The following is a 72,089-nucleotide window of genomic DNA, read 5'->3' on the forward strand; positions in this document are numbered from 1 at the left end:
GATCCTCTGTGTGGGAATCTCTCCATTTTTCCCTCTGCAGCCCTGTTGCTATGCTCTCCTCCATGGCTTTGAAGCTTCCCTCCTCCACCACCCGCAGTCTCCGCCCACGAAAGGGCTTCCTAGTGTGTGTAAACTTTTCCTCCTTCACAGCTCCCTCCCAGAGGTGCAGGTCCTGTCCCTATTCTCTTGTCTCTGTTTTTCCTGTTTTCTTTTGCCCTACGCAGGTACGTTGGTATTTTCTTGCCTTTTGGGAGGTCTGAGGTCTTCTGCCAGCCTTCAGTAGGTGTTCTGTAGGGGTTTTTCCACATGTCGATGTAGTTTTGATGTATTTGTGGGGAGGAAGGTGATCTCCACATCTTACTCCTCTACCATCTAGCCATCACTTCTGGCTTTATAGAGGAGGCAGGGCAAAGAGATGGGGATTAGCAATAGATATATGCTAGCCAACAAGTGTGTCTGCTGCAGTCAGGCAAATAGTAGTGGTGGAGCCAGGATTGGAACATAGGTTTATTTGCCTCCAACGTCTGTGCTCTTATTGACCAAGCATTAGCTAATCTGACTTCTACTTCTGATCTCAATAAGAAATGACCAACTTGGGAATGTCTTGTTCTGTTCTGAGTCCATGTTCTGTTCTGTGTCACGGTTTTCTCTTCAAAATGAAGGAATAGGTTAAGAGCGGTTTGCATTTTCTGCTGGCTATAGGATCGTATGATTTTTTCTTTTTTTGCGGTGCGCAGGCCTCTCACTGTTGTGGCCTCTCCTGTTGTGGAGCACAGGCTCCGCACGCGCAGGCTCAGCGTCCATGGCTCACGGGCCCAGCCGCTCCGCGGCATGTGAGATCCTCTCAGACCAGGGCACGAACCCATGTCCCCTGCATCGGCAGACTCTCAACCACTGCACCACCAGGGAAGCCCGGATCGTATGATTTTATGTCTCAGTCTTGCTGATGGCCGCTTTTAAAAGTCTTATTCAAAGCCAAGACATAATCAAAGTCACCATCTCGGTGGAGTAATATGTTTCCCAGGATCCAAATGCATAAAGTGGAATTGATTTTTTGGAATTTGTTTTCATAGATGGTGTTTTTACGTGTCCCTTTGAGATATCTGATTCAGTTTTAGATGGTGAAGGAAGATTTCTTTTGTCTTTTGTGATCTGTAAAGCCCAATTGTTATTGAGGTTACTGTTTAAGCACGTCTTCCTCCATCCTTTCCTTTTTTGGCATCTTGACCAGCCTAGTCTATGGAGTCTATATTTCAGGGTTTGCTTTCGTTTACTATTGCATCTTGCTATCAATAATTCCTCTCCTAACGTTGAGAACCGGGGGACATGAGTGCCAGTCCCAAATCTTTAATCAGCTGTGGGACCCTGAGGAGGCCCCTCTACTTCTCTGTGTCTCTGTTTCCTCATTTATAAAGGACCTGATCATTTATATCTTAGGATACTCCCAGCTCTCCTATTCACATATCTGCAAGGACAAAGCAGGTTCTGATTAATAAGCAGAAGAACATATTAGCATTATTTCTTTCATCTGTACAGTGTCTATAAAGATCAAGAGAAGAAATAGAAAATGTTAAATAGATATGTGAAATATTAATAATTACTAGTTGTATAATCATTGTTAAAATGCCAGGTCAGACTTACTATTATCTTTTTGAAAATAGTGTATTAGGGTGGATTTAGGATATGCAAGGCAATGTATTGGTAACCTTAGCAAAATATGACACTCTGTGACGTGGAAAGAGCATTGGATGTAGAAGCAGACCAGTCTGGGTTTCCACTGTAACTCTGTCATGTGATAGCTTTGTGATCTGAGTCATGTTATTTATATCCATGTTCCCAGAGTTCCTTTTCCACAAAATTAGGATTAGGAATGTTTAAATCATAAGGTGATGGTGAGGATAAAATAAGCAAATTTATGGAAAGTACTCATTTGGTGCATCTAGAACCAAACAAAATATTTGTCAATTTTCTGAGCGTAAATTTTCAACTCTGGTGGTAGAGCCACATTTAACTGGACTGGGCATGAAGCCCCATGTATCCTTACTATACTGTCCATCTGAAGCTTTGTTGTTTCATATCGAGTGGAATGAGTGAAGTTTTAGCAGTCAGGACTCCTTGTTCTATTCTGTTCTCTTTAGCTTATGAGATCTGGGACATGGGGAACTTCATTTAATTTTTCGAGTCTTCAGTTAGCACATGTGCAAAATGTTAACAACTATTTCAGAGCCCTCTAATAATTTCAACAGACTTGGTAATCTCCAGAGCATTATGAAAATATAAGATATCACTTCTGTTATTAGTTCACCTAAATATCTTTAAACTGGTCCCCTCTTTACCTGTTCAAATTCTTTCTGAACTTCGAGGTCAAAGTCATCTCACCTATTGTAGGGAACGTTTCTTCTATCCCAACTCTGCAAAATCTCCCCCATCATAATTTCTCCTAAGACTTTACTGGTTAGACTACTCAGTTGGAATTTAGCATAGCTGCCATATAATGTTAATTATTTCTCCCTGTTTGTAAACATTTCTCTCTGACTTCATTTTGGTAATGCTTTCTACACACTACTCCATATCTTTCATAGCCTCTATCTGTGCATCTATCTTAGGGGACAGTTAAAAAAATGTGTGTTGGTTGATGGGTTCTCTATGTTATTATTTCATTGTTCAGGCTTACCAATTTTCATTCAGGAACAACTTATTTTTATTTAAAATTAATTATTTTTTGAGGGGTATGGATATTATATACCCATGGCTCAAAATTCAAAAGGTAAAATGCAAAAATGGGTCTCCCCTCCCATTCCGGCTCCCTGGTTTTCGTCCCCCCTCCCCCCCACCCCCCGTTTCCCTCCCCAGAGGCAATCGCTGTTACCAGTCCCTCCACTGTCCTACTCAAACCTGGTCTGCTCCTTTCCCTTACAATGGCAGGTTTCTCTTATGTACCTTGTGTTTTTAGCTACTCTATCATGGATAAATTAAATCAGATAAATATCTAATATCTTCCTTATCAGTGTAAATAAAGCAGTCTCTCTCTTTTTTTTCTATTTTGTAGTTTGTTTAAACAATTACTTTTTTATTGAAAATGTTGAGAGAATTGTAGATTCTCACGCAGTTTTAAGAAATAACACAGATCTTGTGTACTATTTATACAATTTCCCTTAACGCCAGCATTTTGCAAAACTGTTAGTACAATATCGCACCTAAAATGTTGGTGTTGATACAATCTACTGATCTTATTTAGATTTCTCCAGTTTTACTTATAGTTATTTATGTATAAGAGAGAATGTTGGAGTATTTAGTTCTATGCAGTTTCATCACATATGTAGTTTGGTGTATCCACTGCCAGTCAAGACACTGAACATTTCCATCACCCTTATAGTCACACCCACCTTCCTCCCACGTCTTCCTGGTCCCTAACTCCTGTCATTCACTAATCTGTGAATAAATTTTTGTCATTCAAAAAACGTTATATGAATGTTATATGAATCATGCAATGTGTTACCTTTCAGACTGGCTTTTTCTTACTGAACATAATTCCCTGGAGATTTGTCCAACTTCTGAGTATCCATAGTTTGTTCCTTTTTGTTATTGAGTATACATTTATGTATCACAGTTCGTTTCATCATTCATCTGCTCAGGGACATCCAGGCTGTTTTTAGATTTTTATTATCATGAATAAAGCTGCTGTGAGTATTTATATAAGTTTTTTTGTGTAAACAATAAGTTTTTCAATTTTCTCGATAAATGCCCAAGTGTGTGGTTGCTGGTTTGTATGGTAATTGCGTGTTTAGTTTTAAAAGAAACTACCAAATTTTTCCATAGTGGCTGTACCACTTTACATTCCTACCAGCAACGTGTGAATTTTCCCGTTCCTCTGCATCCATACCAGTGTGTGGTGATGTCACAATTTTTATTTTAGCAATTCTGTCTGGTGTGTAATGATAGCTCATTATGATTTTAATTTGCTTTCCAAATTAAAATCATAATGACCCTGATGGTTGATGATATTGGACATCTTTTCTTGTGCCTTTATCATCTGTATGTCCTCTTTGTTGAAATGTCTGTTTATGTCTTTTGCCAGTTTTCTAATTGGGATGTTTTATTTTTTTAATGTTGAGGTTGGAGAGTTTAAAAATATATTTTAGTTACCAGTTCTTTGTTGGATATGGGGCTTGCGAATATTTTCTTCTTTTTGTAGCTTGTCTTTTGATTCTCTTTCCATGGAGTTTTACAGAGCAAGAGTTTTTCATTTTGATGAGATCTAATTTATTAGTATTTTCCTTTATAGATTATGCTTTTGGAGTCAAGTCTGAGAACTCTGTCTAGCCCTAGATTCTGAAGATTTTCTGCTATGTTTTCTTTTAAAGTGTTATAGTTTTACATTGAAGTCCAAAACCCATTTTAAGTTAATTTTTGTATAAGATGTGAAGTTGAGGTTTATTTATTTATTTTTGCCTATTGGTGTCCAATTACTCTAGCACCACTTGTTGAAGAGGTTATCCTTCTTCTAGTGAATTGCTTTTGCATCTTTCTTTATCAAAAATCAATAGCACATGTTTGCATGAGTCTATTTGTGTGTTTTCTATTCTGTTCCATGGATCTGTGCCTACCCTTCCACCAGTACCTCACTGTCTTGATTATTGTAACATATAATAAGTCATGAAATCAAATAGACTGATTTCTTCTACTTTATTCTTCTATGTAAGATTGTTTTAGCTATCCTGGGGACTGTGGCTTTCCACATGAATTTCAGAGTAAACTTGGCTATGCATATAAAATACTTGCTGGACTTTTGTTAGCAATTGCATTATACCTGTAGGTCAATTTAGGAAGAAGTGACATCTTTACTACATTGAGTATTTACTATGCTCTTCATTCACTTAGGTCTTATTTGGTTTATTTCATCAGCATTGTGTAATTTTCAGCAGACAATCAGTATATGTTGTTATCTAAACCTTTCATTTTTTTTGGAGTGGTCATAAATTGTACTGTGTTTTTTCTAGCTTTATTGAGATATGATTGACAAATCAACATTGTATGTACTTAGATTGTACAACATGATTTTTTAAAAGATATAAAAGGTGATGATTTAATATATGTATACATTGTGATATGATTAACAGTGGTATTATGTTATAATTTCAATTTCCATAGGTTCATTGTTAGTATATGGAAATGCTTTTATTTTTTGTGCTTTGATTTGTATTCTGCAAACTTGATCAACTCACTCATTGCTGAAAAATTCCAGAACTTATTTTTTAAAATGTTTATTTAGCTGTGCCAGATTTTAGTTGCCACATGCGGGATCTTCACTGCCCCGAGTGGGATCTTTAGTTGTGGCATGTGGGATCTTTAGTTGTGGCACGTAGGATCTTTTAGTTGCAACATGCAGGCTTTTAGTTGTGGCATGCGGAATCTAGTTCCCTGACCAGGGATTGAACCTGGGCCCCCTACATTGGGAGCACAGAGTCTTAACCACTGGATCACCAGGGAAGTCGCCAGAACTTACTTTTAATAGATTTCCTGGTATTTTCTACATTAGATAAGCAGGTCACCTGCACAAAGGGATCATTTTATTTCTTTTCTTTTTCTTTTTTTTTTTAATTCTGTATAGCTTTTATTTCTTTTTCTTGACTTATTTCAGTATCTAGAACTTCCAATACTATATTGAATAAGAGTGGTAAGAGTAGACCTCCATACCTTGTACCTGATCTTAGGCGGAAAGCATTCAGTTTTTCAGGTTTAAGTATGACGTTAGCAGCAGGTGACTTCATTTTTTAAAAGACTACTGAAGAATAGTCCAGTGTAAGCCTGTACTATAATTACTTCCCCAGTTCTTTATCAGTGGATTTTTATTGCTTTCAATCTTTTGCATAATAATGCTCCTATGAATGTTCTTATACATATGTCACTTTTCACATATTCATGAATGTATGGTTAGAATAAATTCTTAGAATGTGGCCTTCCTTTCTGTCCTATCTAGACCTACTCTCTAGAAGATCTTGAGCAATTTTGTGGCCTTAAAAACCACATAGTGAGAACTCCCGAATATATATTACCAGATTGACCCCTGCCCTGAATCCAGATCTGTGTATTCATTTGCCCACTGACCATCTCTATGTGGATGTCTAAATTGCTTCTCCAAGTCAACAAGTCTAAAACTGAACTCATAATATGCTGAATCCATCCCTCAAAAATCCATGTCTCCTTTTTTTTGTTTTGAAGCTTTCTCCATTTTAGTAAATGGCATTCCAGCCTTCCAGTGTCTCAGGCCAAAAACCTTGTATTCATCCTTGTTGCCTTTCTCTCACTCACATACAAACTAGCAGCCAATCCTGTCCCAGCTATGATCAATTCTTCTCACTCTGTGGCTACCACCCTGGTCCAGACTACCATCCTATCTTCCCTGGATTATTGCAGTGGCCTCCTGTCTTGTCTCTCTCCTTCTGCATCGCTCCTCAACAATCTCTTCTCCATACAAGAGGTCACAGTCATTGTCTAAAAGCATTACATTATGCATGGCTCTGCCAAGAATGTCCAAGTGGCTTCCCATCTCTCTTAGAGAAAAATCAAGGTCCTTACTCTGGCCTGGAGGCCTTGAATAATCTAACTTGTGACTTTTTCATGCTTTGGGTCCTGTTGCCTCTCTGAGTTATCTCACTTTGCTCTGGCCACACTGACCTCATTTCTGTGCCTTAAAATGTCAAGTGCACTCTGACCTCAGATCATATAGTGTCACCGTGCCTGGAACACTCTTTCCCAAGGTACCCACATAGCTTACCTCTCACTCCCTTCAGTTTTCACTTGATCAGAGAGGCCTTCACTGAATACCTTTGTCCCACCTTGGCACTCTCCATTCCCTTTAACCTGATTTATTTTCCTGCTTGCCCTTTATCATCACCTAAAATATGGTATGTTCACTTGTTTGTAGAATGTATCTCTAGCACCTCCAACAATACACAATAAATATTTGTTGAATGAGTTAATGAATTAACTGCTGGGTCAAATGGTATATACATTTAAAATTTGATAAATATTTGCAAGTTGCTCTATAAAGAACTTGTACTACTAATATATGAACGTTGCACTCCCACTGATAATATTTGAGCCTGTTCCTTTTTGTACGCAAGCCATTAAGAGTTTGTCTCAGCTCTTAGTTTTGTACTCCAGCAGAGGCAGACATGATGGATTCAACCTCCACACATTTATCAGGACTCTAGGACAAATTTCAGAAACATTCCATTTAGTTCTGGTTGTTTTAACAGTAGAACAACTTAAATAACTTGGCTCCCAAGGTTTGTGTGTTCATAACATTTCACAGATTAGAAGACTCTGGCAAAGTGATCATAGCTTCTGTCTCGTTGACATTGAAATATCAGTAGAGCTAACCTCATCTTTCCATTAGACTTCCTCTCGAATCGTAATTCAAAGAGCACAGGAGAACCCTCTTCCTGGTGACTTTTTTGTTCGTTAGGGAGAATAGTAATTCTGTTCTCTCCTCAGCAAAGAGCATCTTCTAGGCTCTCTATACCACAGAGGATGTTTTGGTGGGGGTGGGAGTGGGGATGGCAGGTGTGAAGATTATACCATTCCAAGAATTAGACCAGAGAACAGGGACCTCATTGCCTGCTGTTATATTCCTACTGCTGGACCCTTAGTAGTTGCTAAATAAATAGTTCTGGAATATTGATTTAACATCTGTGTTATTGACAGGACTGCTATAATAACAGTCCTTAATATCAGTATTATGCTTTACAACCCACAGAATGGCTTAATATGATTCCAAAACAGCACCCACTTTTTGAAAAGAGTCTCGAGAGGGTGAGTCAGAAAGGATGGAGGCAAAACTTGGCCGTGGACATGTTTCCCAAAGTGTGTAACTTCAGTATTAATATGTTATACAGGTTTCTTAGCAGCAGGGGGTTTTGAAAGCCTCTTCAGAGACTCTTGGTTGTGAATATGCTTTGTGACTACCTAAGAGGGGAATACAGTGCGTGGTGTTTGCCGACTTACTTGAACCCATCTTTTATTCCCTAAAGTATGTTATGGGCTTGGTATTCCAGGGAAGAGGTTTTCAGGAAGACCGGCCTAGGGCCCTTTGCTCAAGGTAAGCACTTGGAGACAGATAACCTCTTATTTCAGGCCTGATTCTTTACTGGAGTTTCAGTTTGGAGATTTCATCTAAAGAGAGAATATTGACATTTTGCTTTAATTTTCAGGACAGAGTGCAAAGGACCCTCCCTAGAAGGCCCGTGATTTATTTAGAATATTAGTAAAAGTGAAACTTCTCCAGAAGATCTGAGTTACTCAGTTCTGTGGTTGTTTGATCGTTTCATTGGCTGTCCTTCTTAATTCATTTTTCACTGGTTGGAGCAGCTGGCCAGGATACGTGTCTGGCAGAACTTGTTCAGGTGAGATCAGCAGAAAAAAGGAAGGAGCTGGAAGCAGCTCATGAAACCCTGGGATCGTCACTTGACATTTATTTTCCTCTCACCCAACCTTCCTGTCCCAGGTACTGACACCAGAAGAATAATGTAAGTTAACTCAAACGTGGAGCTGCCACTGAAGAGAAAAAAGACTCGGAGAACTGTGCTGACAAAAGGTAGAAATGTTCTGAGGGCAAGGGCTGATTTCCAGCCAGAGGTGTCAGGGTCTGCTTCAAGGAGAAGGTGGCCACTAATTTAAAATGCCCATTTCGGGGACTTCCCTGGTGGCACAATGGTTAAGAATCCACCTCCCAATGCAGGGGACACGGGTTCGAGCCCTGGTCCAGGAAGATACCACATGCCGTGGAGCAACTAAGCCCATGTGTCACAACTACTGAACCTGAGTGCCACAACTACTGAAGCCCGCGCACCTAGAGCTTGTGCTCCGCAACAAGAGAAGCCACTGCAGTGAGAAGCCTGTGTACCGCAATGAAGAGTAGCCCCTGCTCACTGCAACTAGGGAAAGCCCGTGCACAGCAACAAAGACCCAGTGCAGCCAAAAATAAATAAATAAATAAATTTATTTTTTAAAAAGCCCATTTGGGAAGACTTAACATTGATTGAAGTTATTGGGGGTACCTTGACTGTCACATTTTATTTTTTAATTTTATTGAAGTATAGTTGATTTTACAATGTTTTGTTAATTTCCTTTGTACAGCAAAGTGACTGTTATACATATATATATACATATGTAAAACACTCAGTTTTATATATATAAAACACTGTGTATGTATATATATATGCATACACATACACATTCTTTTTCATATTCTTTTCTATTATCGTTTGTCACAGAATATTGAATTTAGTTCTCTTTGCTATTTAGTATGACCTTGTTTTTTATCCTTGACTATCACATTTTAAATGTACGTATCCTACTGAATGATTCCATCAAGTCCTATAGCAGCTCCCCTTGTAGGAATTACCATAAGGAAGCCCTCACACCAGAAGTGAAATGTATATTTACCAATGATGAATTATGATCTATCCAAACAGTAGATTACTGTGTAGTTAGGAAGAAGAATGTACTACCTCTATGTGTACTAATGTGAAGATATATCCATTATACTTTCCAAATGAAGACATTGGACCTTTTGTGTCGATACCATTTTTATTAAAAAAAATAAAAGTTAATAGCTTATCGTATAGAATATAGACAAGAATAGAGACTTAGAATATAGCTTAGCGGCTAATAGTATTTATTTCAGGCGAGTGGGAAACTAGGAAAAAAATCTCATGCTCTATATTATTATATTTCTATAACATGTATTTTATTTTTATTTATTGTTTTTGAATACTCTTTATATTTTATTTTATTTATTTATTTTTTGTGGTATGCGGGCCTCTCACTGTTGTGGCGTCTTCCGTTGCGGAGCACAGGCTCCGGACGCGCAGGCTCAGTGGCCACGGCTCACGGGCCTAACCGCTCCGCGGCATGTGGGATCTTCCTGGACCAGGGCATGAACACGGGTCCCCTGCATAGGCAGGCGGACTCTCAACCGCTGCGCCACCAGGGAAGCACACGCTTTATATTTTAGAGCAGTTTTAGGTTCACAGCAAAACTGAGGAGAAAGTAGAGAGAATTCCCATATATGCTCTGACCATACAAGCACAACCCCTGCACTGTCAATATCCCCCCCTAGAGTAGTGTATACATTTGTTTTAATCGATGACCCTTCATTGGCATATCATCACTCAAAGCCCATGGTATATATACTAGGGTTCATTCTTGGTGTTGTACATTCTATAGATTTGCACAAATGTTTCATGGCATGTACCCACCATTACAGTATCATACAAAATAGTTTCATTGCCCTAAAAATCCTCCATACTCTGCTTATTCATCCCCTTTTCTTCTCTAACCCCTGGTCTGTTTTTTTTTTTTTTAAATTTTTATTGGAGTATATTTTATATTTAAAAAATTTAAAAATATCTTTATTGGAGCATAACTGCTTTACAATGTTGTGCCAGTTTCTGCTGTACAACAAAGTGAGTTAGCTGTATGTATACAGATATACCCATATGCCCTCCCTCTTGAGCCTCACTCCCAACCTCCCTATCCCAACCCTCTAGGTCATCACAAAGCATTGAGCTGATCTCCCTGTACTATGCAGCAGCTTCCCACTAGCTATCCATTTTACATTTGGTAGTGTATATGTCAGTGTTACTCTCTCACTTTGTCCCATCTTCCCCTTCCCCTCTCCGTGTCCTCAAGTCCATTCTCTACGTCTGCATCTTTATTCCTGCCCTGCCACTAGGTTCATCAGTACCATTTTCTTAGATTCCATATATGTGCATTAGCATATGGTATTTGTTTTTCTCTTTCTGACTTAACTTCACTGTGTATGACAGACTATAGGTCCCCCCACCTCATTACAAATAACTCAATTTTGTTCTTTCTAATGACTTAGTAGCATTCCATTGTATATATAAGCCACATCTCCTTTATCCATTCATCTGTCAGTGGACATTTAGGTTGCTTCCATGTCCTGGCTATTTTAAATAGTGCTGCAGTGAACATTGGGGTGCATGTGTCTTTTTGAATGATGGTTTTCTCAGGGTATACGCCCAGTAGTGGGATTGCTGGGTCATATGGTATTTCTATTTTTAGTTTTGTAAGGAACCTCCCTGTACTCTTCTCTATACTGGCTGTATCAGTTTACATTCCCACCAATAGTGCAGGAGGGTTCCCTTTCTCAACACCCTCTCCAGCATTTATTGTTTGTAGATTTTTTGATGATGGCCATTCTGACTGGTGTGAGATGATATCTCATTGTAGTTTTGATTTGCATTTCTCTAATGATTAGTGATGTTGAGCATCCTTTCATGTGCTTTCTCTCAATCTGTATGTTTACTTTGGAGAAATGTCTATTTACGTCTTCTGCGCATTTTTGGATTGGGCTGTTTGTTTTTTTGATATTGAGCTACATGCACTACTTGTATATTTTGGACATTAATACTTTGTCAGTTGCTTCGTTTGCAAATATTTTCAACCATTGTGAGGGTTGTCTTTTTGATTTGTTTATGGTTTCCTTTGCTGTGCAAAAGCTTTTAAGTTTCATTAGGTCCCATTTATTTATTTTTAATATCCCTTACTCTAGGAGGTGGGGCAAAAAAGATCTTGCTGTGATTTATGTCTTAGAGTGTTCTGCCTATATTTTCCTCTTAAGAGTTTTATAGTGTCAGGCCTTACATTTAGGTCTTTAATCCATTTTGACTATATTTTTGTGTATGGTGTTAAGAAGTGTTCTAATTTCATTCTTTTACATGTAGCTGTCTAGTTTTCCCACCACCACTTATTGAAGAGGCTGTCTTTTCTCCATTGTATATTCTTACCTCCTTTGTCAAAGATAAGGTGACCATATGTGCGTGGGTTTACCTCTGGGCTCTCTATCCTGTTCCATGATCTATATTTATGTTTTTGCGCCATTACCATACTGTCTTGATTACTGTAGCTTTGTAGTATAGTCTGAAGTCAGGGAGCCTGATTCCTCCAGCTCCATTTTTCTTTCTCAAGATTGCTTTGGCTATTTGGGGTCTTTTGTGTTTCCATACAAATTGTGAAATTTTTTGTTCTGTGAAAAATGGCATTGGTAGTTTGATAGGGATTGCATTAAATCTGTAGATTGCTTTGGGTAGTAGAGTCATTTTCACAATGTTGATTCTTCCAGTTCGAGAAAATGGTATATCTTTCCATCTGTTTATATCATCTTTGATTTCTTTCATCAGTGTCTTATAGTTTTCTGCATACAGGTCTTTTGCTTCCTTAGGTAGGTTTATTCCTAGGTATTTTATTCTGTTTGTTGCAGTGGTAAATGGGAATGTTTCCTTAATTTCTCTTTCTGATTTATCATTGTTAGTGTATAGGAATACAAGGAATTTCTGTGCATTAATTTTGTATCCTTCTACTTTACCAAATTCAGTGATTAGCTCTAGTAGTTTCTGGTGGCATCTTTAGGATTTTTCATGTATAATATCATGTCATCTGCAAACAGTGACAGTTTTACTTCTTTTCTGATTTGGATTCCTTTTATTTCATTTTCTTCTCTGATTGCTGTGGCTAAAACTTCCAAAACTATGTTGAACAACAGTGGTGAGAATGGGCACCCTTGTCTTGTTCCTGATCTTAGAGGAAATGGTTTCAGTTTTTTCCATTGAGAATGGTGTTGGCTGTGGTTTTGTCATACATGGCTTTTATTATGTTGAGGTAGGTTCCCTCTATGCCCACCTTCTGGAGAGTTTTTATCATAAGTGAGTGTTGAATTTTGTAAAAAGCTTTTTCTACATCTATTGAGATGACCATATGGTTTTTGTCCTTCAATTTATTAATATGGTTTATCACATTGATTGAATTGCATATATTGAAGAATCCTTGCATTCCTGGGATAAACCCCACTTGGTCATGGTGTATGATCCTTTTAATATGCTGTTGGATTCTGTTTGCTAGTATTTTGTTGAGGATTTTTACATCTATGTTCATCGGTGATATTGGCCTGTAATTTGTGTGTGTGTGTGTGTGTGACATCCTTGTCTGGTTTTGGTATCAGGGTGATGTTGGCCTCATAGAATGAGTTTGGGAGTGTTCCTCCCTCTGCTATATTTTGGAAGAGTTTGAGAAGGACAGGTGTTAGCTCTTCTCTAAATGTTTGATAGAATTCACCTGTGAAGCCATCTGGCCCTGGGCTTTTGTTTCTTGGAAGATTTTTAATCACAGTTTCAGTTTCAGTGCTTGTGATTTGTCTGTTCATGTTTTCTACTTCTTCCTGGTTTAGTCTTGGAAGGTTGTATTTTTCTAAGAATTTGTCCATTTCTTTCAGGTTGTCCATTATTGGCATAGTAGTCTCTCATGATCCTTTGTATTTCTGCGGTGTCACTTGTTACTTCTCCTTTTTCATTTCTAACTCTGTTGATTTGAGTCTTCTCCCTTTTTTCCCTGATGAGTCTGGCTAATGTTTTATCAATTTTTTTTTATCTTCTCAAGGAAGCAGCTTTTAGTTTTTTTTTTAATCTTTGCTATTGTTTCCTTCATTTGTCTTTCATTTATTTCTGGTCTGATCTTTGTGATTTCTTTCTTTCTGCTAAGTTTGGCTTTATTTTTGTTATTGTTGTTCTTTTTTCTCGAATTGCTTTAGGTGTAAGGTTAGGTTGGTTTTTTGAGATTTTTCTTGTTTCTTGAGGTAAGAGTTTATTGCTATAAACTTCTGTATTAGAACTGTTTTTGCTCCACCCCATAGGTTTCGGGTCATCATGTTTTCATTGTCATTTGTTTCTAGGTATTTTTTGATTTCCTCTTTGATTTCTTCAGTGATCTCTTGGTTATTTAATAGAGTATTGTTTAACCTCCTTGTGTTTTTATTTTTTACAGTTTTCTGTAATTGATATCTAGTCTCATATAATGTGGTTGGAAAAGATGCTTGATATGATTTCAATTTTCTTAAATTTACCAAGGCTTGATCTGTGACCCAAGATGTGATCTATCCTGGAGAATGTTCCATGAACACTTGAAAGTGTATTCTGTTGTTTTTGGATGGAATGTCCTATAAATATCAATTAAGTCCATCTGGTCTAATGTGTCATTTAAAGCTTGTGTTTTGTTATTTATTTTCATTTTGGATGATCTATCAGTTAGTGTAAGTGTGGTGTTAAAGTTGCCTACTATGATTGTGTTACTGTCGATTTCCCCTTTTATGGTTGTTAGCATTTGTCTTATGTATTGAGGTGTTCTTATGTTGGATACATAGATATTTACAGTTGTTGTATCTTCTTCTTGGATTGATCCCTTGATCATTATATAGTGTCCTTCTTTGTCTCTTGTAATAGTCTTTATTTTAAAGTCTATTTTGTCTGACATCAGTATTGCTACTCCAGTTTTCTTTTAATTCCCATTTGTATGGAATATCTTTTTGCATCCCGTCACTTTCAGTTTGTATGTGTCCCTAGGTCTGAAGTGGGTCTCTTGTAGACAGCAAATATATGGGTCTTGTTTTTGTATCCATCAGCCAGTCTTTGTCTTTTGGTTGAATCATTTAATCCATTTACATTTAAGGTAATTATCAATATGTATATTCCTGTTCTCATTTTCTTAATTGTTTTGGGTTGGTTTTTGTAAGTCTTTTACTTCTCTTGCGTTTCTTGCCGAGAGAATTTGTTTTAACATTTGTTGTAAGCTGGTTTGGGGGTGCTGAATTCTCTTAGCTTTTGCTTGTCTGTGAAGGTTTTAGTTTCTCTGTCAAATCTGAATGAGATTCTTGCTGGGTAGAGTAATCTTCATTGTGTGTTACTTGTTGCTTTTCCCTTGCTGCTTTTCATATTTTTTATTTGTGTTTAATATTTGTTAGTTTGATTAATATGTGTCTTGGTGTGTTTCTCCTTGAGTTTATCCTGTATGGGACTCTCTGCGCTTCCTGGACTTGATTTACTATTTCCTTTCCCATTTTGGGGAAGTTTTCGAGTATAATCACTTCAAATATTTTCTCAGACACTTTCTTTTTTTCTTCTTCTTCTGGGAAGCCTATGTTGTGCTTAATGTTGTCTCAGAGGTCTCTTAGGCTGTCCTCCATTCTTTTTTCTTTATTCTGCTCTGTGTCAGTTATTTCCACCATTCTCTCCTCTAGCTCATTTATCCATTCTTCTACCTCAGTTATTCTGCTATTAATTCTTTCTAGAATATTTTTAATTTCAGCTATTGTGTTGTTCATTACTGTTTTTTCTTTAGTTCTTTTAGGTCCTTGTTATATATTTCTTTTATTTTCTCTATTTTGTTTCCAAGATTTTTGATCATCTTTATTATCATTACTCTGAGTTCTTTTTCAGGTAGTGTGCCTACTTCCTGTTCATTTATTTGGTCCTGTGGGTTTTTATCTTGCTCCTTTGCCTGTAAGATATTTCTCTGTCTTCCCATTTTGTCTAATTTACAGTATTTGAGGTCTCCTTTCCCTAGGCTGCCAGGTTGTAGTTCTCTTACTTCTGTTCTCTGCCCTGGTGGTGAGGTTGTTCCAGTGGCTTGCGTAGGTTATTGGAGTGTAGTTGATTTACAGTGTTGTGTTACGTTCAGGTGTACAGCAAAGTGAATCAGTTATACTGGGTGGGCCAAAAAGTGCCTTCGGTTTTTAAGTAAAAATAAAAGACACATTTTTCACTTTCACCAAGACCTTTATTGGATAGTGTATTCACTCTTTTGTTCCACTACCTTCTACCTTTTTTCACTCAACTTCATAATTCCACCTTCCCAAAACGTTTTATCTTTTTGAGCAAAGAACTGTTCCAGGTGCATTTTACAGTCTTCCAGAATTTGAAATTACGTCCATTAGAGAGAGAATTTTGTAAGGACTGAAATAAATGGAAATCTGAAGGTGCAATGTCTGGTGAATATCCGGGATGAATCAGAACTTCCCAGCCAAGCTGTAACAGTTTTTGCCTGGCCATCAAAGAAACATGCAGTCTTGCATTATCCTGATGGAAGATTTTGTGTTTTCTGTTGACTAATTCTGGGCACTTTTCATTGAGTGCTGCCTTCAGTTGGTGTAATTGGGAGCAGTACTTGTTGGAATTAATCGTTTGGTTTTCCAGAAGAAGCTCATAATAGAGGACTGCCTTCCAGTCCCACCATATACACAACATCATGTTCTTTGGATGAAGACTGGCCTCTGGTGTGGTTGCTAGTGGTTCATTTTGCTTCCCCACAATCTCTTCCATTCCACATTATTGTACACTATCTACTTTTCATCGCCCTTCGCAATTTGTTTTAAAAACGGAATGTTCTCATTGTGTTTCAGTAGAAAATCGCATGTGGAAGTATGGTCAAGAAGGTTCTTTTTGTTTAACTTATGTGGAACCCAAACATCAAAGCAATTCACACAACCAAGCTGGTGCAAATGATTTTCAACGTTTGATTTGGATATGTTGAGTATGTCGCCTATCTCCCATGTAGTATAACATTGATTGTTCTCAATTATTGTTTCTGTTTGATCGCTATCAACTTCAACTGGTCTACCCGACTGTGGAGCATCGTCCAGCGAGAAATCTCCAGCATGAAACTTTGCAAACCACTTTTGACACATTTGATCAGTCACAGCACCTTCTCCGTACACTGCACAAATCTTTTTGTGCGTTTCAGTTGTGTTTTTACCTTTCTTGAAATAATAAAGCATAATATGCCAAAAATGTTCCTTTTTTCTTCCATCTTCAATATTAAAATGGCTACACAAAAATTCACCAATTTTGATAAGTATTTCTTTAAATGCACGCTGATATGACAGCTGTCACATACAATCTAACAAAATTGTTTCGAATGAAGTTAAAGACAACTAAGTGCTAGTAGAGCCATCTTATGGTAAAAAACAAACAAACATTTTGGCCCACCCAATACATATACATATATTCACTCTTTTATTTTAGATTATTTTCCCATATAGGCCATTACAGAGTAGTGAGTAGAGTTCCCTGTGCTATGCAGCAGGTTCTTATTAGTTATCTATTTTATATATAGCAGTGTGTATATGTCAATCCCAGTTTATCCCTCCCCCCATCCCTTGGTAACCGTAAGTTTGTTTTCTACATCTGTGACTCTACTTCTGTTCTGTAGATAAGTTCATTTGTATCCTTTTTTTTAGATTCCATATATAAGTGATATCATATGATATCTTTGTCTGACTTACTTCACTCAGTATGACAATCTGTAGGTCCATGCATGTTGCTGCAAGTGGCATTATTTTGTTCTTTTATTTGGCTGGGTAATACTCTGTTGTATATATCCATCACGTCTTCTTTATCCATTCCTCTGTTGATGGACGTTTAGGTTGCTTCCATGTCTTGGCTATTGTAAATAGTGCTGCAGTGAACATTGGGGTTCATGTATCTTTTCAAATTATGGTTTTCTCTGGGTGTGTGCCCAGGAGTGGGATTGCTGGGTCCTATGGTAGTTCTATTTTTAGTTTTTTAAGGAACCTCCATACTGTTCTCCATAGTGGCTGTACCAATTCACATTCCCACCAACAGCATAGGAGGGTTCCCTTTTCTCCACACCCTCCCCAGCGTTTATTGTTTGTAGATATTTTGATGATGGCCATTCTGACAGGTGTGAGGTGATACCTCATTGTAGTTTTGATTTGCATTTCTCTCATAATTAGTGATGTTGAACATCTTTTCATGTGCTTTTTGGCAATTTGTATGTCTTCTTTGGAGAAATGTCTATTTAGATCTTCTGCCCATTTTTTGATTTTTTTTTAATATTGCGCCGCATGATTTGTTAGTATATTTTGGAGATTAATCCCTTGTCAGTTGCTTTGTTTGCAAATATTTTCTCCCATTCTGAGATATGTCTTTTTGTTTTGTTTATGGTTTCCTTTGTTGTGCAAAGCTTTTACGTTTAATTAGATCCCATTTGTTTATTTTTGTTTTTATTTTCATTACTCTAGGAGGTGGATTGAAAAAGATCTTGCTGAGATTTATGTCAAAGAGTGTTCTCCCTGTTGTCCTCTAAGAGTTTTATAGTGTCTGGCCTTACATGTAAGTCTTTAACCCATTTTTAGTTTATTTTTGTGTAGGTGTTAGGGAGTGTTCTAATTTCATTCTTTTACATGCAGCTGTCCAGTTTTCCCAGCACCATTTATTGAAGAGATTGTCTTTTCTCCATTGTATATTCTTGCCTCCTTTGTCATAGATTAGGTGACCATAGGTGCGTGGGTTTATCTCTGGACTTTCTATCCTGTTCCATTGATCTATATTTCTGTTTCTGTGCCAAAACCATACTGTTCTAAAATAATTTTAAAATTTAAATTATATTTTCTAACTATAAAGATAGAAAATAATGATAAAAGTTTAAAAAAAAATAAATTTATTTTTGGCTGCTTTGGGTCTTTGTTGCTGTGTGCAGGCTTTCTCTAGTTGCAGTGAGCAGGGGCTACTCTTCATTGTGGTGCATGGGCTTCTCATTGTGGTGGCTTCTCTTGCTGCGGAGCACAGGCTGTAGGTGTGCAGGCTTCAGTAGTTGTGGTGGGTAAGCTTGGTGGTTGTGGCTTGCAGGCTCTAGAGCGCAGGCTCAGTAGTTGTGGCACATGGGCTTAGTTGCTCCGCGGCATGTGGGACCTTCTGGGACCAGGGCTCAAACCCGTGTCCCCTGCATTGGCAAGTGGATTCTTAACCACTGCACCACCATGGAAGCCCTGATAAAGATTTTTTAAAGTACAGTTCAAGTTTGGTTTGTGTGGCAGGTTCTCTTTTCTCATTACTCAAGAGACTTAGCAAGCATGGAAATTCCAAAGCACATAGGAAATGTATAATTTCCCTTTCTTTTTTCTCTTTCTCTTTGCCTAGTTCTTCTAGTCCTCACCTCACCTTCTAGAGCCCTCATTTCTGCCTCACCTACTTTCTCTCATGGACCTTCTTTGTCCCTTCCAACCTTCTTAAGCTCCCAGTATAGAACCCATCTGTTCTCATGTGATGCTGAGTTTGTTTCTCCGTATCTTTCCCATATAAATGTGCCCATGCTGACCACTGAAGTTTCCAATATATTCTCCAGCACAGTGGTTAACACACTGCTATATTTAAAACAGTTAACCAAAAAAGGACCTACTTTATAGCACAGGGAACTCTGCTCAATATTCTGTAATAACCTAATGGGAAAAGAATTTGAAAAATAATAGATACACATATATGTATAACTGAATCACTTTGCTGTACACTGGAAACTAATACAACATTGTTAATCAGCTATACTCCAATATAAAATAAACATTAAGAAAAAGAATAGGCCCTTATGGGTGAACAGAAAGGAAATAATGTCTGGCATATTCTGCTCTACAAATGCATCTACTTTGTGCCATTGGCCTCTATTTTTTTTCCTATCTGTAAAATGATAGAATTACATTAAATCATCTCTAAGGATCTTTCCCAAGCTAATATTCTATCATTACTTAAGAAAATATATTTACTACTTTAAGGTTGTTTGGCTTTGTGCTACTCTTATCTGCTAGAGGAGGGAAAGGTTTTTTTTTTTTTTTTTTTTTTTATCACATTCCTTAAAAACATGCTGACAGACAGCACTGGAAATTCCAAGCTTTGACTTTGCCCCTACCTTATTTTGTTGCCTTGCTCCATTCACTTTACTTCCCTGGGTCTGTTTTCTCAGCCCAACAGTGGGAGTACCTGTCTGTCTATATCCTCCTCATTATTAAGGAGATATTTTGGGATGAATGTGGATATTGACCTGGCTTTCATCTCAAGGGTGTGATAAGAATCAAATGGGCAGATGGATGTGTAAGTGCTTTTATCACTGTAGAGTGGTTTCTCAGCCTTGGTACTTTTGTCATTTGGGGCCAGATGGTTCTTTCTTGGAGGCTGTCCTGTGTATTGTAGGATATTCAGCAGCATCCTTAGCCTCTACTTACTAGATACTAGCAGTCCCTTCTCTCCAACTGAGACAGCTAAAAATGTTTCCAAATGTTGCCAGATGTCCCCTGGGGGACAAATAAACCCTGATTTGAGAACCACTGGTGTATGTCATATATTGACTTCAAGCATTGTTGATTATATAACTACTTTGAGAGGAAGCAAATGAAAAGAAAAAGTCACATAAGTGGAATTCCAGAGAGTGCCAGAGATGACTCCAGTGAGGAACAGAAGATAACGCACGAATGAAGACAGTGCCCAATACAGCATCATTTCTGTGCAATCATATTTCCTGTGGGAACAATCTGTACCCTAAGGAAAGATGGAGAGATTAATCTTGTTGAGAAACCCTCCCACAATTGCACAGGAGGGTAGGGGTTTATAGTTCTTGCCAACTTCTGGTTATAGATGGTGATGCAAGGGGGTCTCAAAGAAACATGAAGGACACAGCTCATTCTACAAGGTCAGAGACATACAGGATTTCATGGATATTAGAAAGCATTTAGATCTCCCATTCAAGTGCTACACTGCTCTGTGGAGTATTCTTAATCCTACTAGCTATTTGGCCTTGAACAGCTTATTTACCCTTTCTGAGCATTTGTTTCCTTTCCTTTTTGATTCCAGAAGAATGTCCAATTTGTTCAGTTCCTTAATAACATAATAACAGTTGCGAGCAAGATTAATCATTGTATTACACAGGGTTCTACTGCACTTTATACGCATATTAGGCATATAGCGACCTACATAGCAATATATCTTGTTATTGTCCCATTTTATAGTGAGGAAATTGAGGATGAAGAGAGGCTTTAAACCCAGCTCTCCCTGTCTCCAGAGCTCACTCTCTTGCCTACCGCTACAAATATCACCGCTTCTCAGCAAAAGACTTAACATACAACACAAAACCCTAGTTCACTGTTGGTTGTTCATTTCTCTCTGTCATCTGCTAGACTGTGAGGATCTTGAACGATCCCTACACCTGCTCCCAGACTCCAAGGGCTCCAACATGTGCGCTGTACTATTCTGCAGCCATTATGCCTTAATATTAAGGAATAAAGGGCTAATGGTTGAATTTCAAATACCAGGACCCAACCGGGCAGCCAGAGGGCATGTAAAGAGCCCAAATAAATCAGAAATGTCGGTCTCTCCAGGCAGCAAGTGACCAAAAGCTATTCATAGATTTATAAACTAGGATTAAGTAGAAACAGAGAAATCATTTTTGCAGTGCCTTGGATTTTGAAATAAGAAAGCTCAGGAAAGTTAAGTACTTGTTTGTGCTCACACAGTGTGTTGGTAGCAAAACAGGATTGAGACTGGGCTCTGGGTCCCTGTCCTGTTTCCTGCCGTTATCAGTGGAATGCTGTGTAGGATGATGGATCAGAATGCAGCATCTGGGAAACATGTTACTTGGGCTGAAAACTGAGATCAGAGCAAAGATGCTTAACTTTTTCTTTATCTGCATGTGGGAATCACAATAGTTCCTACCTCAAAAGGCTGTGGTGGAGATTGAATGAGATAGAGTGCAAAAAACCCTTAGCACGGTGCCTGTCACATGGTAAAGACTCAACAAATGTTAGTAATTATTATTTTTAAAGATTTTTAGGAAATTTCTAGCCCCATGTTTTTATGATTTTTCTCGGAATGCAATATATATTCACTTTTGAAATCTACATATAATACAATTTTTCCTTTTTTATTTTGCTTATAGTTCTTGGAGTTTTGGCAAAGCCATACAGTCTCGTAACCACCACTGTAATCAAGATACAAAACAGTTCCATCGCTCCAAGAAGTTGCCAATTTCTCCCTTTCTAGTCAACCCCTGCACCCACTCCTAGACCTGGCAAAAATGGATCTGTTTTCTGTTCCTATAATTGTGTCTTTTTCAGAATGTCATTTAACTGGAACCATATATTATATAGTCTTTGCCTTCTTTCTCTTAGCATAATTCATGAGATTCATCCATGTTGTGTTATATCTCCATCTCTATCTCATTGTTTCTTTTCTGTTTATTGCTGCATAATATTCCATTGTGCAGATATACCACAGTTTGTTTTTCAATTCTATCCACTAGCTGAAGGACATTTGTGTGCTTGTAGTGTGTATGGAGCAATTACGAATAAAGTTGCTATAAACATTTGTGTACAGGGTTTTAGGTAAATATAAGTTGTCATTTCTTTTGGGTAAATAACTAGGAGTGTGATTGCTGGGCCCTATGATAAATGTATGTTTTTGGGAGACTCAAACTGTTTTCCGAAGTAACTAACATTTTACATTCTAAAATATAAGGATTGCAATTTCTCCACTTTCTCCCTAGGACTTGGTATGACCAATCTTTTAACTTTTAGGCATTTATATAGGTGTGTCATGTTATTTCACTGTAGTTTGAATTTGAATTTCCCTCATGACAGATGTTGTTGATCATCTTTTCATGTGTTTATTTGCCATCAGTATATCTTTGCTAGAGTACTTTTTCAAATCTTTTGCTCATTTTTTTTAAACTGGGTGATTTCTTTACTTAGCATCAAGTTTGAGAATTCTTGACCTATCTTGGAGACAAGTCTTTTGTCAGATATGTGTTTTGCCAGTATTTTCTCCCAGCTGTGGTTTTTTATTCTTTGAACTGTGTCTTTTGTAAGGTAGAAATTTTGAGTTTGATCATGTCCAACTCATTGATTTTTCTTTTATAGATCATGCTTTAGGTGTTGTGTTTAAGAAATCTTTGCTTTATCTAATATCACAGAGATTTTCTCATATGTGTCCTTTTAGAAGTTTTATAGTGTTAAGTTTAACATTTAGGTCTGTAATCCATGTTGAGTAAACATGGGGTGGAGGGTTTCTTTTGGCATATAAACGTATATTAATTTCATAATGCTAGTTACAGGTAAACTGGCTGCTGCTGTGGCTGACACATTGCACATCTGTATCCTAAGAATATTGATAACTTATATTAACATAATTATCCATCTGTCCATTCATAGTTCTTCCTTCAACAAATGAGTATCTACTATGTAATAGTTACTGTCTTAGGTAGAGATTGTCAACATTACTGACCATGAGGTTGAACAACACAGGTTCCTTAGAAGGGTCAGTTATGGAGGTGCACAAATTTATAATAATGATGCCAGGTGCCACAGTTATTTGTCAGCACGATGAGGAGTTAATTTCTTGGGTCTGAGAAAGGAGGAAACTTGAAACCTGACAAAGTCAATTCTCTTAATTTCATAGCTTACTTCAGATCCTGGGGACAAAATAATAAGGTTTTAATTGAGGCAAAACCATCTCCAGGGACTTAGAAAATGTCTTGTAAACAATTTTGCTAGTGGACCAAATACCCAGAGTCAGAGAGAGTTCTAGGAAGAAATTGTTTGTCCATCTCACTTTTTCTCCCTTCTAAGTAACGCATTATGTTGTCTCTCTGTTTGAACATCTATAAATAGAACTTTCCCGCAGATAATTCAGAAAACCTACCTGAAATCTTCAGGCCTATGTCACATCAATTTCTTCCCAAGTATGGAATAGTAAGAAGCACATGAGAATGAATCCACGGCCCATCTCTCAGTGGGCAAAACATATGGTACATGACTTTATTTCTCTTTAGCACAGTTCTCATATCTGCAAGAATAAAATATTGTACTAATTTTTTAAAAATTTACTATCTTCTGGGGTTATCTTCACTGAACAGTGAAGAAATGAAGAAGGTGACTCTTTCTACAGTATAATGCTACTCATAAGGTGGGTGGGGTGCTTTCCATGGTATTAATTTATGCAATAACACCACACATGCAATGAGTAATTTCTATATGCCAGGCATTCTACTAGGCTTTGGAGCTACAGTAGTGAGTTCAAAACAAATATTATCCTTGCTTATGTGGAGCCTGCAGCTTCATGGTGAGAATAAGACTAAAACAGATAATCACAGACATAAATGTATGATTACAGACTGTAATAAGTCCTAGGAAGTTGTGTAATAAATTATCTATGCTGGAATGAGTCCCTAGGTCATCTGACATATACCCAGTAAATTTTATGGGTTGTCCTTTCTCTAAGTAATTCTGTGTTCCCTAGGAAAGACTTGTTTCTCAACTATTCTCAAAAGGGTCGGAAAATATAGTAAAGTAGCCTCAGTGAATGGTCTTGGGTATAACATGAAAAATCAATGTCATTTTATTACCAAAATCATTAATTTAATATTTTAGAGATCAAACATAATTTGTTTTCATTTCTATATTAAGAATGAAAGAGCAGGAGTTAATTTGTGTTAAAGTCTTCTGGTGACTCAGAATCATCATCATGAACACTGATCTTTTCTTTTTTTATAGGAAAAATTATCTCCACATTTATTAAATTAGTTGAGCATAATATGGCATCTTCTAATATTTGAAAGAAATGGAATAGTCACATGGCAGATAAATATATTTAAGTATTTTAATGAGTTAAAGTTCAGTATAAAAGCACTTGGTATAACTCGAGCACACTACACAACATCCTCTATAAATTATACTTTTAAAGGAAAAAATAAACCATATTAATTTCTTCAGACAAGGACTTTATTACTTCTACAAATTGTTTGTAAAAGAAAATTTAAGCAATAATGTCTCCTCTTCCAATGAAACAATTTGGATTTGAATGAAAATATCAAATCACTACTTTTTTCAAATAAAATGGTTTGGCACCATCTTTCATAGTAACACAACATCTCTCTTACTGTTTGATCACATTCGTATTTGTTAAGACTCGCTTTCATTCAGAATTTGCTTTAGAGAGGAAATAAAAAGCCTCAGTTTTGAAGGCATTTGACCATTCACCAAGTACTGTCTCCAGGAGCGGGTACTGCTCTGGGTTTGCCTTCTCCAGGCTAGCTCTGGAGACCAGGAAGAACTTGGCAATTGAATCTAAATCTTTTTTTTTTTTCTTCATTATACTCTTGTGTTCAGAGTTCCAGGCAAAACAATAAAAAATTATATTTGTTCTATCTTTTCATTCTAAGACATAGCCTAACAATTTAGTATACAAATTGAATTTTACCTATATTTCTTTTATTTTTTTTTAATTTTTGAATTTTATTTTATTTTTTTATACAGCAGGTTCTTATTAGTCATCCATTTTATACACGTCAGTGTATACATGTCAATACCAATCTCCCAATTCATCACACCCACACCCACCCCCTGCCGCTTTCCCCCCTTGGTGTCCCTACGTTTGTTCTCTACATCTTTGTCTCTATTTCTGCCCTGCAAACCGGTTCATCTGTACCATTTTTCTAGGTTCCACGTATATATGTTAATATACGATATTTGTTTTTCCCTTTCTGACTTACTTCACTCTGTATGACAGTCTCTAGATCCATCCACGTCTCAAAAAATGACCCAATTTCATTCCTTGTTATGGCTGAGTAATATTCCATTATATATATGTACCACACCTTTATCCATTCATCTGTCAATGGGCATTTAGGTTGCTTCCACGACCTGGCTATTGTAAATAGTGCTGCAATGAACATTGGGGTGCATGTGTCTTTTTGAATTATGGTTTTCTCTGGGTATATGCCCAGTAGTGGGATTGCTGGGTCATATGGTAATTCTATTTTTAGTTTTTTAAGGAACCTCCATACTGTTCTCCATAGTGGCTGTATCAATTTACATTCCCACCAACAGTGCAAGAGGGTTCCCTTTTCTCCACACCCTCTCCAGCGTTTGTTGTTTGTAGATCTTCTGATGATGCCCATTCTCACTGGTGTGAAGTGATACCTCATTGTAGTTTTGATTTTCATTTCTCTAATAATTAGTGATGTTGAGCAGCTTTTCATGTGCTTCTTGGCCATCTGTATGTCTTCACTGAAGAAATGTCTATTTAGGTCTTCTGCCCAGTTTTGGATTGGGTTGTTTGTTTTTTTTCATATTGAGCTACATGAGCTGTTTATATATTTTGGAGATTAATCCTTTGTTGCTTCATTTGCAAATATTTTCTCCCATTCTGAGGGTTGTCTTTTGTCTCGTTTATGGTTTCCTTTGCTGTGCAAAAGCTTTTAAGTTTCATTAGATCCCATTTGTTTATTTTTGTTTTTATTTCCATTACTCCAGGAGGTGGATCAAAAAAGATCTTGCTGTGATTTACGTCAAAGAGTGTTCTTCGTATGTTTTCCTCTAAGAGTTTTATAGTTTCCGGTCTTACATTTAGGTCTCTAATCCATTTTGAGTTTATTTTTGTGTATGGTGTTAGGGAGTATTCTAATTTCATTCTTTTACATGTACCTATCCAGTTTTCCCAGCACCACTTATTGAAGAGACTGTCTTCTCTCTATTGTATATCATTGCCTCCTTTGTCATAGATCAGTTGAGCATAGGTGTGTGGGTTTATCTGTGGGCTTTCTATCCTGTTCCATTGATCTATGTTTCTGTTTTTGTGCCAGTACTGTAGCTTTACAGTGTAGTCTGAAGTCGGGAGTGTGATTCCTCCAGCTCCGTTTTTTTCCCTCAAGACTGCTTTGGCTATTTGTGTCTCCATACAAATTTTAAGATTTCTTATTCTAGTTCTGTAAAAAATGCCATTGGTAATTTGATAGGGATTGCATTGAATCTGTAGATTGCTTTGGGTAGTATAGTCATTTTCACAATATTGATTCTTCCAATCCAAGAATATGGTATATCTCTCCATCTATTTGTATCATTTTTAATTTCTTTCATCAGTGTCTTACAGTTTTCTGCATACAGGTCTTTTGTCTCCCTAGGTAGGTTTATTCCTAGGTATTTTATTCTTTTTGTTGCAGTGGTAAATGGGAGTGTTTCCTTAATTTCTCTTTCAGATTTTTCATCATTAGTGTATAGGAATGCAAGAGATTTCTGTGCATTACTTTTGTATCCTGCAACTTTACCAAATTCATTGATTAGCTCTAGTAGTTTTCTGCTGGCATCTTTAGGATTCTCTATGTATAGTATCATGTCATCTGCAAACAGTGACAGTTTTACTTCTTCTTTTCCAATTTGTATTCCTTTTATTTTTTGTCCTTCTGATTGCCGTGGCTAGGACTTCCAAAACTATGTTGAATAATAGTGGCAAGAGTGGACATCCTTTTCTTGTTCCTGATCTTAGAGGAAATGGTTTCAGTTTTTCACCATTGAGAACGATGTTTGCTGTGGGTTTGTCATATATGGCCTTTATTATGTTGAGTTAGGTTCCCTCTATGCCCACTTTCTGGAGAGTTTTTTTTATCATAACTTGTTGTTGAATTTTGTCAAAAGCTTTTTCTGCATCTATTGAGATGGTCATATGGTTTTTCTCCTTCAGTTTGTTAATATGGTGTATCACATTGACTGATTTGCGTATATTGAAGAATCCTTGCATCCCTGGCATAAATCCCACTTGATCATGGTGTATGATCCTTTTAATGTGTTGTTGGATTCTGTTTGCTAGTATGTTTTGAGGATTTTTGCATCTATGTTCATCAGTGATATTGGCCTGTAATTTTCTTTTTTTATAGTATCTCTGTCTGGTTTTGGTATCAGGGTGATGGTGGCCTCATAGAATGAGTTTGGGAGTGTTCCTTCCTCTGCAATTTTTTGGAAGAGTTTCAGAATGATGTGTGTTAGCTCTTCTCTAAATGTTTGATAGAATTCACCTATGAAGCCACCTGGTCCTGGACTTCTGTTTGTTGGAAGATTTTTAATCACAGTTTCAGTTTCATTAGCTGAGATTTGTCTGTTCATATTTTCTATTTCATACTGGTTCAGTGTTGGAAGGTTATACCTTTCTACGAATTTGTCCATTTCTTCCAGGTTGTCCATTTTATTGGCGTAGAGTTGCTTGTAGTAGTCTCTTAGGATGCTTTGTATTTCTGTGGTGTCTGTTGTAACTTCTTGTTTTTTGGTTCTAATTTTATTTATTTGAGTCCTCTCCCTCTTTTTCTTGATGAGTTTGGCTAATGGTTTATGAATTTTGTTTATCTTCTCAAAGAACCAGCTTTTAGTTTTATTGATCTTTGCTATTGTTTTCTTTGTTTCTACTTCATTTACTTCTGCTCTGATCTTTATGATTCCTTTCCTTCTGCTAACTTTGGGTTTTGTTTGTTCTTTTTTTTCTAGTTCCTTTAGGTGTAAGGTTAGATATTTTGTTTGAGATGTTTCTTGTTTCTTGAGATGGGGTTGTATAGCTATAAATGTCCCTCTTAGAACTGCTTTTGCTGCATCCCATAGGTTTTGGATTGTCGTGTTTTCATTGTCATTTGTCTGTAGGTAGTTTTTGATTTCCTCTTTGATTTCTTCAGTGATCTCTTGGTTATTTAGTAGCATATTGTTTAGCCTCCATGTGTTTGTTTCTCATAACGTTTTTTCCCTGTAATTTATTTCTAATCTCATAGCGTTGTGATCAGAAAAGATGATTGATATGATTTCAGTTTTCTTAAATTTACTGAGGGTTCATTTGTGACCCAAGATGTGATCTATCCTGGAGAATGTTCCATGTGCACTTGAGAAGAAAGTGTAATCTGCTGTTTTTGGATGGAATGTCCTATAAATATCAATTAAATCTATCCGGTCTAGTGTGTCATTTAAAGCTTCTGTTTCCTTATTTATTTTCATTTTGGATGATCTGTCCATTGGTGGAAGTGAGGTGTTAAAGTCCCTCACTATTATTGTGTTACCGTCGATTTCCTCTTTTATAGCTTTTATAGCTTTTATAGCTGTTAGCAGTTGCCTTAAGTATCGAGGTGCTCCTATGTTGGGTGCATAAATATTTACAATTGTTATATCTTCTTCTTGGATTGATCCCTTGATCATTATGTAGTGTCCTTCCTTGTCTCTTGTAACATTCTTTATTTTAAAGTCTATTTTATCTGATACGAGTATTGCTACTCCAGCTTTATTTTATTTTCCATTTGCATGGAATATCTTTTTCCATCCCCTCACTTTCAGTCTGTATGTGTCCCTAGGTCTGGAGTGGGTCTCTTGTAGACAGCATATATATGGGTCTTGTTTTTGTATCCATTCAGCAAGCCTGTGTCTTTTGGTTCGAGCATTTAATGCATTCACCTTTAAGGTAATTATCAGTCTGTATGTTCCTATCACCATTTTCTTAATTGTTTTGGGTTTGGTTTTGTAGGTCCTTTTCTTCTCTTGTGTTTCCCACTTAGAGGAGTTCCTTTAGCATTTGTTGTAGAGCCGGTTTGGTGGTGTTGAATTCTCTTAGCTTTTGCTTGTCTGTAAAGCTTCTGTTTTCTCCATCGAATCTGAATGAGATCCTTGCTGGATAGAGTAATCTTGGTTTTAGGCACTTCCCTTTCATCACTTTAAATATATCATGGCACTCCCTTTTGGCCTGTAGAGTTTCTGCTGAGAAATCAGCTGTTAACCTTATGGGAGTTCCCTTGTATGTTATTTTTGTTTTTCCCTTGCTGCTTTGAATAATTCTTCTTTATCTTTAATTTTTGCCAATTTGATTACTATGTGTCTGGTGTGTTTCTCCTTGGGTTTATCCTGTATGGAGCTCTCTGCACTTCCTGGACTTGGATAGCTATTTCCTTTCCCATGTTAGGGAAGTTTTCGACTATAATCTCTTCAAATATTTCCTCTGGTCCCTTCTCTCTCTCTCGTCTCCTTCTGGGACCCCTATAATGCGAATGTTGTTGCGTTTAATATTGTCCCAGAGGTCTCTTAGGCTGTCTTCATTTCTTTTCATTCTTTTTTCTTTATTCTGTTCCGCAATAGTGAATTACACCATTTTGTCTTCCAGGTCACTTATCCGTTCTTCTGCCTCAGTTATTCTGCTATTGATTCCTTCTAGTGTAGTTTTCATTTCAGTTATTGTATTGTTCATCTCTGTTTGTTTGTTCTTTAATTCTTCTAGGTCTTTGTTAAACATTTCTTGCATCTTCTCAGTCTTTGTCTCCATTCTTTTTCTGAAGTCCTGGATCATCTTCACTATCATTATTCTGAATTCTTTTTCTGGAAGGTTGCCTATCTCCACTTCATTTAGTTGTTTTTCTGGTGTTTTATCTTGTTCCTTCATCTGGTACATAGCTCTCTGCCTTTTCATCTTGTGTATCTTTCTGTGAATGTGGTTTTTGTTCCACAGGCTGCAGGATTGTAGTTCTTCTTGCTTCTCCTGTCTGCCCTCTCGTGATCACTGATCTTTTGCTCTGTAGGATTCATTGGGTAGGACGGACTATATGCCTGTACTCTGAATGTACCCTGACTTTACTTTTTTGAGTCCTTATATCTACTTGTATAATGTTGCTATTTTGTTCTCTTTTAGTCAGCTGTCATCCTTCCTATCCTCAGTGTGTTTGCTCCTCTAGCCCTTTTTTTTCTTCTTTTTTTTTTTTTGGCTTCATTGGGTCTTCTTTGCTGCCCACAGGCTTTCTCTAGTTGCAGTGAGCAGGAGCTACTCTTCGTTGCAGTGCACGGACGTCTCATTGCAGTGGCTTCTCTTGTTTCTGAGCACGGGCTCTAGGTGCGCAGGCTTCATTAGTCGTGGCATGCAGGCTCAGTAGTTGTGGCACACGGGCTTAGTTGCTCCGCGGCATGTGGGATCTTCCCAGACCAGAGCTTGAACCCGTGTCCCTTGCATTGGCAGACGGATTCTTAACCACTGTGCCACCAGGGTATTCCTGCTCCTCTAGGCCTTTTCATTTCTATTTCTAATCTGCTGTGGTTTGGGAAACAGTATAATCCCATTCATTAGAATTGTTTGTGAATGGAGAACAGTCTCTGAGGCAGATCAGAAACCCTCTTCCTTTAACAGAGTATATCAGCTTTATGCATGAAAAATTTTGTATTTTTGAACATGAGTTTTGGTTAGTAGTAATAGTTTCAGTCATCACAAAGGTGTCTTTCAATAGATGAAGTGATTGATATAAATCAGAGAGAATGGTAGCCAGTTCAAATATATTATATTTACATGGTGCTTTTCACCTTTGAAAGTGCTGTTTTACCTTCTAGCGTACTTCATCTTCACTAAACCAGAGTAAGGAGAGATAAGACGGATATTATAAGGAAACTCATGTGCAGAGATTCGAAATGATTTATCTCAAGTCACTTGGTAAATTGTTGACACAATTATGGCTAGAACATAGATCACTGTACTCTCAGCCTGAAGATTTTAGAAGGGCAGAAAAAAAGAGAATAGAACTCAAGAAGCAGGAGTTTTACCATTAACCCATTTTACTGGAGGAAATCTTAAGTGTTTGGGGAGCAAACCTAACTTCATTTTGGGCAAATACGAGTTTCTAGACATGCCTTGAATCACCTGTAAATGAACAGTGCTGACTTTCCTGGCCTCTTGGATATTTTAAAGATATTTAGGGCTTTAAATGGCCATTCAAGGGATTTAAAATTTTGTTCTAAGTGTGATAGAAAGCTCAGACAGATTCCAATGGGGGGGTATATGTGAACTAATTTATGCTGCTATGTGAAGGATAAAGTCTAGGGGGGCAAGGGTGGCGAGATATTTTCCAAGGCGAGAGATGATGGTGATTTGTGCCAGGTTGTTAGCAGTGGAGATGATGAGAAATGGTGGGATTCAGGATGCATTTTGGAGCTATAATTGATGTAACTTGCTAATGGATAGGTTTAGGGGAATGAAGATAAGAGAAGAACAAAGGATGACTCCTAGATTATTGACCTGAGAAATGGATGGACAGTTATATGTGGTGGGGAGCAAAATCTATAGTTCTGTTTTAGCCGTGTTAAATTTGAGATGTCTACAACTTCTTTGTAAAAAACTTTTATTAAAGTATAATTGGTACACAATGTTGTGTTTAATTTCTGCTGTATAGCTAAGTGACTCAGTTATACATATATATGTTGTTTTCCATTTTCTTTTCCATTATGGTTTATCACAGGATATTGAATGTAGTTCCCTGTGCTATATAGTAGGACTTTGTTGTTTATCCATCCTATATATAATAGTTTGCATCTGCTAACCCCAAACTCCCAATCCTTCCCTTCCCAACCCCCTCCTCCCCCTTGGCAACCACAAGTGTGTTCTCTATGTCTGTGAATCTGTTCTCTATGTCTGTGAGTCTGTTTCCATTTCATAGATATGTTCATTTGCATCATATTTTAGATTCTGCATGTAAGTGATATCATATGGTATTTGTCTTTCTCTTTCTGACTTACTTTGCTTAGTATGATAATTTCTAGGTCCATCCATGTTGCTGCAAATGGCATGATTTCATTCTTTTTTATGGCTGAGTAGTATTCTATTATATATATATATATCACATCTTCTTTATCCATTCATCTGTTGATGGACATATAGGTTGTTTCTATGTCTTGGCTATTGTAAATAGTGCTGCTATGAACATTGCAGTGCATGTATCTTTTTTAATTAGCGTTTTCTCTGAATATATGCCTAGGAGTGGGATTGCTGGATCATATGGTAATTCTATTTTTAGTTCTTTGAACCTCCATACTGATTTCCATAGTGGTTGCACCCATTTACATTCCCACTAACAGTGTAAGACGGTTCCCTTTTCTTCACACCCTCTCCAGCATTTATTATTTGTCTACAGCTTCTTCATGTGAATGTAGAGTAGGTTGTTAGATATTTAAGCCTGGATTACAAGGGAGTAGTCAGGACTGGAATTATAGATTTGGGTGTCTCAGAACATTAGATAGTATTTAAAGTCGTGGTACTGGAAGAGATCACATAAGGAGTGAGAGTAGGGAGAGATAAAAAGAGGTCTGATAACAGAATCTTGGAGTACTGCAACATTTAGAAACATGGAAGAGAAGGAGGATTGACCAAAGGAGACTCAGAAAGAGCAGCAAGTGCATCTGGAACAAAAGGATGAGCGTGTGGTATCCCAGAAGCCCAGGGAAGAAATTGTTTCAAATCAGATGGACTGTTGCTCCTCCCTGGTTGGAAGTAGAGGTACAGGTTGCACAGAAAGTCAAGGAGAGGGGATTTGGGGCTTTCTCCCCTTATATCCTTTGTCTTTTCATTCTCTGTGAACCTGTTGAGCTTAATGGCCAAAGCTGTTAAGGGTAAGCCCCCTCTGTGACCTTCACCTTTGAGGAAGGAGAACAGCATTTCTCAAGAAAGTCTTGTATAGACATGAACAGAAATAATTCAAAGTAGAAAGTAATGTGTCATTAAAGAGCTTCAGATAAATGTCTTGAGGGTTTTTGTATTTTGTTTCTGATGGGAAAGTAGGGAAGTCTTCAGTGGTGGAGGTTATGCTCATGTGCACGTACACACACACACACACGCACACACACACACACACACATGCACACACACACGCACACACACACACACATGCACACACACGCGCACACACACACACACACACACACACACACACACAAGCAGAGTCTTGAGCAGATGGAAATAGGCAAGAAAGTTATCTCAACCAGAAGGACTAACATAAGCAGGGCACAGAGGAGGCAACTTGTAGCCTCTGTGTGGAGGACCCCAATCATTTAATTCTGCTTGGCTCACAAATAGGTTGGTTGATTGATTCTGTGCTCCACCCACACCCAGGCCTCACGCAAGACACTCCATGCAATGATTCTTTGCCACAGATTAAAATGTAGATAAAGCCAGAAACTCAGAAGATTAGCTCTGGGTTTCTAGACTCCTCCACTAGCACTGTTCCCTCTCCAGTCTTTAATCCATCTCTGAAACTTCCCTGGTCTCCAAAGAGGAAGGATAGCAATGAGACTGTATTGAAGTCCTAAATCCCCAATGGCCCAGCTTAATCGAATGGACATATTTCATTAAACAAATGCCTCTGCCATCTACTCTACTCCAATTAGGAATGCATGAAGAACATATTTCTCAATTATGTTGGAGAAGATGTATGAGCTCAGAGGCCCTGGCCAACAGCCTTTCCTCAGGCGGTGCTCAGTGGGGAGACCTGCCTCCAGCTTGTAGTAGCCCTCATGTTTTTTTCATGTCCTGTCTCAACTCCACCACGCACTTTGCATTACTACATTCCCTTTTGGGTTAGAACTAATTGGATCCAACACCTCAAACAAACATGCTCCACCCTGGTTTAAAATCGTCATATTTATTTCAACCACTAACATTTGTTGAAATCTTTGTTATGGCCAAATGCTGGGCTAAGCATTTTGCGTGGCATTTTATCTAAACCTTAAAACTTCTCTATTAAGTAAGTAGGATTCCCCATTTTATAGATGAGGAAATTGAGGCTTAGCAATCTTAAATCATTCAGCCAAGGTCCCACAGATGGTAAGTGATGGAGCTGGGATTTGAACATAGGCAGCCTGGCACCAGAGCACATGTTCTGACCCAATGTGCGTTACTAGAAGTACCACACACTGACAATGTGCAGGGTGTGAAGTGGGTGCTATTCTACCTTCAGGGCCTTCACAGTGAGATGTGGAAGAAATAAGGACATTAATCAGGATGTGTGGAGACAAGGAAGTGCTAAGTATAGGTTGGGAATGGAGGAAGTGACCCCCAGGGTTCCAAGTCAAAACATTGGTAGAGTGTACTTGGGTATTTATAATCTATTCCAGAAATGTGGACTGCAAAGCAACCCACCACATCTGTTTACCCACCTGTGCCCTCAACTCCCAAACCTTCTTGTTATTTAACTAATCAACTGTGCTAATCCATATGCCTGGCTCATCCCATTAGGGCTGTGGAGGATGTAGGAGAAAAATCCCACAGCACAATTGTGATTTTTCTTGTTCTGCAAATTCAGGCCCCATTTCAGATTCCTGTCTCATGCTGCCCACACGCTTCTCCCTGTCCCTAGGGCCTCATTGCACAGATAAGTTTTTACCAATCATCATCACTGTCTCCAAGCCTCCAGTCCTACCACCCTGCCTTCACTGTTGAAAGGTAGCTTATCCATCTCCTTCACAGGGAAAATAGAGGTCATCAAATGGTGACTTCTCTGGCTATCTGCACTTCTTGTTAACTTCTACCCCTAGCTCATTCCCTGCCATCTCCGTAGAATAATGACAAAATTAACAATTGTCATTTATTTAGCCCATTTTATAAATCAGACACTACAGATTGTCTACATGTATTAGCTTATTCAATCCTCCCAGACACCTTATGTGAGGGGAACTATTTTCACTCCTCATTTTATGGACAAGAAAAGTGAGTCTTAGAAAGGTAGGAAGCTGTTCCCCAGGATTATGTTCTTATAGCTTTTGCCTTCTCATGATATATGTTGTCCCTAAGAAACTGCATCATCTTATATGACATCAGTCACTGTCTATATATACTCATGGCCAAATCTATATTTCCAGCCTAGAATTCTTTCTGAGCTTCTCTTTATTCAGTTGCCCAATAGATGTCCACTGGCATCTCAGAATTAAACTTGGCCTCCACTCCCATCATAACCCATCACCAGAATTGCTTGTTTTACTACATTTCCTGTGTCCATGCATAATACAACTATTAGAGGTTATAGTGAGACTAAGATAATAATATGGTGACGCTTGCTTATGTGGGAGAAGGAGAAACCTGTCTTCAATCAGCCACTAGTCCCCACAAGATCCTCAGAGGAGACTTACGCAAAACAACGGGAATAATCTGATTATTAGCTATGGTTTTGGACCCCACACCTGATATAGAACTGAAAGTGAATCAAGTTTGCCTTATGGAGGATTCATGTCTCCATTTGATGAATTTGAGTGGCCTTGAAACAAGGTAGGTTGAAAGATCTATTCTATTTATACCCCAGTACCCAAGCTGAATCCCTCGTCTCATACGACAAGCTACATACAGGTGTGTAGAAATTTGAACTCACTTGCCCTAAGCTTTTACAAGCTAGGTCCTAGATGCTCTAGAGACAGCGACTGAAAAAAAAAACACGGCTGGACTTTCTCGTAGAAGAGCAGTCTCCAGTAGACGTGTCTTTCTCCAGGCTCTTGGGAAAAGAGGTTTAGCCAGACTCTAGCTGTATGGAATGAGATTGAAAGGGAAAGAGCCCGCTGGTCTAAATTGAAGCATAATATCTTTTTGAAAGCTTGCTCCCTGAGACTGGAGCACCATACAGTGTCCTGGAATTGAGCAGATCAGCATTCCTCCTTTCTGTGGATGGAATACCCTATCATTGACCTCAGCCCTAGAGAGGAGTAATGAGGGAGCTGATGTAAGGAATAGCAAGAAACTTTGAATTCCTTCTTTTCAAAGTCCTCCCTTTATTAGCTGTGTGACCTGTTTTTTTCAGCCTCCCTGAGCCTCAGTTTCTTTGTCTGTAACGTGGGGATAACAACTCTACCTGGCACATAATAAGCCATCAGTAAATGTGATGTATGATGTGGGGGTAATGAGAAGGTTGAGGCACTGGTAGCAAGAGTGGCAGCTGCAGTCATGGTCACGGTGCTGGTAGAGGAGACCTAAGTGGCTGAAGTGGTGACAGTGGTGGTTTTTGTGGTGGTCGGTGATCATCTACTGGTTAGTCAGAATAGAGAACTGTCTGACTTTTCATCCTCCTTGTCACTTATCACATTTAATCCATCAACATCTCTAGATTTTTATTTCACTAATTCATGTCAGGTCTTATAATGATGATCCTAGTTAGAACCCATGGTATCATTTCTTTTAGCCCAAGAAGTGACTTGACTTTCTCAGGACCACACAGTGAAGATCTAGTGCTGGTCTAGGTCCTCTTATTCCATGTTCTTTCCAATCTACTGGAGACAGTAGAGTAGCTAAAAGTCAGGATGACTAGGTTCAATTGTGGCTTCCCTCCCCCACTAACTCTATTATCTGGGCAAATTACTTACCCTCTTTTACCTACCAGCAAAGTACACAATAACAGTAGTACCCACCACATAGGGTTGTTGGGAGGATTTAATGTGGTAATGGATTTAAAGTATGTATCAATTGCCTAGGGTTGTTTTAACAAAGGACCACAAACTGAGTAGCTTGAAACAAGAGAAATTTATTGTCTCACAGTTCCGGAGGCTAGAAGTCCAAAATCAAAGTGTCCGCAGAGCCATGCTCTTTCTGATGGCTCTAGGGGAGAATCTCTTCTTGCCTCTTCTAACTCCCAGTGTTGCCAGCGATCTTTGATGTTCCTTGGCTTGTTGACGCATTACTCTAGTCACAAAGCTGTCTTCTCCCTGGGTGTCTTTACATCATCTTCCCTCCAGGTGTGTGTCTGTCTCTGTGTCTGAATTCCCCCTTTTATAAGGACACCAGTGATACTGGATTATGGATCATTCTAACTACTCATTTTTAACTGGATTATCTCTGTAAAGACCCTATTTCCAAATAAGCTCACGTTCTGAGGTACTGAGAGTTAGGGCTTCAATATATCTTTTTTGATGGGTGCATAATTCAACCAATAACAAAGAACTTTGCTCAGTCTTGGGTACAGAGTAAACGCTCACTAAATATTTTCCTTCTTCCTTCTTCCTCAACTCCTTAGCCTCTGCTGTCAAAGGAGAGCTCGGTGCTGAGGAAGAAGACTGATAGCTTTGCCCCGGCGATAGCTCATATTACACGTATACACATTCAGCTCTGGAGGCGGGTGGCCTCTGTGTTCTCAGAGAACATCATCAATATTGTGACACTCTGACATGTGTCAGCCACAGGGTTCTCCAGGGCTTCTTCTCTGGGGATTCTTGTGAAGCTGGAAAATTAGCCTCCAATCCTGGGCAGTCTGAATGATGGCCTGCCCAGAGGCGGAAGGGGGAGAGGGTCAGAGTGGCAGAGACCTCAGATTCTACCCCACCCACTTCCCTCATCTTAGAGGTGAAGAGACTGAAGCCCAGAGAGGGAGAGCCACTTCCCTCAGCTCACGCAGTAGATGTGGGGGGCAGGGCACAACCAGAGCCCTGGTCTCCTAATTTCCACGTGATGCCCTTTCAACCATATCCCTATCCCACTGTCCGCATTGTTGTTGTTGTTTTGCTGTTTACTTTGTACAAAGACGCTCTCTTTGAATTCCTCCACCTGTATAAAGGAAGAGTTGCTCTAGGCCAGCACTGTCTGATAGAAATACACCATACGTCTCATAGGTAATTGTAAATTTCCTAATGGCTACATTAAAAAAAGTAAAAATCAACAAGTGAAAATAATTTTTAATAATTTGTGTCACCCGTATATCCAAAATATGGCTTCAACATGCAATCACTGTAGGAATGTTAATGAGATATTTTACAGTTTTCTTACTGAATCTTTGAGACCTCGTGTCTTAATTTCAACTCACCATATGTCAAGTACTCATCAGCCGCGAGTAGTCAGTGACTACAGTATTGGACAGTAGAGCTCGAGGGCAGTGGTTTCCAGCATTGGGCTGCCTGCCTGCTCGTGGTGAAACTGTTGGTATAAATTTATCATTTCTTCTTTCTGAGGAAAGACTACCCTTAATTCGAGTTTATCTCCTTTCTCTCCTAAAATTTTTGGTCAGAATGCACCTCCCTTTAAATTAAGTGATAGTAACACATAGGTGGAACATGTTTGGTTTTGTTTTTAAAATGTCCTTATTTAACGAAAGAAATTACTGGGAACACTAGATCAGACCCTCACTAAGAGAAAGCATATATGTATATGTGAGTGTGTATGTATAGATGTGTATATATACGTGTATATCTATATGTATATCTATAAAACGCTGGTCTGTGAAATTATTATCATCAGTCTTCTAAGAGTCTTTCCAATCTGATCTTCTGTAATTATCATTAAAAGTCAAATAGAAGTAAAATGTCTCTGTGTCTTAGGGATCAGGAAATGATAGCAAAAAGTATCAACAAAGAGCCACTTGTCTCTTTGGCTTTGTGGATTGTGGAGCATTTGGGCTTTGCATCACCGAGTTGGTTGTGAATGAAGGCTCTTAATAGGTCAAGCCATTGCACTGAATACTTTGTTTTCTCTGGCTTTAGAAAAGATAACGAAGGGGTACTTAGAAATTTCTTGTTCTGTATTCCTCAAGCACATGAGTTCTAGTGCCTTCTGAATCGCTCTCCATGGAGTGCATTTGAGGTGGGCTCAGGCCCTGTTTCCTCCAGATGTTTCCACATGGGGTGGGCAACCTGATGGGAAGACATAGTCAAGAGTAGGGCCAATTTTTTTTTTACTGTTACCTACTGAGTCTTGCAAACTCTGTGCTCTGCCTGTCAATCACCCCTCCTTACACCTCCACTCTTCTCCATCCATAGAGATGATCTGTTTTCAGTTTCTCAGGTGTTCCACGCTTCTTCATGCTTCAGAGTCCTTGGATGTGTTTCTCCCTCTGCCTAGAAAGCTCTTTCCTTCCATCTTACCTTTCAGGGCTCAGCTTAAACATTACTTCCTCAAGGAAGCCATCCTTGATCCTCCAGACTTAGGTCCCCTGTTATAGGCTCTCTTCACTCCTGTGCTTCACAGCATCTAGCCCAATTATATTTCAATTCTCATTTGTGTGATTGTCTGGTTGATGTCTGCCTCTTCCACTAGACTGTAAGCTCCAAGAGGGCAGGCACTCACTTGTTCAAAGCCATTTGCCTGTCACCTAACACCATACTTGATTCAATAGACACTCAGTCAGTGTTGGTTGAATGTTCTGCCTGCCTACAGTATTTCATTCTGGAGTAGTTTCTTCACGTACTGAGAAAAAGACAAGTCAAGCCCATTTGACCCTTTTTCCCACTGGACCAGTAGAGGGTTCTGTGGCATGGGATCCCTTGGTATATGGAAGATCCAGAAGATTCTGTATACTTCCTTCTAGGCATACCTAGCAAAGACACTGAGTTTGCCATCAGCATTGCATTGAGAATCACGAGGTGTGTCCTGGTCACACCCCAGCTCCTCATTGGCTAAGAGATCTTGGGAAAGCCACTGAAATGTTAACTCAACGTACTTATCAGTCTCAGGTGATCCTTCCAGCTGGTGGCTTCAGCCTGAAATTGGTTTGTCAAAATCTGTCAGATGGTAGAGGGCCAGATCTGTGATCTCTGGAGGGCTCGTTCAGACTTTGGGCAATGGGGAAATCTTGTCAGAAACTGTGTTGCTTGTGACTCTGGGTTCTGAGAAACAGAAACTCGTCAGAGGAATAAAGGTTACCTATTTTTCGTCCAAGGTCACCAGTGAGTCACTGACTGTGCCTAGAATAGAATTGGCACAGGAGCAAGGTTCCGACCATTTTTGAACATCACCCAGATATTTGTTAGGCGATGAATACTTTTTCTCTGTTTTAATGAATATGGATTATGAGTACTGAGGAAACAGGCCCAAACAGTTAGGGAAGAGGAGTCCAAACAAATTGAGACCCTGCCCTAGGAACACATGCCTGGGTCGCTTGTCCCTCAGCCTGGGGGATCGTGCTGGAATGGAGAGAGCCCTGGACTGGGAGCCAGGAAGCCTGGGCTTTAGTTGTAGCACTAATGCCAACTATATGGGAGGTGTAAGCTTTCTGGATGCCGATCCCCTCTTCTGGAAAATGGAAAGAGCCAACTTTGACCACCTCAGTGGAATGTGGTAAAGCTCCAATAAATATTGATTTAAAAGTATTTCATAAACATAGAGCCCTTTACAAACAGAAGAAGTCCCATTATTGATTTTGTTGCCAGTGAGGATATCCAGGCATAGATGTAGTCAATGTACGGTGAGAGCCCTCTGGGCTCAGTCATTCACCGTGAAGAGTGGGTCATTCACATCTCTGGGACTCAACTTTCCTATCCATGAAGTGGGACAAGCAACTCTTTCTCTGCCAGCTCACTGAGTTGCTATGAAGACGAAATAAGAACACTTACTATGTGTAAGGCCCTATTCTAAGCACTCATACTAACTCACCTAATCCTCATCCTAACCCAGTAGTACCCAAGGGTACTAGTATTTTCCCCAGTTCTGGAGAGGAGGAAACCAAAGCCTAGAGAAGTTAGGTAACTTGCCCAAGGATACAGAGCTAGTGACAGTGGGTGGTTTGGCTCCAGAACCAATTCCCTTAGCCATCAAGCACAATATATATAAAGTATAGTAGAAGCAAGAAAGAAGGCTATAGTTGGTTGTAACCTAGGGAGACCAAGGGAAGCTTTCTGGAGGAAATTATAGAAACTGGGAAGGGCATTCCAGGGAGATTGGAAGAGCTAGTGCCTGGGAAACCATGAGGCCCTCCATGATTGGGCCCCTGCCAACATTTATGACCTCCTCTCCTTTACTTCTGCCTTGTTTATTACCCTGTTCTAGACACACTGTCCTTCCTGCCAGTCCCCAGACGTACCACGCCGCTCTTGCTTCAGGTCTTTTGTGTTAGCGCTTCCCTCTCTTAGGACTCTCTTCCTCAGTTCTTTGCATGGCCACTTCCCTGACTCAGATGCCACCTCCTTAGAGAGGCCTCCTCTGACACCCACATCAATGACAATTGTCTCCCCTTCCTCAGCTGGTAACTCACTCTTTTACTTCTCTTATTTTTTCTCTTTATACGTGGCACTACCTGAAAGAATATGTTTATTAGTTCACTTTATTTTAGGCTGCCTTTCCTGACTTGATTATAATATCCACAGGGCTGGGATCTTGTCTGTCTTGTTCACTGCTATGTCTTCAGCTCTTAGAGTAGTGTCTGGCACATGGGGCTCACCAGGGAGTATTTGTAGAGTGAGTAAGGGTAGGGTGGGAAATAGGGTGTGTTGGGATAAGGTTGTTCCTGTGGGTAGGGGCCTTGTAATGAAAATCTTGAAATGACCATAGGCCCTTCTTATAACCCTTTTTCTAACAGGGGTTCTTTTCTTTCTAATTTTTATTTTATACTAGAATATAGTTGATTAACAATGTTGTGTTAGTTTCAGGTGTACAGCAAAGTGATTCGGTTATACATATGTGTGTGTGTGTGTATATAAATATATTCTTTTTCAAATTCTTTTTGCATTTAGGTTATTACAGAACACTGAGCAGAGTTCCCTGTGCTATACTGTAGGTCCTTGTTAGCTATCTTTTCTAAATATAACAGTGTGTACGTGTCAATCCCAAACTCCCAGTCTATCCCTCCCCTGCCACCCTGCCACCACTGCTGACATTTAGTAGACAGGGATGCCATTTCTCCTATATTAAACAGAACAATCCTGCCCTACACACCAACAAAGGTCTCACCCAAAGTAACAATAGCACCCCCAAGTCCCCTTAAGAGACACAATGAGTATTTAATGAAAATGACCTTCAGGAGACTGGATAACAGCCCTACTCTAGCCTCAGCCTTTTAGCAAAAAGAAGAGCTTGACATGGAGTTTGGGTTTATTCATCTGTAAAGTATAGGTCTTTTCTTTGCCCCTGGGTTACCTGTGCTAATAGAGATTTCTCCTCTGTGCTTCATGAACTGCAGGACGCTTTGATTTTAGTTAGTTAGGGTCTCATATTAGGCATCTCTTCACATGTATGAAACTTATTATTATACTATTTGCATGAAAAACATCTCAGGCATGATTTTATTTGAATCTGACAATTCCCCCTGTAAAGATAAAGGAAAAAAAACATGTATCTAGAGGTCTGTCTTCTTTCTTTTTCCCTCCCTCCCTCCCCCTTCCTTCCTTCCTTCTTTCCTTCCTTCCTTCTTTCCTTCCTTCCTTCTTAACTTCCTTCCTTCCTTCCTTCCTTCCTTCCTTCCTTCCTTCCTTCCTTCCCTCCTCCCTCCCTCCCTCCCTCCCTCCCTCCCTCCCTCCCTTCCATTTATCCATCCATCCATCCATTCTAAACTTACCTATGAATTCTAGGGTAGGGACAGAATCTCTGTATTCCTGGGCCCCAACACAATTCTGTCTATAGGAGGTCCTCAGTGTGCTTATTTGATAAATGAATGAATGAATGAGCAAAAGAGTGAGCCAACAAATGAGTCTCTTCTGGTATCAGTTGCTCGTGGTGAAAAAGAGCAAATAGGACCAACTCCCTCAAGCCAAATGCTGTGTACCAGTCCTGTAAAGGCCCTGCCCCTACCTCAGACAAGAACAAGTATGCTTCTCCGTGACCTGCCTTGTCCCAGGGTGGGCAGAAGTAAATTCTGCCGAGGGTTAAAGCTGGATTAATGGCCCGTGAACGGTTGCTTTCTCTCCTGGCTGAGCACAGTAAATATCGATGGTAATATAATGTTCTTTCTCGATGGGGGGAGAGTGAGGGAAACAAGAGAGGAGGAATTGACCTTTTAGCCCTGAAAGAAAAGAATATTGGAGAGACAATGTCCCATCAAAATACACACTCACACATGCTTACACTCACGTGCATGGACATGTTCATGCAGTTGGTAACATTTCTGGGATAATCTTCTCCTGATCAAATATTTTTCACCTTTTCTGGGTTATGGAAATCCTTAGAAGGATCTAATTAAAAACTCTGGACCTTTTCCCAGGAAAACACATACATACACATTCACATTAAGTTTGTCACATGATGTCATGGAACTCAGAGACCCACTGAAAAGTGTCCCTGCTTGTAGTAAGGAAGAGATACAGTCGTTTATATTTTGAATTTAATTTGCAGATGTATCTTGCTTGGCTTAAAGGCAATTTAAATTTTTATTAAGTTAGTTTCTCAAAGACAAAATCAGAAGTTTCCACCTAAAAATCCGGGGATCTGGCTTCTTTTAAAAAATTAAAATGTTTGGCACTCTTGGGCTTACATGGCAGCCATCATCTGGGTTGAGCTGTGCTTTTTTTTTTTTTTTTAACAAGGAAAAGGCTCCTCAGTTGTCGACACTGCACCCCCCATTTTTAGGCCTTTGAATTTTGTCTCTTACCCTCAGAGGGGTTAAGATCAAGAACCCCTGCCCCTCAAAGTTTCTTAGTTTGGGTTCTAGGAAGAGAGATCTCAAGGAAACCATGAGGTCTAGTATCCTTGGAGCCTGTCCTCAAAGCAAATGCCACATGCATCCCAGTACATAAAATTAATAAAGGAGAAGTTTCTCTGTTTAAATGGGGCCCATGGGCCTAATATCCCTGCCAGTTAGTTTGGGCTGCCCTAGCCTTGCTTCAGTGGCCATCACGGCACCCCTAGGGACTCTACATGGCAAATTTGAAAACTTCTTTGTATCCATCAGAACGCTTCAGTTGCATGTGACAGAAACCCAGCTTGAGCTCGCTTTAGCTGAAAAGACAATTTGTGGGTTTAGGTAACTCTGGGTATATGACCTCAGACAGGGCTGGATCCAGGAGCCCAGATGTTGTCATCAGGGATCTCCATCACTCTTTGCTTTTCTCTGAGTCGGTTTTATTCTCAGGAAGCCTCTTCCCACGTGGGAGACAGATGCCCACCAGGAAGACTGTATCATCTCTATAGCCAGTAATCCTGTTAGGAGAAAATCTTCTCCTTCCTAATAGTTCCAGCAGAGCCAGGGATATGGTTTCCTTGGACCATTTTGGGTCAGTGCTCATCCCTGAGTCAATCACCATGGCCAGGAAAATGGAACCAGCCTTGGCCAGGCCTTGATCATTTGTTCCAGGGATCATGGAGCTCCAGGGAATAAGTTCAGTGCCACATGAACCTCCTGGATGAGTAGGTAGGGCTGGCTCCCCAGAGGAATACTGGGGAGTCATTACCAAAAAGGGAGGCGTAGACACTAGAGAGGCATAAGTAACAAAGGACTGCTTTACATTAATTTAACCCAACTTTTCTTTTCACTCATGAGGATGTGGAGACTCTCTAAGGGGAAGGAACTTGCCTAAGGCCACAGACCTGGGGCATGGCAAAGCTGAAGCATAAACCCCGAACTTTTGCCTCTAATCCTGTGCTCCTTTTGTTTTAGGCTCTGGTCCTTCTTTATCATCTATTTTTCTGTGATCCTGGCAGATAGGTTGTGAGGGAACAGTAATCATACATGACAATAAATCAATCCTTGAATCATCACATTTCAGTGGTAAAAGGGGCCTAAGTGGGCTTATCATTTAAATGAGAAAATAGGCCAGGAGAGACTAACTGACTTGTACAAGGTCAACTGACAATTTATATAAGACTATCAAAGTGCCCTCGCATCTCTCATTTCATTTGACAGTAAGAACAATCCTGTGACACATGAAACTTGGGTGGTTTTTTCCAGGTGTTTTCTCATCAGTGAGATCACTTTGTTCCCACAACAGCTCTGTAAAATGGGAGCGGATAAGAATTGTTTAACCAGGTTTATGAATACAGGCACAGGGTCAGAGAGGTTAAGATACTTGCCTAAGGACCCACAGCGTGTAAGGCACAGAACCAGTTCTAGAATTCATCTGTCTGGCTCTGGATAGTTTTTTGGTGTCACACTTGAATCAAATAGTGAATTTAAACTGATGGACCTTCTACCTAAGTAAAAATCTAAAGCATTGTGACAGACTGATAACCATTAAGGTTTTCAAATCTTCCCATTGTTAAGTTAACACAGGGACAATAGAGCTTTAATTCACAAAAGTAAAATTTAAGTAACAGGATTTTGGGAAAACAATATAAACAGGGAAGATGAAACTAAAGTTAGAGAATTTTAGTTCTGGAAGGGATTGTAAAATAAAAGAATGAATAGCTCTCTTCCTTTTGGGTAGGGGAACTGAGGTTCAGAAAGTTGACATAATTTGCCTCAGATCCCATTTCTGGCCTATGGTAGAGACTGGGCAACAATATAGGTCTCCCAACTTCCTGTCACCCTAAGGCCTTTCATCATGGTGACTGAGATGACCTTCTAAGTAATTCTGTAGTACTTTTGAGAGTGTGAGGCACCGCAGCCATGGGTGGTACTCAAAGTGAACTTTGGTGTCTTCGAGACACGAAATTAAGTAACATTGATTCAAACTCTGAGAAGGTAATTCTCTTTAATTCCCTTAAAACTCTTCTGATTGCATTCAAGGGAAAGTCTCTGTTGGATTCGAATCTGACGTTACCGCCTGTCTAGCACTTGCCAATTTCCCTTATTTAGGAGAGTGTGCAGGCCTCAGGCTCACAGCATGTGAACAAGGCAAGAGTGCTTTGTGGTAGGCAAGAGTGCCTGGCCAGAATTTGTTAACACTGTTTTGTTTTCATTGTGTGTATTTGCACACATGACAAATCATATTCATTTTCAATTCACCTAATGATCTAACACTTTTAAAAATAAGTTCTTTTCAAAATTTATTTAAATAAACATGAGTTGATTTATTAAAAAATCTTATGCACATCATAGTGCAGATGATGGTAATAGTACACAGATAGGACAAAAATCAAGGCGATAACGATTAGATGAAGTTGGAGAAATACGGCCGCAGGAACTAGGTCCAAGGCCATTGTGTGGAGCATGTTGAAAAGACCTCAGAGAAATGCAGATTCGACAACTAGTCCTGCCACCAAAGTTAGCTGTGTAACCTTGGGCTAGATACTCCATATCTCTGAGTCTCAGAGAGATAGAAATAACTAATAATACTTCCTTTGTGAGGTCGTTGTGATGATTAAGAAATACCTATAACAAGGACCAAGCACCATCCCCAGCGCTTGGCAGGTACTGAGGAAATGGTAGCTCTGAGGAGAGCTGAGCTTTTGATGCTTACAAATGAGAGAAGAGGAAAATGAAAGGACAGGGAGAGCAGTGAAGCATCAAGTGCAGCTTGACATTAACCTCTCTTCACCTTGCTTCTCCTGAAATGGCCAGGTAAGATCACAGCTGGTTAAGTACGTCTTTGCTCCAGGAGGTCTGTTTGTCACTTTCCAAAAACAGTAAACTGTAGTTCCTGAGGCTACTTTATTGCTCAGAGACTGACTACAAGTTTGCTTGATGGCAAAGCAGCCTTCAGGGCACACTGGGAGGTGGATTCGTTTGTTATTCCTGCGTAGGAGGCCTTAGCTTCTGGGTTGTTAAAGAACAAACAAAAATATCCCTTAAAAAATAGGCTACGGTTTGGTGAAGCTTGAAATGTAATCCTTTGGTTTAGCCCTAAGAGAAAATCTTCATTAAGCTTTTCGAGGTTTGCCCTGATGGGCTGTGGTTTGTTCTGTGCGCTGTCGTTTGTTTGTTTGATTTCTTAAAATATTGTGTTCAAATATTATTTATCTTGATTACTGAGTTTTGGGCTCCTCCTTAAATGTTGCACCTGAGGCACATACGGTACCTCACACTAGTCCTAGCCCTGTTCCCTGGTCCACAGGGACCAATGGCACCCCTGCCGTAAGGAAGAGAGGCTATAATTGCATGGCCAGGTCCCTGGTAGGCCTACAGGTCAATATTAGCGAAAGGGATTTTTTTTTTTTTTTTTGCTCAACATAAGCTGGACAACAATGAAATACTAGTTTGCTTTATGAAATGATGCTTGCCCTGCCATGGTAAAAGTAAAACCCAGATTACATGACTTCATGCAAGAAGGCTAAGAGGGGTGAGTGTTTATGCACTGAGTGGGAGGTTTGGATGGAAAACCTTCGCTTATAATTGCCTGAATTGAATCCATCCTTTCATTCAGCAAATATCATTTGGAGTGTCAGCGCTATGCTAGACACTGAATGTGAATGCAAATGTCAAGAGATCATGTGGCCATCCTCAGGAGTTCCCAGTTCTCAGCTGTGAATGTGGCAGGGATAGAGAAAGAACGCCAACAAAGTAGTTAGCATTCACTGAATGTCCAAGGCACTGGGGCTGGGTGCTCTACGTGTATTATTTTGTATTTTTATGTAAATAAAAGGTACATATAGTGAAATCCCCAAGTCTTATGTGTACAATTTGATAAGTTTTTATCTGTCTATCTATCTATCTAGCTATCTATCTAATCTCCAGTTAACCATGATCCCAATCAAGATACAGAGAGAGGACATTTGCATCACCCCAGTAAGTTCCTGTGTGCCCCACGCTAGTCGATCTCCATTCCCCTCAGAGGAAATCTCTGCTTTGCTCTCTGATATCATATATTCGTTTTGCCTATTCAAAGACTAAACATATGTGAAATTGTACAGTATGATAGAATTTGAGACTGCCTTCCTTAAATCAGCATGTTTTTGAGATTCATCCATATTATTGTAGGTTTTACTAGCTTGTTTCTTATTTCCAAGTAGTATATTCTATTGTATGAATGTAACCGTATTTTTTAAAAACTATTCACCTGTTGATAGTTGTTTCCAGTTTGGGGGTGTTACAAATAAAGTTGAACATTTTTTTGTATAAGTCTTTTGATTGATATGGGTTTTCTTTTCTGCTGGGTCATGAGGTAGGGATATATTTAACTTTCTAAGAAATTGCCAAACAGTTTGCCAATGTGGTTGGACCATTTTATATTCCCACCCAACAATACATGAGAGTTCCGGCTGGTCCACATCTTTGCCAATATTTGGTGTTGTTGATATTTTTAATTTTAGCCATTCTAGTAGGTAGGCAGTGGTATATAAGTGTGTTTTTCCTTTTTTAAAAAAATTATGTTTTAACTTTACATATAGTAAAATTGACTTTTTACTGGTGTATAACTGTGAGTTTTTTTTTTTTATAAACTTATTTATTTATTTATTTATTTTTGGCTGCGTTGGGTCTTCGTTTCTGTGCGTGGGCTTTCTCCAGTTGCTGTGAGCGGGGACCACTCTTCATCGCAGTGCGCGGGCCTCTCACTGTCACAGCCTCTAACGTTGCAGAGCACAGGCTCCAGACGCGCAAGCTCAGTAGTTGTGGCTCACCGGCCTAGCCGCTCCGCGGCATGTGGGATCTTCCCGCACAGCGGCACGAACCCGTGTCCTCTGCACTGGCAGGCGGATTCTTAACCACTGCGCCACCAGGGAAGCCCCTAACTCTGTGAGTTTTAACTGTGTGTAGATTTGTGTAACTACCCCACTATCAGGGTATCAAATAGTTCCATCACCTGAAAAACTTTCCTTGTGCTGCCCTATTACAGCCAAACCTTCTTCTTACTCCAGCCCTGGCAATCACTGATGTATTCTCTCTCCTTATAGTTTTGCCTTTTCCAGAACGTCGTATAAATGGAGTAACATATTTAATTTTTGAGACCACTTTTCTCACTTAGCAAAATACCTTTGAGAGTCATCCATATTGTTGCATCTATCAGGAGTTTTTCTTATTGTGAATGAAGAGCTGCTATAAAGATTCTTGTAGAGGTTTTGTGTCTACATAAATTTTCATTTCTCTGGGGTAAATATCTAAGTGAATTGCTGGAGTCATATAGTAAGTATATGCGTATGATAAGTGTATGCTTAGCTTTATAAAAAACTGACAAATTCTGCTGCAAAATGGTTGTACCATTTTGCACTCCTACCAGAAACCTCTGAGAATTGTAGTTGTTCTCTGTTGTGGGTAGTCTTTTTCTTTTTTCCTTTTTATGGCGGGGGTGGGGGGGGGGTAGGAATGTCATGCTAATAGATGCGTAGTAGAATTGTATTGTAGTTTTAATTTGCATTTTTTCTAATGGCTAATGATGTTGAGCCTCTTTTCATGTGCTTAGTTGCCATCCATATGTCTTTGTCAAAACACCTATTTAAATCATTTGTCCAATTAAAAAAAAATGGCTCGTTCACTTTTATTGAGGTTTGAAGGCTCTTTATGTATTCTGGATACAAGTCCTCTGTCAGATATGTGTTTTGCAAATAATTGCTCTAGCCTGTGGCTTGTCTTTTCATTCTCTTAACAGTGTCCTTTGCAGGGCAGAAGTTTTGAATTTTGATGAAATCTAATTTATCATTTTTTTTCTTGTATAAACCATGCTTTTCATGTTGTAGCTAAGAAATCTTTTCCTAGCTCAAGTTGCAAAGAATTTTTTTCTATATTATAGTTTAAAAATTTAATCCATGATTCATCAATTATCTTTTAAATAAATTAGAAGATAAACATCTAGATTTCATTTTTTATCCATGTATTTACCATTTTGGGGATTCTGTATTTCTAGAAATCTAAGGTTTCATTCAGTGTTATCTATCTTCACCCTGAAAAACTTCCTTTGCCATTTCTATGCACAGATCTACTAACAATTAATTCCCCAAACATTTATTTATCTGAAATTTAAAAAAATTTATCTTTAGTTTTAAAGGATATTTTCACTGGATATGGATTTATAGATTGACAATTTTACTTTCCTCAGAACTTTAAAGATGTCATTCCATTGGCTTCTGGTGTATCTAACCTCTGACGAAAAATCAGCCATCATGATATTTTTATCTCCTTTATGTAGTGTGCCTTTTGTGTCTGGTTACTTTTAAGATTTTTCTTTTTATCTTTCACTTTTATCAGTTTGATTCTGACATGTGGTTTTCTTTATATTGATCCTGCTTGGGACTTGTAGTAATTTTTTTCATCTCTGATTTGATCTTTTTTTCATAGTATTTGAGAAGTTTTCAGCCAGTATCTCTTCAAATATGTTTTCTTCGTTTTTCTTTTATCTCCTTATGAGTCTCTAATTATACATGTTAGGCTGCTAGATGTTTTCCCACAGGTCATTGAGACTCTGTTGTTATTCTTCCCAGTCGTTTTCTCTCTGTTCTTAAAGTTGGATAATTTCTATTGATCTCCTTTCAACTTCACTAACCCCTTTGCCTTTGGTTTCCATTCTGCTGTTAATTCCATTAAATGAATATTTCATATCTAATATTGTCAGTGCTAGAATTATCACTTGGTTCTTTTTTGTAATTAAAATTTTTCTTTTGAGAATCCCCTCTCATTGTTCATTAACACCATTATTTCCCTTTAAGTTTTGTAACCTATTTCTACTATTTACATTAAAGTCCTGGTCTGATAATTGCATCAGGGATATGCTGGGGGTCTATTTCTATTGCTTGCCTTTTCCCTTGACTATGGGTCACATTTTCCTCTTTCTTCTCACATATAATAAAGTTGGATATTGTGGATGATACATTGTATATTCTATATTTAAAATATTTTCCTTTATCAGGATTTGTTTTACCAGGCAGTTAAGTTACTGAATGATCATGTTAAACTTGTGAGCGATTAAAAAAATTTTTTTTATTGAAGTATAGTTATTTTACAATGTTGTGTTAGTTTCAGGTGTACAGCACAGTGATTCTGTTCATACACACACACACACACACACACACACATATATATGTATACACACACATATATATATATATATTCTTTTTCGGATGTGAGAGGTTGATTTTATACATTTGTAGGGTATGTATGTTTCTGGTTTGCTCCTAATCCTGGAGAGAATCCCTTAATCCTGAGAAATTACCTTTACCCTGTGTTACAGGTTTTCTGGAGCATTCATGGAAAGCCCAAGTCATTTATCAAGCATTTCTAACATGGCATGGTTAAACCTGCAAGTTCTGTCTCCTCTGAAGTGAGCAGAAGCTGAAATATCACTCTAGGCATATTGCCTTCCACTGTTGATTTCTGCTTGAGTTCCTCACAAGTCCTATTCTGGAGCTGGCCAAAGATTTGAGAGGTGTTTATATTCAGGTTTTGGTGCTTCCTCTTACATAAGTTCTTGCTTTCCTGGATTTTCTCCATCAATTTGTAGCCATTCTGGTATCACTGAAATCTTCAGACACCTTTAGCCAATGAGACTGCAGTGTTCTGCTTGACTATTAACCCGTCTGGACCGTGTAGACCAGAGAATGCCCTCAGGAAAAAAGCTAAATGAATATGGAACTTGTCCCATGTTGTTTTCTTCTTTCATGGATAGAGTACACTCCAATTTCTGCCTGCTTTTGATCACTCTCAGTACCTTAAAACATTTCATTTACAGTTATCATCATCTGTAACTGGGTTAGTGCAATACAAGCTACTCTGTTATTATTGGAATTAGAACTTCTTTTGACTCTATGAGTTATTATATTTTTTCTTATAATAGAATAATATTCTACTATTATTACATTACATATTTGGTTATATTAATATATTCCAGTTATTGTAACCAGGGTTTTCCTGATGAGCAAAATAAGGCTAAGAGAGATTAATTTACTTTCTTGAAGTTATCCAGCCTGCTAGTGGTACAGGGTATGACTTTTTTTTTTTTTTTTTTGCGGTATGCGGCCCTCTCACTGTTGTGGCCTCTCCTGTTGCGGAGCACAGGCTCCGGACGCACAGACTCAGCGGCCATGGCTCACGGGCCCAGCGGCACGAACCCGTGTCCCCTGCATCGGCAGGTGGACTCTCAACCACTGCACCACCAGGGAAGCCCCAGGGTCTGATTTTAAAACCTGTAATTTTACTTGTAAATCTAAAGTCCTTGGCATCATAGTAATTCAAGGTAAAGAATGAAAAAATCATGTGACCTCAGGGCAAAACTCAGCATGTTGGTGGTAGGCCCATCCTGTGTTTTTTCAGTCTATACAGTAGCCAAAGAGGGAAGTCACTGCAATGACCCAGGTATTTTACTTGTGTCAGTGTTGATAAAACATGTGCACAGCTTGCAGACCAGGTGTCTTCCTGACTTCACCCATTGGGCTGTGTTAAGTCATTGATCCTTCTATCAGAGGTAGAACTGCTTACTAGGCAGATGAGGTAGCATTAGGTGACCCGTAGTTGGAATGCCATTATATAGTCATCTAACAGAAAAATAAGTCCTGGAAGAAAGGAAAAGACCTTGAAGATTGTTTAGCTAATGTAGTCAGTGTGGGCTGCCATAACAGAATACCATGGAGTGGTTAGTTTATCCTACAGAAATTAATTTTCTCACAGTTCTGGAGACTAGAAGTTTAAGATCAATATTTTAGCCAATTTGGTTTCTGGTGAGGTCTCTTTTCCTGGCTTGCAGATGATTGCCTTCTTGATACATCCTTATATGGCCTTCCCCTGATGCGTGCATGTCGAGGGAGAGCTCTGGTGTCCCTCCTTCTTTTATAAGGACACCAATCCCACTGGACCAGGGTCCCATCCTCATGACCCCATCTAATCCTAATTTACTTTCAAAGGCCCCATCTCCAAGTACCATCACATTAGGGATTAAGACTTTTAACATATAAATTTGGAGGAAGACACAATTCAGTCCATAACAGCTAAACACTGGTCTCCATTTAACATCTGAAATGACCAAGGTCATGTAGTTAGAATAAGATCTGAGAGAGCTGCTCATTCATCCTACCTTGTTTTGTGCTTTCCCACTGGTGGGTAGCCATTTGGCTGAGTTTGTCAAGAAGGGCTCTTTTTTCTTTACCTATTTGGTAGTCAGGAGGCTTCTGTAAGAATTGTGCTTCCTTATGAGCAAAATAAACAAGTACCTACCTAGAATAATTTGGCTTGTCCCAACCAATCCTAAACCATCCTTGACTTTGTCACCTGAAACTTCTACCATGAAAGAAATTCCACTGGATAAATGCACAGCCTTTAATAGTGTAGAAAGCCTGGTTAGACGTAAGTCATTTAACATTTTAGTGTGAATTAGTTGATATAATCTTTTCTGATAAGAGAGCTTCTATGGATAAATGCTAATAGGAAAACCTTTCGGTTCATTCTGTCATCAGTTTGAATTTCAGTTTCCTCATCTGTCAAATGGGGATAATGATAGCATGGATAGGGGCATTAAAAATAGATTAGAAAGACCTATAAAATGGGAGAAAATATTTTCAAATCGTATATCTGATAAATGGTTAATGTCCAGAATATATAAAGGACTTCTACAGCTCAACAACAAAAAATAACCCAATTAAAAAATGGGCAAAGGATTTGAATAGATATTTCTTTGAAGAAGATATGTAAACGGTCCGTAAACACAGGAAAAGATGCTCAACATCATTAGGGAAATGAAAACCAAAACCACAATGAGAGAGCACATCATACCCATTAGGATGGCTATTATGAAACAAAACAAAACAAAAAACTAGCAACTCACATGTGTTGGTGAGGGTGTGGAGAAATTGGAACCCTCCTGCGTTGCTGGTGAAGAATGTAAAATGGTTCAGCTGCTCAGGAAAACAGTTTAGTGGCTCCTGAAAAAATTACATAGAATTTACCATGTGATCCAGTAACTTCACTTCTAGGTAAATACCCAAAAGGATTAAAAACAGATACTGGTACACCAATCTTCATAGCAACATGATTCACAATAGCCAAAAGGTAGAAAAAACCCAAGTCTCCATCAACAGATAAATGGATATACAAAATGTGCATACAGTGGAATGTTAAGCCATAAAAGGAATGAACTTCTGATACATACTACAACATGAGCTTTCTATCCTCCAGCCTTATAAACATTAAACACGTTATGCTAAGCGAAATAGGATAGCTATTGTAAGATTCTATTCCTATGAAGTACCTAGAATAGGCAAATTCATAAAGAGAGAAAACAGATTAGAGATTACCAGGGCTGGGGGAGAGAAGAAGGGGGAGTTATTGTTTGTTGGGTACAGAGTTTCTGGATGATGAAAAAGTTTTGTAAATGGATAGTGGTGATGGTTGCACAACAATTGTGAATGCGTGTAATGTCACTGAATTGTATGCTTAAAGGTGGTTAAAATGGTAATTTTTACTTTATATACATTTTACCACAATAAAAATATTTTAAAATGGATTGGATATGTTACATTGATATTTGATCTGCCCTTTGTCTAGGAGTGGTATATTAAAACTTTGTCTAGGAGAGGTATATTAAAACTTTGGATTCCCAGTTACAAGGTGAAATTATAAGAGGCCCAAGAAAGCAACACAGCATATCAGGGTAACCTAGCAGAGAGGGGGAGACCAGTAGTCAAACTCCATGTCATTGGTGTATGCATTGAGTCTTGGTATCTAAGAGGGTGACATTATCAATAAACCAATAAAGGAGATACTTTTTGAGCTCCTACTCTATTCTAAACTCTGTTCTAGGCATTTCTGGGGGTTGTCTGCAGAAATCTACAGCATAATTCCTAATCTCAAGGATTTATAATCTGGTTGGGAACAGCAGCTTAATCACACATAAGGCAACTGATGAGAAATGCAAGATTGGGTTGGGTGATTTAAAACTGTGAAGTACTAGAGTAGGGGAGATTTAGCAAAAGGGCTAGTGGTGTCTGGGAAGGCTCTGACCTTGAGTGGGGTCTCAGTTTGGGTTAATGTGTTGATGAGCCGGACATGTGCCAGATCTGCCGCATTATTGATGGATCTCCTCATGAATGCTGAGCGTTTCAGGGGCCTGATGTTCCAACAGAGGCTAAAGCATTTATCAAAGCTTGCCATGAAAGCCTGTACTAACTGGATTAGCTGCTAACATGGATTGAGGCTTTCAGTGGGATTAACCCCAACTGCAGTGAATTAGTTTCTCTTTTTTATCCTTTTCTTTCCTTTTCTTGTAACTTGGCTGTCTGGCAGAGCCAGGTAGGACAGTGGGTAAAATGCCCAGGTTTAATTTTCTGGAGTTAAAGAAATCTGGTGAAGGAATTTTTAAAGTGATCTTTGCCTGTTTTTTATACCCTAGGGGATTCAGTTCAGAGGTGAGGAAATCTTACCTCTCAGCCTCTCATCACAGGTTTCTCTATCTTTCAACCTCCTAGGCTCAACTGCTGCTTTAGGATTTCTGAAAATGTGGGGAGGCCTGAGGCCAAAAAGACAACTCCAGATTATCCCAGTGTGGAAGCTGGAGAATTGGTGTTTATGAGACTAGTTCAAGGTGGTTTAATCATTGAGCTCCTTTTCTAGAGAGTTTTCCAAGTTCTTGATGGTACTATCATGGCTTCATTGATGAAGAAATGTCCGGAAAACCTCGTCTTCTTCTCTTGCCTTTTTCTCTTTATTCCTCTTGTTCTTGTTCCTTCCATGTTAATTGAGTATTGCTAAAAGAAAACTAAGTTCTGGGTATGCAAAAATGAATAAAAAGCTCATAATTGATCCTTAATAAATGTTTTCCACACTGAACTGACTATATAAGCGTGTTCCCTTGCTGTTGGGGGCCTCTGCCTGGCATTCAGGTCTGACATAAAGTGGCTCCACTCACTCTTACATGCCTCTGAAGGATCCTCTCCTCCAGAGATGTCCATCTCACCTTTTAAACACAGTGTGTGCATTCCAAGCTTGATGTGCCGATTTCTCTACAAGGAATCCCTTTTCTCTATCCCTACGTTTTGACCCTTCAAATCCCATTGCCTTCCGAGATAGTTTTTCACACATTACTCCAGATCCTATAGTTCTCTCCATCCTCTGCCTCCATCTTGTTCTCTGTGCTCCACTAATAATTAACGTGTACACAGCAGACTTTATCACCAACTCCTGGCAGATGCTACTAAACTAGAGAGTGTCTTCACGTGCATTTGTTTCTATCTGTTTCAATATCATTGGGAAACTTCATTGGCTTTTCTCCAAATCACCACACACCGAATGATTGCTTTTGCAGCTTGTCAGGTCTTTATTGGGCACCTAATCCCAGTATTGCCTGGAGTGGTTTTCAGAAGCTCTTCCTATAATTCCTCCAAATTCTCTCTTGGCGTAGATACTCAGTCTCAGCTCTGGCTCTGTCTGTGCCTGAGGGTTATGACTCGATCTGTGACTAAGGTCTAGAGTCAATTTATGTTTGGAGTTATATCATCACAGTAAATACCTATAAAATTGGAATTAATTGACTTTTCATCTGTGCGACATGGATATTTTGTTATTACCATAGCCCTGTTGCCCAGCAGAGAGCCTGACATGTATTAGGCACTTTAATAGTTGTTGAATAAAGAATTAATGAATTGCTTCACTCTGTGGTCAGGATCAGAGCCCAGTATTGGTTGGGGTTAAGGCTAATTCTGTACCCAAGTTTAGCTGGCAGTCTGTGACTAGTTTCAGGACAAAGTCTGGCTGTTTGTAGGTGAGGTCAGGTTTTACTCTTTGAGTGGGAGCAGGGCTCCGTTTGTGGTCATGCTCAGGGCTGAGTGGGAGGTCAGGGTTGGGAGTCAGTGTCCAGTCAAGGGAGACAGTAGGTAAACCGGTCCAAACGGGATCCGGTTTTTGATCTCAAGCTTACTGTCACTGAGTGTGAACCCCAGCGTTAACTATCCACTGGGAGTGGGAAGCAGATCTCCCAGAACTCACTACCTGATTTCAACCGAGAGCGGTAGACGGACTCTGTGACATTTATATCCCCTACTGGCTGGACTTCAAAGATTGTTTTCAACTGAATTTTGAGTAAAGGTATCTTTTGCCTTCATTTATTGAAGGCTTCCCTTCGTAGTTTGGAAATGAATAGTCTAATTTCAAGTTCTAGATTCAGGATTGCCCTACAGTGCAGTTTGGGCGGCGGTGGAGTTGTTGAATTATGATTTTAAACTGTTCAGTGGTCCCACATGCTCACTTGCTGTCTGTCCTAGTTAAGTGTCAATCCCTGACACCTCTGTTAGGGTGTCTCTCTGACTCTGCTGCTGTGTCTGTTTTGAGTTCCTCTGGCTGGCTGTCTTGCTGCCCATCTCCAGGTTTCTTTTGTCCTCTCCTGGTTTTTAGCAGTCACCTTGCTGGTTCTTGCTGAAGCAGCACTGCTCCCAGGTGATTAATAACTTGGAAGATGGCTCTGAATATGGTGATGGATTAATCCCAGTGGAGAAAGAATTACTTGGAGGCCAGATGGCTTGGAAAGGAAATGACTACTGGAAGCTCTTTATCTAGATCTGGGCAAAGTTTTTCCCCCACCTAGGCCACTACTTGGATATACAGAACCTCCTGTTTCACTGCCAGAGCTTCTTATAGCACCTCAGTTTCCGATGTCCTGTTACTATTTCATTATGAAAACTTACCATTTTAGGGTCCTACACTCTGTTATCTCCTTTGAGCGAAAAGACTCAGATTTTGATCTTGGATTTGTCATATATCAGCTGTTATACTTTGCACAAGCCATTTAATTTTTAGGCCTCAGTTTACTCATCTGTAAAATGGAAAGAATAGTCTCTATGAGGATAAAAGGAGGTAATAAATTTGTCAGTTCTTTGTAAGTTGAAAAGTTTTGTGCAAAAGTAAGGATCAGTTTTATGGGTCTTCCTATATACTTTTTTTTCATCTTAGAAGAGGGGTTTCAATGTGATAACTTGGAATCATGAATAATATAGATATTGCAGTTATTAGGACAGGTCAGGGACATACATACATGGTTGGAATGACGGACATTTTTCAGGGATCTTTATTGGAAACTGATTTTATGTAGATATTCACTCTTCTGATTGAAGTACACAGTTATTCACACACAAATAAAATGTAAACTTATACATGACAGAGGGAGTAATTTGAGGATAGAACATTTTACCTTTTCTTGTGAATTACCATGATTGTCAATGAGTCACATTTTATTTACTAGAACTTATATGTTATTATCATTAGTAACGTGTCATTATTAATTAATGGAAGGAAATACAGATAACATTTTATTCTGCTCTGTCGTTATTCTCTTTGGATCTAAGATGAGAAAGATGTTTTGCTCATGTTTATGGTTTCACCGTCTTGGAGGAGAGGCCCATGACACTTACGAAGTCTTTCATGTTTGTCATCTGTCATCTTGGATGAGGGATCTTTCTTAGAAACCTCATTCAGCTAATGGTTTTGGAGCACCTGCCATATTGTCATTGGGGATCAGCTAGAACAAGATAGACAGGTGCTCGGTCCTCATGAAGCTTAAGTCTGCCATTTTATTTGCTAGGTTCTGTTCTAAGCTCTATGAATGGAACGGTAAACAAGATATACAGGGCCCCTGTTCTCATGGAGACAGACAAGACACAAATAAAAATGTATTAGGTTACGTTCCATAAAGAGAATGAGACCGGGTGATTAAGCAGAGAGTGCCTAGTGGGAGACTGTAGATGGTTTGGTCAAGAAAGGCCACCTTTGAGGGTATGACCTTTAAGCTGAAGCTAAATGACAAGAACGAGTATGCCATGCATAGATTTAGGGCAATGAAAAAACAAAAGAAGGTCGATGTAGCTGGTGCCTTATGGGCAAATGGAAGGGTAGGAGAAGATGAGATTGATGGTGAAAATTGTCTAGGACATTGTGTGTTGTCGATTCTTAGTGCATCAGAAATCCACTCATTTTAAGCAGTAAAGTGATATGTTTAATATGTTTTAAAAAGATCAGTAGCTTATTCTGGCTATTTGTGGACAATGGATTCTAGGACTGAAATGATAGCAAACTCGGGGGGACATACTAGGAGGTATTTCAGTAGTCCAGACAAGGGGCAATGGAGATTTGGACTGGGGTATTAATAGTGCAGATGGAGAGAAGAGGAAGAATTCAAGGTATGTGTCAGATCTAGAGGAAAATTGCATGTTGGAAGTAAGAGAAAAAAAGAGGAATTGTCATCACCACATTTTAATATGTTTACTCGTGTATCTCTTTTATACACTGTCAGCTCCTTGAGGTCAGAACCTGGTTCTTTCAATATCCCTTGCACGTAGCACAGTGTTTTGTATAATGGGTATATGCTGAATGAATGAGTAAATGTATGCATACATGTATACAAGAATACAAGTAGAAAAAAATTACCTTAAGTTATTCTTTTCCTATTTAAAATTTAAAAGTCCTATATTTGTATTTGATATGTATTTTTTGTTTACTTTTCCTCGTCATAACCGAGTTTTAATAACACCAGAGCAGCAAGATGATATTTATATTAAAGCCAACTATCTCATGACTGTCCAGTAGTGATTAAACACCTCAAACAGTGGCAACCTTACTTAACCAAGGTAGAGATTCCGTGGACTTCGTCTTCCATCTTTTACCTGGTTAAAGCCTCTTTTCTCCCAGCAGCTCTGCTTCTGGGCACAGGTCAGTTGTAGACTAAAATTGACTGCTCATTGAGAAATGAGGGCTAGGTAATTAAGACTGGAAATTCGAGCTGCGAGTGCTGTCAGACTTTCTGCAAGGACTTCTCAGCCTAAGGAGCTAGGCTCATTGAACAGGGACTGGTATGGATGGAGGAAGATTTAAATTGGAGCTGCTTTTCCATAGCCTTTGGAAAGCTGCTGATTCATCTTCTAAACCAGGCCAGATCAAAGGCAAAGACGAAGAAAAACTTTCTCAGGCATTTGCTCTAGGAGAGGAATGAGAGTTTGGCCTTCCACATAGAAATAAAGTGGATTGTAGGTTCTATCATCTCGTGGGGATTACAGAGACCCTACTGACTGCTGTGGCCCTGCCGGGAAGTTCGAAATGCCTGTTTCTTCCTTGATTTAAAGCACCAGAGGTTCCCTTGCAGATGCTAATGTTATGATAAAGTTGGACTGGATGATCTGTTGTCCATGTCAAAGCCGATATTTTAGGATATTACAATTCTTGATCTTTGAGTAGAAGTCCATGGAATTGTAGACATTTCTCCAAGTTAAAGCCAGGCACAGGCTAACAAATCCATTCCAAGTTCTTTAAATCCCAGCCATGGTTCTTCCACTATCATGGTCCTGAAACAATGGCTCCAGCCAGAGGAAGAAACCTGGTCGTCCTGAGATGTTAGAACTGATAGCACATTGGAGATCAGCTAAGTTTATTCTTTCCTTTTTTTTTTTTTTTTTTTTTTTTTTGCGGTACGCGGGCCTCTCACCGTTGTGGCCTCTCCCGTTGCGGAGCACAGGCTCCGGATGCGCAGGCTCAGCGGCCATGGCTCACGAGTCCAGCCGCTCCGCGGCATGTGGGATCTTCCCGGACCAGGGCACAAACCCGTGTCCCCTGCATCGACAGGCGGACTCTCAACCACTGTGCCACCAGGGAAGCCCTTATTCTTTCCTTTGTTTTAGAATTTTATTTTATTAAAAAACTTTTAATATGATTTTTAAAGGCTACTTTCCATTTACAGCTATTACAAAATATTGGCTATATTCCCCATGTTGTACAGTACATCCATGAGCCTATCTTCCCCCAGTAGTTTGTGCCTCCCACTTCCCCACCTCCCACCCCTATCTTTCCCCTCCCCCTCTCCCTACCATACAAACCACTAGTTTGTTCTCTACATCTGTGAGTCTGCTTCTTTTTTTAATATTTACTAGTTTGTTGTACTTTTTATATTCCACATATAAGTGCTATCATACAGTATTTGTCTTTCTCTGTCTGACTTATTTTACTTCGCATAATGCTCTCCACATCTGTTCATGTTGTTGTAAATGGCAAAATTTCACTCTTAGTATTCCATTGTATATATATGTACCACATCTTCTTTATCCATTCATCTGTTGATGGACACTTAGGTTGCTTCCTTCAATTGTAAATAATGCTGCTATGAGCAGAAAATTACCAGTAATGAAATTGAATCAGTAATTTTAAAATGCCCAGCAAACAAAAGTCCAGGGCCAGATGGCTTCACAGGTGAATTCTACCAAACATTCAGACAAGCATTAACATCTATCCTTCTGAAACTATTCCAACAAATTGCAGAGGAAGGAACACTTTTGAACTCATTCTGTGAGGCCAGGATCACCCTGATACCAAAACCAGACAAATATATCACAAAAAAGCTGATTCTTTATGTGTCCATTCATTCCAGTGTTCATTCACAAAGCATCTATCAAACACCTCAACTCTTCATATGGGAAAATTTAGGCCTAAAGAAAGAAAAAAGACTTGACTGAACTCACCCATTTGGTGGCAGGTCTGAGATGAGTTAGAAACTAGATATCTTATTCTTTCTCCCTTTCCTAACACTTACACTAAACAAAAAATGCCCTCGTGTTTAATTTACAATTTCATCATGATGTAACCACCTTCGTAATTACAGAACAAGTTGTTGTCAACACTACATTAATGAAAAAGTAGCCATTTTCTAGTCCCCAGTCACTGGCTGCATGGGAGCTTGGAGAATTGGAAATGAATCACCTTTATTTACATTTGGTGGGTTCAGAAACATCTGAGTAAGAAGCAGTTGAGACTCATGAATCTGGAGTTGGCTAATACAAATTGAGATGCGTTCCATGAACTGTAAAGAAAGAGTTTGCTAAGGAGTCACCATCGTATATCTAATTTCACGACTGTCCCTTCTCTAAAGACTTTTAGAGCAATTTCAAACTAAACGAGAAGAGTAGCCCGAATTAGGAAACTCAGAGACTTGCAGTTTTCTGTTACTTACTAAAACAAGTCTAAGTAAGTGTTGCCAGGTGCATACCCTCAGTTAATTTCATTGAAGCAACAGATGGGAATGATATAGAATTAACAAATAATTAAAAATATAAGTGCATGGTTCTAATTTGTGGGACAATGTTTGAAAAATTATTTTCTCTAAGGTTTCCTAAACATTTCCTCTGAATATGTTAAAATACATATTTGTTTGATAAAGGAGGCATTTTAGCTTAAGTTAAATTGAAGTCAGAATGATTCTGTTCCAACACTTACCACTATGTACCCCTAGGAAATTTTATCAATATTTTAGAGGCTTGGTTTTCTCAATAGTAAAATGAGCACAATAATATCAGTTTTGTAGGATTGTTGTAAGATTTTAGTCTGGCAAAACATGTTCAGTGTTTAGTGCAATGCCACTAACATAGGCGTGAAATAGTGCTCAGTGAATACTAGTATTACTATTGTATTTATTTATTAATATGAATATTAGACATTTCAAATATTGGCTTCCCACTTTTAAGCTATCACAAATTTTATATTAGCAGAAGACAATAAAAACTAAATAAGAATACTATCACTGTAAATATTGATACTGGTGAGCCTGTTGACCTTAGCAGACCCAAATCTGACTCTTTAAGGGAAGGACTGGATACTCATTCCTAACAAAGCCTCCATGAACTTTGAATTATTTAAACTTTTTTTTTTTTTTGGCTGCGTTGGATCTTCACTGCTGCGCATGGGCTTTCTCTCGTTGTGGCAAGTAGGGGCTACTCTTTGGTGCAGTGCATGGGCTTCTCATTTTGGTGGCTTCTCTTGTTGCAGAACACAGGCTCTAGGTCCGTGGGCTTCAGTAGTTACGGCACGCGGGCTCAGTCATTGTGGCTCGCAGGCTCAAGAGAGCAGGCTCAGTAGTTGTGGTACACGGGCTTAGTTTTTCCACGCCATGTGGGATATTCCCAGGCCAGGGCTCGAACCCGTGTCCCCTGCATTGGCAGGTGGATTCTTAACCACTGCACCACCAAGGAGGTCCCAACATTGAATTATTTAAAGCCATCCACTTGAAAGGACACAAATCCTGCCCTGACATCTTAGGCCCAATAATATGCTCTGTACTGTCTGGCACTTGGTGATAGTAATTGCTTTGGTTTATTTGGTATCTTTCCCCCAAGGAATTGAGAGGACTTTCAGATACACAGGGACGGGTAAGCTTCCCCATATTGCTCCTCCTAACTTATAGCCCTGGGCCTCTTACAAACCACTCTGGGATGATGATAATGTTGAGATGTATGTTGGAGAAAAGGACAGTGGTAATGGAGATGAAGAGGAATAGAGGAGGAGGAAGGAAGGAAAAAACTGAGAAGAGGAGCAGAGAAAAGACAAAATGAAAGAGTTCTAATTTCATTGCTGTAGGGAGCAAGAAACATCTTTGAGTAAATGTTACAGGGAACCTGCAGAGTAAGAGATCCCTCAAAACTATGCCACTCGGGCTTCCCTGCTGGTGCAGTGGTTGGGAGTCCGCCTGCCGATGCAGGGTACACGGGTTCATCCCCCGGTCCAGGAGGATCCCACATGCCGCGGAGCGGCTGGGCCCATGAGCCATGGACGCTGAGCCTGCGCATCCGGAGCCTGTGCTCCGCAACGGGAGAGGCCACAACGGTGAGAGGCCCGCGTACCGCAAAAAAAAAAAAAAAATGTCACCCTTATTTCCTTTGGGAGTCAAATCCTCACCCTGGCACTCAAAGACAGCCATAGTTGAGTTCACCCAGCCTATATAACTTTCTCTCTTTTGTCCTCATTCTTTCCTGAATTAGACTCTCAGGGCTTAGAATTCCTCATCTTACAAGGAAAACATGAATTAAAATACATTCCAAAATAACCCATCATAATCTCTGATGACAAAGTCTCAGTATTAGAAGGGATGAAAGTGGGTGGCACCAGTTTTGTCACCTCCTCAAACAGTAATCCCTTCTCAAGTAAGTGAGATAGTTGGTTGTCAGACTGCCTTTGTTATGAAAAGCTCCATATCTCATGGGATAAACCATCCCAGGGTTCAGAAGCTCTGGATGTTAAGAAAGGTCTTTCTTAGGTTGACTTGAAGTTTGTTTGTTTTCCACTAATGGCTAGTAATATGCAAGACTTGACAGCCATTGTTCTGTGTGCTTTATAAACATAATTTCCGAGCCTCCCAATAATTTTGAACGATAGATATTATTATCCTCACTTCTTTAAATAGGAGAAACTAAGACTCAGGGGAGTAAATGGCTTGTCTAAGCTCGCATAGCATGTAAGTGCTAGAGCCATATTCAAAGTCAAGTTTATTTGATTCTGTAACCTATTCTCCTTCCACTTCTTAACTGATTGCATTTCCTTCCCTTTCTGCTATCAAACCCTACTTGCTTATAAGGTTACCTTAGATCCCAATTCTTCTATGAAAGCTGTTTTTGAATACATCCTGAGGTGTTCAGTTTTCTATTATGAGCCATTATAGCAATTTAATTCTATAGAATTCTTATAGCAATTACTCCATTAGATCATGCATCATGAAATCTCTTCTGCTGTGAACTTAAACTTTATTTAAATATTGTTTGATTCTTTAGAATCATGGAGTACCAGAAGTGAAAGTTACATAAGGGGTAATAAAAATGACAGTAGTTTCTAGTTTTATGAGTATTTACTAGGAACCGTGCATTACTCTAAGTGATTTACTTGCATTAATTCATTTAAACCTTGTGAAGTATGTACATATATTATTTCCATTTTATAAATGAAGAAATGGAAATGCCAAGAAATTTGTTAATTTTCCCATGCTTAATATCTACAGGTTCAGTCAGTTAACTTTGAAACGGAAAGTTATTTTTCTAAAAAGCTTATGTGTCAACAAAACCTGATGTGATTTGAACTGATTTTGTGGTAAAACCTGACTTGATCTGACATCAGACTACTCATTAATTATTTATGTCACTTAATGTTAATATTCATATGTTTTGCTGCAGAAATATTTATGTGTTTAATTATTGAGTACTACTCCAGACCTTCTTGGTACAGCGGTATGTTGTGTAATATTTTATATGACTTTCCTAACTCTGTCTTCTCAGCCACCATATTTGGAAACACATGTGGCCCTAAAGGCTTTTGCAGGAAGGATTTAGATCTGTACTGAGTGGTAAAAGAACCATGTTTTAAGTCAGGCTATTAGATACCAGAGCCTGGATCCATAATAATGATTCCAGCTTTTTTTAAAAAAAAGTTTTTATTGAACTCTAGTTGATTTACAATATCGTGTAAGTTTCAGGTATACAGCTAAGTGATTCAGTTATATACATATATGTATAACTTTTTCAGATTCTTTTCCCTTAGAGGTTATTACATAATATTAGGTATAGTTCCCTGTGCTATACAGTAGGTCCTTGTTGGTTATCTATTTTATATATCGTAGCGTGTGTATGTTAACCTCAGTCTCCTAATATACCCCTCTCCCCATCCCACCCCTTTCCTCTTTGGTAACCATAAGTTTGTCTTCTATGTCTGTGAGTCCTTTTCTGTTTTGTAAATAAGTTTATATGTATCATTTTTTAGATTCCACATATAAGTGATATCATATGATATTCATCTGTCTGACTTACTTCACAGTATGATAAGTGAAGTAAGCATCCATGTTGCTGCAAATGGCATTATTTCATTCTTTTTTTATGGCTGAGTAATATTCCAATGTATATATGTACCACATATTCTTTATCCATTCGTCTGTTGATGAACATTTAGGTTGCTTCCATGTCTTGGCTATTGTAAATAGTGCTGCTGTTAAAATTGGGGTGCATGTATCTTTTCGAATTATGGTTTTCTCCGGATATATGCCCAGGAGTGGGATTGCTGGATCATATGGTAGTTCTATTTTTAGTTTTTTAAGGAACCTCCATACTGTTCTCCATAGTGCCTGCACCAGTTTACATTTCCACCAACAGTGTAGGAGGGTTCCTTTTCCTCCACACCCTCTCCAGCATTTATTATTTGTAGACTTTTTGATGATGAATGCCAACTTTTCTAATACTTCCATGCAAAATATAAGAAAACCAAAAGTCAGGGAAGAACAATGACTTGACCAATGTTGTACAAATGGTAAAATACATGTTTTTCATATATTAGCAACCTTTCAAACAGGACACTTTTCATATTGACCCTTAACTAAACTCTTAGCTCTTTGAGGAGAGAGGCAGTACCTGAGATGCAGGCATTTCCCTCCTGGGCCCACCATGGCACAGTGGTTAAGAGAACCCAAGATTTGTGGTCACAGGGACCTGTGTCTAAATTGTACCTCCATCACCTAATGGTCAATACGTAGCTATGGGTCATCTCTGTAAGCAAAAAGAAAATGAAGACGACACTAAGGGGATGAAAGGGAATGATGGATATAGAATCTGGTACAGAACAAAGGTTAGACAACTGGAAAATTTTCTTCTTAATGGATTTTTGATGATTGAGTTTAACCTAATGGGCTTTGGTATCCCCTTTGCTTGTCTGTCACAGTGTTAGAAACAACCTCTGTGCTACAGCCTCTGGGCCTCACCTTTATCATACAGTAGGAAGGACAAGTCCTTCTGAGAACTCCTTGTTTTGTTGCCAGCCAGCCACTCATGACCCTAATTCAGTGAGGCAAACGTGGAAGTGAAACTGATTTATCTTCCATTCTCAAAAGCGGGATGTTTGGAACTTGACTTGAGAAACATAATTTTTGAGCTGTATAAATTGAGAAAAATCTTCACAGAAAAAGCATTCATAGTTATTTTATAGAGAATGAATATTTAGGCATTGATGAACTCTGTCACCATCCAGTTATTTTCAAAAAAGGAATGATATTCACATGTGCTAATCCTCCCCCAACTTTTTAAGTAGGCCATATCAAGAGTGATTTACACTGAACGTCAGTTGGTCTTTTGTTTTCCATTAGATAAAATATACTAGGTATAAACCAAGGATTTGGCTTAACCAAAATGGTGAACACCAGCTAGAAGACTGTCTGCAGTAGAATCACCATGGAAGCTTTTTAAACTATAGATTCTTCGTCACTCCCCCAGAGATTCTGTATTCAGTAGTTCTACTAGGACCTAGGCATTTATATTTTATGTTCCCAAGTGGGTTTTTTTTTGGCTGCACTGAGTGAGGGCTTTCTCTCTATTTGCGGTGAGCGGGGGCTACTCTTCGTTGCAGTGTACAGGCTTCTCACTGCGGGGGCTTCTCGTTGCAGAGCACGAGCTCTAGACGCACGGGCTTCAGTAGTTGTGGCACGTGGGATCAGTAGTTGTGACTCACGGGTTCTAGAGTGCAGGCTCAGTAGTTGTGGTGCACAGGCTTAGTTGCTCCACGGCATGTGAGATCTTCCCAGACCAGGGCTTGAACCCATGTCCCCTGCATTGGCAGGCAGATTCTTAGCCACTGCATCCCTAGGGAAGTCCCAGTTCCCAAGTGGTTTTGATATGCAATCAGGTTCGCAAATGACTTCTCTAAGCAAAATACTGGTTTAGGAATGGAAGCTCAGTTATTATTTAGCTTATTAATTTGTTATAGGGACTCATTCAAGTCTTTTGCCAGCACTAATTCCCAGGTTTCTCATTTGTGAAATGGGAGGTTAGTTAACTTATCTCTAAGTTGTTTCTGGTGCCGATGTTTTACGACTTTATTTCTGAGAGTATAGTAATTGCAATATACGGCTCTAGACATCTTAGAACGATAGTTTGTTGTTGTTATTGTTGATGTCGTTTGCCAAGATAGGCATTGTTCTGTAACACAAGACATAACAAACTGTGGGTATTGATACCAACAGAACAGCAGTCCAGAGAACCTTTTAAAGATAAATTGTGGGGAAATGCCCTGGCGGTCCAGTGGTTCGGACCCAGTGCTTCCCTTACCAGGGGGCCCGGGTTCAATCCCTGGTCAGGGAACTAAGATCCCACAATCCGCGTGGCACGGCCAAAAAAATATATAGACATATTGTGGTAAAAACACGTAACGTGAGATCCACCCTCTTAACAAGTTTTAGACTGAATGCTACAGCAGATGTCTGAACTTTTCCCTGCACGACTGAAACTATATACCCACGGAACAGCAAGTCCCCATCTCCCCCTGCTCCCAGCCCCTGGGAACCACCATTCTACGTTCTGCTCTGATGAGTATGACTGCTTTACACACCTCATATAAATGAAATCACGCAGTATATGTTCTTCTGACTGGATTATTTCCCTCAGCATAACATCCTCAGGGTCCATCCATGTTGTAGCACGTAGAAGGATTTCCTCCCTTCTTATGGCTGAATAGTATACCATCATATGTATGTACCACATTTTCTCTATCCACTCATCTGTTGATGGATATTTACGTTGTTTTCACATCTTGGCTATTGTGAATAATGCTGCAGTAAACACAGGAGATCAATCAAAATCCTGATTTCAATTCTTTTGGATAAATATTCACAAGCAGTATTGCTGGATCATATGGTAGCTCTGTTTTTCATTTTTTGAGGAAGATCCACACTGTTTTCCATAGTGGCTGTACTATTTTACATTCCCACCAACAGTGTACCAGGGTTCCAATTTCTCCATATCCTTACCAACAATGGTTATTTATTTATTTACTTTTTGTAATAGCCATTCTAACAGGTATGCAGTGATACCTTATTGTGGTTTTGACTTGCATTTCCCTGATGATGAGTGATGCTGAGCACTTTTTCATGTGCCTGGTGGCCATTTGTATATTTTCCTTAGAGAAATATCTATTAATTTCCTTTGCAAATTTTTAATTGGGTTATTTTGGGTAATTATTTTTAATTGGGTTTTTCACTAGTAAGTTGTAGGAGTTCCTCCTGTATTTCAGATATTAATCCCTTTTTGGGATATGATTTGCACATATTTTCTCCCATTCCATTGGCTGCCTTTGAGGGAGCCATGATTTCAATGAAAGAAAACTTAGATTTTTTTCTTCATTCTTTCTTTAAAACCTGATGGGTAGTCGTCAAGCCCTTAACTTCTCTTCACTCAGTTTCCATGTCTGCCAAAAGGGATAATAACACCGTTCTTGTTTTTGTTTTTTTTTGTTTTGACGTACATGGGCCTCTCACTGTTGTGGCCTCTCCCGCTACGGAGCACAGGCTCCGGACGCGCAGGCCCAGCGGCCATGGCTCACGGGCCCAGCCGCTCCGTGGCATGTGGGATCCTCCCAGACCAGGGCACGAACCCGTGTCCCCTGCATCAGCAGGCGGACTCTCAACCACTGTGCCACCAGGGAAGCCCAATAACACCGTTCTTAAATTAATTCTTTATCTTGTGAGCACCAGATGACTTAATGTTTATTAAGATGCTTTGCATCATACGCTTAAATCATTGTCCTTTTACAGAACATTATCAAAAGACAACTCACATGTAGTGTGTGTTTATAGAAAGCTAGTTTCTCTTAGATTTGTCCATAACAAGAGTCATAGAGATCTTTTTGCAGTCTCTATTAGGTGGTAAGGAATGCGGTTGTATGTGACTTTTGAAATGCCTGGTCATCCCTCTCTCCAGCTATTCGTCTATGTATCCAACTCCAGTTAAGAGTATTTATCTTCTCATAATTATTTCATTCATAATAATTATAATGATATTTAAAATAATTACTATAATATTGTAATACCTTACATGTACATGGTGCTTTACAGTTTACAAAGCACTTTGCTATGCATACCATAGCAGTCCTGAGAGGCAATTGTTTTTCCCTATTACATGGCTCTCTACTGAAGGTGGTCCATTTAAGCAAAATTTTAGCTGTATTCTTGCTAATGAGAAACAGAGATGGCTGTCTTAAATAATTGTTTATCCCTTTAGCACATTGTTCACGTAACTCGTATCCTCATGTTAATATCATCAAGCTAGTTAGAGGAAGTGGCTTATTACTTAGCAGGTACCCGAGGCCCAGAGAAAGTCCATGACTTGACTAAAATTAAATAGAAATTTAACCACAAGGGAAGCTCTCTAGTCTGCGTTTCCTGATTCGGTCCAGACTCTGAACGCCTGTATACCTGATGAACCCCAGTATTCTCATCACAACAGCATCCCCGTTTGCCTCATCCCAGGGAGCTACCATCATTGGATCCATGCCACCTCCTTCTCTGCAGTGCCTCAGATGAAAAAAAAAAAACATGTCACTCTTCTCCATGTCCTAACCCCATTCTGTCACTCCTGCCTGTATGCTGGTGAAATATACTTTTGGCTTGGGGAAGAAGATTTGCAAATCGCCAGCTCAGAGAAGGTCCTGTTGGGGGGTTGGAGTGATGCAGTGACCAAGTTCCAGGGGGAGAAGCTGTTCTTTGGAGACGGCTGTCTCCTGTGTGGTCTCTGTACCGAGAAAGGTCACTCTGTTTCCTGTATCAGTTTTCCTAAATTTATTTTGTAATGCGATATATATAAACATTTATATATACTCCCAGGTGCAAGAACCATAGTGTAATTGGAATTCATGAGTACAGCCGTACCATTTTACAGACGGGTAAACTGAGGCCTAATGAATCTGAAGGATCTTGCCCAGTAAAATTGTCATGTACATGATACAGTGGCAGAGCCAGCTCAGAACTCAGGGAAGCCTTGCCTGACTCTGCATAGAAAAAGTACAGCCACCAAACATTTCCAAATCAACTCATATGTCTCCTTTATAGCACTTGTAAAAATTAAAACTACATAATTATTTATTTATTCTGTTTACTGTCTTTCTCCTCCACTAGGCTGGGAGCTCCTCGGGGGAGGAACTGGGTTTGTCTTGATCGCTATCCTATCCTCAGTGTCTCACAGGATGCCTAGCACACAGAGAGTTCTTAATAAATATTTGTTGAGTGAGTGAACACATAGATGAATATATTAATGATAAATTAATAAACAAACTAGGAATAGAGGCTGAGTTTTAAGATTCCGGAGTAGTAGTCCTGTGGGGCAAACTGTCCCTCCATATTTTATATCTTGTAACATATTTTATATTTAATGACGGCATGAATGCATTTTTCATTCATTTTGTGTACAAAGGCAAAAGGTCCCCTTGCTTTTAGGATGACAAATACAAAGTGATTTAAAATTATATAGTATATTGAGGACTGGAACAGGACCAAGGATTGGTTCAAAGCTGGTGACAGGATCTGATGGCACAGCTGACTGATCCAGGGAGGCTAGTTGTTCCAAGGATTTTGTTTCCTATATTGCATCCCACCCCATCCTGTCTTCACCTTCCGTCCCTTACTGACCTCTTCATCTCACTCCTCAGCCACCCATTACAGACCCTTGCCCAGTTTTCCACGTAAAGGACAGGGAAAGCTGATTCCCAGAGCTTGGCTATACTTTGTCACTGGGGGTTGCCTGGGTGTAAGAGCTAATGTGTGCCCAGATGCTCGAGTCAGATGGATCCTTTTTAGGGCATACACTCAAGTCTCTCCCCTTCCTTCCGCCCTCACCCCCAGACGTTTGTGATCAAAGGCAGCCACATGTACTGGTGACGCTATTCTCCTGTTTTGGTCACTCCTGGGTCACCAGGTTGAGTGCTGGAGGATCACCCTGCTGCATTGTTTAGTCTAGGTAGGCTTCCTGGAGCAGAAGGCCTTCAGGGTGTTTGGATAGCTTGTGAAGGATTGTCTGTCCATTGGCCAAAGTTTATCTTTTCATCTTCTTGCCTGAATCCTGGGCCAGTAAATTCCTCTGTCTGGTTTTGATTCTTGCTTCTCTGAACCATGTGACAGCACTAGCCCTTACCTCAGAGGGTATTGTCTTAAACACTGAGGTTTGAAAATTAGTTAATATCAGTCTGACATGATGTCCTATTTCTGATTTAAGTGTGCTTCCAGTTAGAGAAGTAGCAGATCAAGAAGGGAATTTAGCCTTCACCTTCCTTGGGATATTGAAGAGCAAAGTGAGTTCCAGAAGAGAAAAATGACTTTTCCAAGTCCCCACAGCAAGTTCCTCTCCAGTTATTCCAGTTTGTGATTTTTAACGCTAGCCATTGTTAGTCACAAATAGACATTTGAGAAGGTTGATAAGAATCACTTAGGAAGCTTGCTAAACATGTTCTCTTTCAGTGGGTCTGTAGTAGGGCCCAGGAATATACACTTCAAACTCCTTTCCCATGTTCTGTTGTCTGAGGACTACACTTGCCCTGGTGTGGACCCTGAGGACACCCTGAGTGGTAAAGTAGGTGCAGCCAGGCAGAAAAATGACAATTGAGTTGGCCCAAGATGATTAAACAGAGATAGACAAAAAGAGGTTGGAGAAGGTGATGGTAGTGGTGATAGAGGTGGAGGAGGATGAATTAGTGGTACATCTTAAACAGGGTCTTTTGATAGCAAGCAACAGAAATCAGCTCAAGCAGCCTATATAATTTTTCTAGAGCTGCCATAATAAAATACCACAGAGTGGGGGCTTAATCAATGGAAATTTATTTTTCATAGTTCTGGTGTCTGGAAGTCCAAGTCCAAGGTGTTAGCACAG

The sequence above is a fragment of the Phocoena phocoena genome, chromosome 3, assembly GCF_963924675.1.
Source record: "Phocoena phocoena chromosome 3, mPhoPho1.1, whole genome shotgun sequence".
NCBI lineage: Eukaryota > Metazoa > Chordata > Mammalia > Artiodactyla > Phocoenidae > Phocoena > Phocoena phocoena.